The following is a 72,089-nucleotide window of genomic DNA, read 5'->3' as shown; positions in this document are numbered from 1 at the left end:
TTCCTACAGTGCATCTTGTAGATGGTGCATGCAGCAGCCACTATGGGTAGGTGGTGGAGGGAGTGAATGTTTGTGGATGGGGTGCCAATCAAGCTGCTTTTCCCCAGATGGTGTTGAACTCCTTGAGTGTTGTTGGAGCTACACTTATCCAGATAAGTGGAGAATATTCTGTCACACTCTTGACTTGTGCCTTGTAGACTGTGGACAGGCTTTGGAGAGTCAGGAGGTGAGTTACTCACTGCAGGATTCCTAGCCTTTGACCTATATTTATATGGCTAGTCCAGTTCAGTTTCTGGTCAATGGTAACCCCCAGGATGTTGAAAGTGGGGGATTCAACCTTGGTAATGCCATTGAATGTCATGGGTTGGTGGTTAGATTCTCTCTTGTTGAAGATGGTCATTTTCTGGCACTTGTGTGATGTGGATGTTAATTGCCACTTGTCCACCCAAGCCTGGATATTGTCCCGGTCTTGCTGAATTTGGACATGGACTGCTTCAGTATCTGAGGAGTTGCGAATGGTGCTGAACATTGTGCAATCATCGGCAAACATCTCCACTTCTGACCTTATGATGGAAGGAAAGTCATTGATGAAGCAGCTGAAGATTATTATTATATTATTTATTTATTAGTCACAAGTAAGGCTTACATTAACACCGCAATGAAGTTACTGTGAAGTTCCCCTAGTCGCCACACTCCGGTGCCTGTTCGGGTCAATGCACCCTAACCTGCACATCTTTCCCACTGTAGGAGGAAATCGGAGCACCCGAGGGAAACCCACGCAGACACGGGGAGAATGTGCAAACTCCACACAGACAGTGACCCAAGCTGGGAATTGAACCCAGGTCCCTGGTGCTGTGAGGCAGCAGTGCTAACCACTGTGCCATCATGCCGCCCCTGGGATGACTGGGACAAGGACACTTCCCCGAAGAACTCCTGCAATGATGTCCTGAAGGCTGAGATGACTGACCTCCAACAACCACATTCATCTTCCTTTGTGCCAGGTATGACTCTCCCTTCCAACCAGGCCCTACACCTTCCTCTCCGCCATCGTCAGAGCCAACCAGCCTGGTCCTGGTGAGACTCCAGACTCGGTTTAAAAGTCCAGGCTCCATTGCTGACCCTTTCTTCAGAACTGCTGCAGTCCCAGCAGTGGCCAGGTGCTCCCGATGGAGCTGTTGTCTGCACAGAGCTGCCAGTCATTTGGGTGACCGACAATCTCGGATCAGGACTACCTCCTCATTGGGGGCAGGAAAACTGCCTACAGCCAAATAATGGCCATAAACGGCTGTGGGGCTGAGCAGACCAGGAGGGAGAAGGATCTTTTATTCCCATGTAAAAACCCAGCAAAATATCTTTAGCAATGTGGCGGTCCTTTACAGTAGGCTTGGTGCGTTGATTCTAAAATGGTGTGGAGGTTGGCATTTCATTTGAGTGGACAGTGATGGATAGGAATTGACACTCTGGTCCACTCAACCTGCCCCACACCATTTGTGGTGCATCACACTTTGCAATCAATACTTCCCCTGCCCCACTCCACCTGAAAAAATGGAACCTCTGAAGAGAGGCAAAAATAGATGTTTCTTTTAAAAAGGCCAATTTGGGTCATTGAGAAAGATCTGTGAAACTCCAGAGTGGCTGCTTTATTGAATTGAAAATAATCCAGTGAATCACTTGGCCCAGATTATTAAAATTTGGTAAATTCTACATTAGGAAGAAATATCAATAGGAATATAGAATCATAGAGTCCCGACAATGCAGAGGAAGGCCATTTGGCCCATCAAGTCTGCACCAACAACAGTCACAGCCAGGTTCTATCCCTGTAACCACCCTCATCCCCCCACCCCCTCCCCACCCCCTGTATTTACCCTGAATATCCTCCTGATACTAAGGGTCCAATTTTACCATCAAGTTGCGACCGTTTTCGGGCGCGAAAACTTGGTAAAGTCGGGCGTGAGGCAAATAGCGCGATCCGCGCCCACCTCTGGGCCGGTTCCCCCTTTACCAAGGCCCGAAACTGGCCGCTATCGGGACCGCACCCGAAATGGTCATTTAAATTGACTCCATGGGCTGCACGCCCAACCTTACCGGCGCGTTCGCCCATCCAGAATCGGCACGAAACAGACATGCTCCATAAAAGTCCGAATCGGGCACTTCAGCTAGCGACAAGGTAAGTGCCGAGCGTCCGACGGTTCTCTGCTTGAGATTGGGGGGGGGGGGGGGGGGGATCCACTGCCCCTCTGCCTGAGATCAGTGAGGGGGAAGGGGGGGTCCGCGATTGGTCTGGGTGATGGAGGGGGTGGGGGGATAAGGAGGTCAGTAATGTTGTGGGAGTGGGGCAATATCTGTGGGGGCCAGGGGGAGGCATTATCCGGCCCGGGAACGCTGTGGCAGGGGAGTCGCATTCTATTATTTTTGTAGGTGCCGATCGGAGCTGCAGGATTTCGGGCACGTTAAGCCCCGCCCACAGGCTTCTGCAGCGCGATTCGGAATCGCTGATATTTTTTCAGGCAGAGTGCGTACGGGGGCGCCTGAGAACAGGTCGAAAAGTCGGATCTGAAACACTCCCAATTTCAAGTCCGCCCGGCACTTCGAATCAAAATGGTAAAATAGGCCCCTAAGGCTGGAATTGTACCGGCACGCCCGCCCGAGGCTCATAAGACCCTGCCCGAGGCCAACGGAGTTTGCCGTCCTGTGAACCTGCGGTAAAATTAGGGTCCAAGGGGCAATTTAGCTAGGTTAACCAACCTAACCTGGTTGGTTATCAAACTAACCGGAGCACCCGGAGGAAACCCACACAGATACAGGAAGAACGTGCAAACTCCACACAGACAGTGACCCGACTCGGGAATTGAACCCGGATCCCTGGCGCTGTGAGGCAGCAGCGCTAATCACTGTGTCACCATGCTGCCCCATATCTTTCTTTTACTCATGTGCTTTGTTACCCCTTTTATTCCTTTGTCAAAACATATGAGGGAAAATGTTTATATGGCTATTACATGGATAGTGTTCCGAGTCTGTTGTCTTATTAAGAACACGCTGAAGCTGGAGTCACCTCTTTGGGTGAAACTGAGAAGGTGATGTTAGGTTTGCAAAGTGTACTGTGGTATGCAGGAGAGAACCTCTGGCTGTAAGAGCTCCGTGACATGCAATCTATGGGGGCTGCATTGAGTTTTTGAACCCAGGCAATATCCTAAGTCAATCGGCAGCTATAAAAGCTGAGGTGACGTAAAGGCGATGCAATCATTTCGGGGCTTTGTGGCTCAGTGTGACAGGAGGCGTTCTGAAAGACAACCTGTGACAATAAGAACCAGGCCTGTGAGACCAAGCACTTGATTTATTAATCTCCTCTCCAATAATCTGCTAAAGAGGCATTTACCAGCTATGACTAGGAAGGCATTTCATCAATACGGCTTCCATTAAGTAAATCGTCCATCCTTTTAACGTCGTAAGCTCTTGAGGCTCTGACACAACCGTTAACTATCACTTGTGAAGTTTGAGTGTTTTTGCTGGCAGTGTTTCTAATGGACTGCGTGTCCAGGTTCCTCACCGAATTTTCGTGTGCACTCGGATTATTTGTTGGGCCCATTAGATTAATATTTATAGGTATCATTACTCCTCCGCGCTCCCCCAGGAGGCTGGGATGAGATGGGAGGTGCATACAGAGCAGCAGGCCCCGACAACACCAGGTGACATAACCACAGTGACAAAGCCAATCTGTCAGCTTTCATTTTCCTGTCCTCGCCGCTTCATTCCGTCTCTTTATCACCACTCCTGTCCACCAGGGGTTTGAAGAATCGCAATAGGTCACATTAAGCTTTTTGTTGTATTTATGTCAGCATTGATTTTGTCACATCGTCCTTTGCGTGAGGCCTGTGTGCTGAATGAATTGAGAGTGGCATTCTTACTCTATTTACGGTGCACTCTGGGAATAGTTCATCACCTGGGATACTATTCATTCAATCAAAGTAACTATTGTGGGCGGCACCGTGACACAGTGGTTAGCGCTGCTGCCTCAGAGCGCCCAGAACCTGGGTTCGATTCCCGAGTCGGGTCACTGTCTGTGTGGAGTTTGCACGCTCTTCGTGTGTCAGTGTGGGTTTCCTCCGGGTCCTCTGGTTTTCTCCCATAGTCTGAAAGACGTGCTGGTTAAGCGCATTGGCCGTGCTAAATTCTCCCTCAGTGTATCCGAACAGGCTCTGGACTGTGGTAACTAGGAGATTTTCACAGTAACTTCATTGCAGTGTTAATGTAAGCCTACTTGTGACACTAATCAAACTTAAAACTTTATTTCAAATTGCCACTTCCGCACCCCCTCATTCTCATAATTTAATTGCCTCCAACACTGAAATACAACAAGTGTCAGACCAAACATGTCTTTCCACCTCCTGCAAAATTGTCCTGGTAAGTTATGGTACCGAGCAGTCAGGGTCATGCACTCATCATCTGTCCACTTCTATCCTGGTCCTTTCACAACTCTCAGGGGTAAATGTCCCAGGACCACCACTGTGTGAAATGTCACCGGCTGGACGGACAATTTTGCAGACTTTGGAAAGGTCCATTGACCTCAGGTGGGGACTTCTGGTCCTGGGCCGATGCGACCAGACTCCAGCGGATGCCTTCGGTGGAGTCCAGCAATTCCTGACACTGCCTAGCGACCAGTGAATGTCAAGTCTCGTCAATTGCCTCCATACCGATAGCTTTTCCAGCAAAGTCGGAGCCCCATAGAATAAAAGGGACAGTGGAGGTAAGGAGATAAGCAGGCTGAGTCAGAGACAGGTGCAGATCATAGAATCCTACAGTGCAGAATGAGGCCATTCGGCCCATCGAGTCTGCACCGACCACAATCCCATCCAGTCCCTATCCCCGTAACCCCACATATTTACCCTGCTAATCCCCCTGACACCATGGGGCAATTTAGCATGGCCAATCCATCTAACCCGCACATCTTTGGACTGTGGGAAGAAACTGGAGCACCTGGAGGAAACACACACAGACACGGGAAGAAGGTGAAGGATTGTTTTTGGAGTCATGGAGTCAAGGAGGTTTACAGTATGGAAACAGGCCCTTCGGCCCAACTTGTCCATGTTGCCCTTTTTTTAAACTCCTAAGCTAGTCCCAATTGCCCGCATTTGGCCCATATCCCTCTATACCCATCTTACCCATGTAACTGTCTAAACGCTTTTTAAAAGACAAAATTGTACCCGCCTCTACTACTACTTCTGGCAGCTTGTTCCAGACACTCACCACCCTCTGTGTGAAAAAATTGCCCTTCTGGACACTTTTGTATCTCTCCCCTCTCACCTTAAACCTATGCCCTCTAGTTTTAACTCCCCTACCTTTGGGAAAAAATATTGACTATCTAGCTGATCTGTGCCCCTCATTATTTTATAGACCTCTATACGATCACCCCTCAGCCTTCTACACTCCAGAGAAAAAAGTCCCAGTCTATCCAGCCTCTCCTTATAACTCAAACCATCAAGTCCCGGTAGCATCCCAGTAAATCTCTTCTGCACTCTTTCTGGTTTAATAATATCCTTTCTATAACAGGGTGACCAGAACTGTACACAGTATTCCAAGTGTGGCCTTACCAATGTCTTGTACAACTTCAACAAGACGTCCCAACTCATGTATTCAATGTTCTGACCAATGAAATTAAGCATGCCGAATGCCTTCTTCTCTGTCTCCACTCTGTCCACCTGTGACTCCACTTTCAAGGAGCTATGAACCTGTACCCCTAGATCTCTTTGTTCTGAACTCTCCCCAACGCCCTGCCATTAACTGAGTAAGTCCTGCCCTGGTTCAATCTACCAAAATGCATCACCTCGCATTTATCTAAATTAAACTCCAACTGCCATTCCTCAGCCCACTGGCCCAATTGGAGGATGTGGAGTTTCCCAGGGGTCGGTACCAGGACCACTGGTTTTCCTGGAATTTATTGATGACCCAGGAGTGGGTGTACAGAGCACAATTTCAAAATTTGCGAAAGACTGGGAGGGTGGTAGAGGCGGGCTGCCTCACATTCTTTAGAAAGTACCACGATGAGCAGTTGGCACGTCATAACATTCAAGGCTATGGACCAAGTGCTGGTAAATGGGATTGGGTGGGAGGGCAGGAGTTTCTCGCGTGTTGGTGCAGACTCAGTGGGCCAAAGGGCCTCTTCTGCACTGCATGTTTCTATGACACAACACTTGGAAGTATTGAGAATTGCGAGGAACATCATGTTGGACTTCCAGGGGACGTTGAAAGGTTGTTGGACTGGGAGGATATGTGACAGGTGAAAGTAAATGTTAAGAAGTGTGAAATGATGCATTTTGGTCGGAAAACCGAAGATAGACAATAAATAAATTTACTCTGAGCTGCAAATGTTTCCCACTTTCTGTTCTAAATTCTTTCTAACACAAAAGGCACTGTGATCACACAATTTATGTGCACAGTTCGCAGCAGTCTAGAATAAAACTGTTCCCATCAGAAAGTCTGTGCAAACATACACACTTCACCTCTTTCCGCTAATAAAATTCAAGCACAATACCATGCAAACATATGTACATATGAACATATGAATTACGAGCCTCAGTAGGCCATTCGGCCCCTCGAGACAGCTCCACCATTCAATAAGGTCATGTCTGTGCAGAGTTTGCACGCTCTCCCCGTGTCTGCGTGGGTTTCCTCCGGGTGCTCTGGTTTCCTCCCGCAGTCCAAAGATGTGTAAGTTAGGTGGATTGGCCATGCTAAATGTGGAGGTTACAGGGATAGGGCGGAGGGGAGGGCCTGGTTGGGATGCTCTTTTGAAGAGTCGGTGCAGACTCAATGGGCCGAATGGCCTCTTTCAGCACTGTAGGGATTCTAGGATTCTATGTGGTCAATTAATTGAATTTGCAGTCATATCTTGTTACACTCTTTAGAAATAAGCTATTCATTAGTAATATGAATGGATTTTTAGAAGTAATAGAATGAAGTAGTTTATAAAAATGAACTGTTTCCGTATTGATAAAGCTAACTAGCCTGAGGGAAAGAGATTCAGCAATCCTACGCTTCAGACTAATGGAGAAAGAATCTTGATTAAAAAACAAACTCTTCCACAAGCAGCAAGTATTTCTCTGGAGCCTGTTACATCTTCATGACACTTCACAGCCAATGAATTATTTTAGAAGCTTAATTGTTGTCTCGGGAAACTCAACAACCAATCTCCATCGAGCAAATTCATTCCCACAAACAGCAATGAGATTAATCATTCGATAAATCTGTATTGTCTGAAAAAATGAGGTTCGTTGAGGAATTAGTATTGGCCAGGGCATTTATTCTTCTTCGAATAGGATCATAGGAACTTTTACATCCATCAGTCCAATATCTCATCCGAAAAACTGCACCTCCAGCAATGCAGCACTCCCTCAACACTGCACTGAAGTGTTAACTTTGATTATCAAATCTCTGGGGTGGGATTGAAGACAGAACAGCTTATATTTATATAACAATGTAGTGAAATGTCCTGGAACATTTCAAAGCAGCAATTCAGAGGTGGCACGGTGGCACAGTGGCACAGTGGTTAGCACTGCTGCCTCATAGCACCAGAGACCTGGGTTCAATTCCTGGCTTGGGTCACTGTCTGTGTGGAGTTTGCACATTCTCCCCGTGTCTGCCGAGGAGGGGGTTTCCTCCGGGTGCTCCAATTTCCTCCCACAGTTCAAAGATGTGCTGGTTAGGTGGATTGGCTACATTAAGTTGCCCCTTAGTGCCCCAGGATGTGTCGCTTAGAGGGAATAGCGGAGTAAATAGGTGGGGTTACAGGGATAGGGCCAAGGTGGGATTGATGTCAGTGCAGACTCGATGGGCCAAATGGCCTCCTTCTGCACTGCAGGGATTCTATGATACTTATTGAACATATTTTGAAACCAAGTCACACCAGGCAACATTAAGACAAGTGAGCAAATACTGGATCAACAAAGTCGGGTTTAGAGAGTGTCTTAAAAAAGGAGAAAGAAGTAGAGGGGTGGAGAGATTTAGGCAGTGAATTCCACAGGCAGCTACTGAAGGTATGCCCACCAATAGTGGAATAATTGATATCACGAGGATCGCTTCTCGGCCTTTTGGCTAGGATCGGGTGTGGGCTGGTGATGCTGTGCTTGGTCGTGGCCATTGGGTTGCATTTAAGCTTCATTTTCATATGAAGAAATGGCAGATGGAGTTCAATCCTGATAAATGCGAAGTGATGCATTTTGGTAGAAATAATGTAGGGAGGAGCTATACAATAAATGGCAGAACCATAAAGGGTGTAGATACGCAGAGGGACCTGGGTGTGCAAGTCCACAGATCCTTGAAGGCGACGTCACAGGTGGAGAAGGTGGTGAAGAAGGTATATGGCATGCTTGCCTTTATAGGACAGGGGATAGAGTATAAAAGTTGGGGTCTGATGTTGCAGATGTATAGAACATTGGTTCGGCCGCATTTGGAATACTGCGTCCAGTTCTGGTCGCCACACTACCAGAAGGACGTGGAGGCTTTGGAGAGAGTACAGAGGAGGTTTACCAGGATGTTGACTGATATGGAGGGGCTTAGTTATGAGGAGAGATTGGGTAAACTGGGGTTGTTCTCCCTGGAAAGACGGAGGATGAGGGGAGACTTAATAGAGGTGTATAAAATTATGAAAGGCATAGATAGGGTGAATGGTGGGAAGCTTTTCCCCAGGTCGGTGGTGACGTTCACGAGGGGTCATAGGTTCAAGGTGAAGGGGGGGAGGTTTAACACAGATATCAGAAGGACATATTTTACACAGAGGGTGATGGGGGCCTGGAATGCGCTGCCAGGCAAGGTGGTGGAGGCGGACACACTGGGAATGTTTAAGACTTATCTAGATAGCCACATGAACGGAGTGGGAATGGAGGGATACAAAAGAATGGTCTAGTTTGGACCAGGGAGCGGCACGGGCTTGGAGGGCCGAAGGGCCTGTTCCTGTGCTGTATTGTTCTTTGTACTCCAATCAGCTTGGCTCATGTAGATCAGGCCCAAGGCAGGGTAAAGGGTTGCATACCCTGTCTTGTCAGCTTGGATCGGAAATGTCTCGACTTGTTGAGACTCTGAATTGGACTTGATTTGAGTGAATTGGAAAAGTATTTTAAAAAATTGATATCACGAGGCTGGAATTAAAGGAGCACAAAGATCTTGGAGGGTTGTAGGACTGGAGGGAGTTGCAGGGAAAACCAACCTTCTGACTGTGGTGTGAGTTCTACCGATTGTGATAAGGCTGGCCATAGAACGATAGAATCCAGTCCAGAAAGAGGCGATTCAGCCTATCGAGTCTGCACTGACCCTCGGAAACAGCATCCCACCCAGGATGCAAGGAACTACAAAAGGTTCGTGAATGTAGCCCAATCCATCACTCAAACCAGTCTCCCATCCATTGACTCTGTCTATACTTCCCGCTGCCTTGGAAAAGCAGCCAGCATAATTAAGGACCCCACGCACCTCGGACATTCTCTCTTCCACCTTCTTCCGTCAGGGAAAAGATACAAAAGTCTGAGGTCACGTACCAACCGACTCAAGAACAGCTTCTTCCCTGCTGCTGCCATCAGACTTTTGAATGAACGGTGTGCTTTGTATAGCGCACAGGAAATAATACTTTTTACTGTATGTATTTGCCATGGCTAACCTATCTATCTAGGGACACTAAGGGGCAATTTAGCACGGCCAATCCACCCTAACCTGCACCTCTTATGACTGTGGGAGGAAACTGGAGCACCCGGAGGAAACCCATGCAGACACGGGGAGAACGTGGAAACTCCACACAGATAGTGAAACGAGGGTTCGGCCGCATTTGGAATACTGCGCCCAGTTCTGGTCACCACACTACCAGAAGGACGTGGAGGCTTTAGAGAGAGTGCAGAGGAGGTTTACCAAGATGTTGCCTGGCGTGGAAGGGCTTAGTTATGAAGAGCGATTGGGTAAACTGAGGTTGTTCTCACTGGAAAGACGGAGGATGAGGGGTGACCTAATAGAGGTGTATAAAATTATGAAAGGCATAGATAGGGTGAACGGTGGGTAGCTTTTCCCCAGGTCGGTGGTGACGTTCACGAGGGGTCATAGGTTCAAGGTGAGGGGGGAGGGGGAGGTTTAACACGGATATCAGAAGGACATATTTTACACAGAGGGTGGTGGGGGCCTGGAATGCGCTGCCGGGCAAGGAGGTGGAGGCGGACACACTGGGAACGTTTAAGACTTATCTAGATAGCCACATGAATGGAGTGGGAATGGAGGGATACAAAAGAATTGTCTAGTTTGGACCAGGGAGCGGCGCGGGCTTGGAGGGCCAAAGGGCCTGTTCCTGTGCTGTATTGTTCTTTGTTCTTTGTTTGTTCTTTGAGGGTGGAATCGAACCTGGGTCCCTGGCGCTGTGAGGCCCAGCGCTAACCACTGTGCCACCGTGCCGCCTGACCCCAAAAAATTAAAAGAAATAAATTTCTAAACCACATTATAGAAACGTCTTATATTGCTGCATTTAGGACTATGTTCCTGCAGCTGTAAGAAAGACTCTTAGGCCAACATATCAACTTAATCAATCTTGTCAGCCCAACTGAAGTGAATTTTGGTTTATAAGCACCAGGTGTACCTTTAGTTCCTGCTGGGAGATTTAACTGCCAGGGGGTATAAGAGAATATTAAGCAATATCCAGTGTTACTCTCATGCAGATTTATATTCCACAACAGTATAATATACTTGTGTGAGAAATTGGCTGAAAATTCAAATATAATGTAATGTATATTTGAAGTCTAAATGTAAGGAGATTGACATTTCTACCTCCTTTCTTGTGAGTTTCAAAGCTAGTTATATCATACCTTAGTGTTTTTATATCATTTTCTTCAAAGAATGGTCCCTAAAGTGCAGTGCAAGGGCTTTGGCGTTGAGCCAAGCTCATAAAATGAGGTAGAAAGCGAGCATAATGACAAATCTGCATTATTTTTTTTGAAGACATTAAGGGTATGGTGGAGTGCGGAAATGCAGCTGATGTTACATGGATATTGCAGGTAGCTTCTGACAAGGGTTCTGCTTTGGTGATTAATGGGCAAGGCAAAGAGTCACAAAAGGAGGAGGTCAAATGTAGAGAGCTAATTGACTTAGAAACAAGAAACAGAAGGTAGCTATAAATGGGAACGTTTCAGGAGGGAGGGAGGTGGCAAGTGGATCACCCCGGAGGTCGGGCTGCGGGGGGAATCCTTGGTGTTTTCAATGCCCATAAACCACTTGGACGCTATGACCTATTTCAGGTTTTCAAGGTTAAGAAAGACATGGATGAAATTAATTGAAGCAAATTGTTCACTATAGAAATTCAAGTACCAAGGAGCACAGGTTGGAGATTGTAGAGAGACAGAACATTATGCAAACTAAGACTTCTGAGGAAATACACATATTGACACAAATGTTCGTGTAAATGTGTTCAACAAGTAACCAGAGGTAGGAGTCGAGGCGGGTACAATTTTGTCTTTTAAAAAGCGTTTAGACAGTTACATGGGCACGATGGGTACAGAGGGATATGGACCAAATGCGGGCAATTGGGACTAGCTTAGGGGTTTTTAAAAAAAGGGCAGCTTGGACAAGTTGGGCTGAAGGGCCTGTTTCCATGCTGTAAACCTCTATGACTCTAATGGAATTTGACAGTGGGGTAAGCACGGTTGGATGTAGTGAGAGCATTAATGGATGAAGGTTAAGTCTGGGCTTGTGGGATTTGTAATATAATGGAGTATATTAAGTTCCAAAAGAAGTTAACCGTAATAGTCTGTGATGTCCTGGAAGGGAGCGACAAATATTGATGTGATGCGAGATTCTGGGACTGACTAAAGTAAAAATAAGAGGAAAGCAAGCCTGGTCAGAAGATTTTAAGAGAATGGTCTCCATAATCTCTCAGTATGTTAAAATGAATGTTAGTGTGCTTATACATAGCAGTCATCGGGAAGCATAGAAACTATTCCAACCCAACAGCACAATAATATGGGGTCCAATGGCTTTGACATGTTCCTCAGAATTCTTATTGTACATTTGGTCATTCAGCCCAAAAACCATTAGAGAAGTTGATTGGCCTACATCTGTTTCTATCTCTCATCCTTGCTACTCCAATGCCTACTTCTGTGCCTAGTGACAAGATTGTTGAGTTCTTTGAAGACTTTAGTTTGGAGTACATTAGTAAAAGCTATGCATCCAAAGTCTGCCACATTTCTATATCTCAACATGTTTTGAGGTGCCCTATGTGAGGCCATCGCACGTAATCTTTATCGACGCATCAGTTCATGTACTGAGGGAGTGCTGCCTTGTCAGAGAGAGCTGCCTTTAAGTTAAATTGAAGCCCCATTGACCTGCCTATTTATCCCCGAGCCAACGTCAACAAGACAGGTTAACGAGCGAGTCATCCATTTCATTGTCATGTGTGAGACCTTGCTGTGCAGAGTTTGGCAGCCGTGTTTGCTGACAAGGGATCAGTTGACTGGAATATGGCGCAGAATAATGGCAGCATTTCAATCATTGTACTGGCTGGGATCGATTTTGTGAGCTGCCTCCTCGCCTTGCCCCACTTTGGGAGAATGCTATGAGCCATGATTAGTGACCATCAGACAACGAGGACGCCTCATGACGATGGAGACTTTTCTTAGAATTCCAGTAAAATGACTCAGCAACCGTGGGGTGCATCAGAGTATACTGAGGATGCGAACAGTGCAATGTCAATGCAAGGGCGGCACAGTTGCTCAGTGGTTAGCACTGCTACTTCACAGTGCCAGGGATCTGGGTTCAATTCCGGCCGTGGGTATCTATCTGTGCGGAGTTTGCACGTTCTCCCCATGTCTACGTGGGTTTCCTCCGGGTGCTCAGGTTTCCTCCCACATTCCAAAGATGTGTAGATTGGCCCTCTAAATAGTCCCTCAGTATCCCAAGATGTGTAGGTTGGAGGATTAGTGTGGTAAATGTGTGGGGTTACGGGGCGGGGGTTCCTGGGTCTTTCGGATGGTTGTTGCAGACTCAATGAGCTAAATTGCCTCCTTTGCACTGTAGGGATTCTATAAGTTCATTCTTCCCAACACATTTCTGTGCCTGTGTAAGCCTTTGTTTTTGTGCTGGCTTTAGAAAAACCGAAGGTGGAATATTGTTAATAATAATTGCTAGTGAATTGTAAATTCAAATAACTTTCCATCACAATTAATTTTACTCAAGTCACAATGTTGCACAAATATATACAGAGTGCCAATGCAGCCTGTCTCCCCCTCCATATCATTATGGCCAGTACTGGTGTTTAAATAAATAAGTATTTAATGAATTTAGTACTTAAATGAAAACCTAAAATAAAACTGTGACCCGATGACAGATTTTGTGGGAGATTTTTCTCTTTACCACCTGGTGAGAATCCAAGAAGTTGCCTTGTGCATTCATAGAAACATAGAAATTAGAAGCAGGAGGAGGCCATTCAGCCCTTCGAACCTGCTCCACCATTCATTTTGATCATGGCTGATCATCAAATTCAATATCCTGATCCTGCCTTCCCCCTAAAGATATCCCTTGATACCTTTAGCCCCAAGAGCTGTATCTAATTTCTTCTTGAAATCACACATTACCGAAATCCATTACTAAACCCAACTGAGTCCCAATCCGTTCATCCAAGTGAATACCAAACAATTCTATAAAGGACGGTTGCTTATCTCGATTCATCAGGTTATCCGGGCAGCACGGTGGCACAGCGGTTAACACTGCTTCCTCACAGTGCCAGGAACCCAGGTTCAATTCTGGCCTTGGGTGACTGTCTGGATGGAGTTTGCACGTTCTCCCCGTGTCTGCTTGTGTTGATTGACCATGTTAAATTGCCCCTTAGTGTCCGGGGGATTAACGGAGTAAATACATGGGCTTAGGAGATAGGGCCTGGGTGGGATTGTTGTCAGTGCAAAGATTCTATGATTCCCACCAAAGGTATCAAAGCTTTGCATATTGTATTAAAGTTTATTTATTAGTCACAAGTAAGGCTCACATTAACACTGCAATGTGAAATTCCCCTAGTTGCCACAGTCCGGCACCTGTTCGGGTCAATGCACCTAACCAGCACGTCTTTCAGACTGTGGGAGGAAATTGGAGCATCTGGGGGAAACCCACGCAGACACGGGGAGAATGTGCAAACTCCACACAGACAGTGACCCAAGCGGGAATCGAACCCGGGTCTCTGGCGCTGCGAAGCAGCAGTGCTAACCACTGTGCTGCCGTGCCGCCCCGTATTGAATCACAGGGTGCAAAAGAAAGCCATTCAGCCCATCATGCCTGTTGCCGGCCTTTTTGAAAGAGCGATCCCATTCGTCCCACTTGTCTGCTTTTTTCCCACAGCCTCTCACGTTTTTCCTTTTCGAGTATTTATCCAATTCCCCACTGCAGAGTTATTCTTGAATCTGCTTCCACCACAATGTACTCCAGGTTATCACAACTCTCTGGGTCGAAAAACAATTCTCACCTCCACTCTGATGCTTTTTCACAGCTATTCAAAATCAGCATCATCTGGTTACCAACCCTCCTGCCAACGGATGGCTTCTCCTTGTTTACACTTATCAAAATCCAATCATAATTTTGAACACCTCCATTAAAACTCCAATTAACCTTCTCTGCTCTAAAGAGAACAATCACAGCTTCCCCATTCACTCTTCAGAACTGATGTCCTTCATTCCTTACAGTGCTCCTTCGTAGAACAGACATTTCCATTTGGCCATATCTCTCCCATCCCCTTCCTTCCCCAGGGATCAGTGTGGCTGCAACTCGCAGGTTTTTGCAATCCTGGAGAAGCAAGGGTTCCTTAAACTCCTGCCAATAAAGCTAATTTTCTCCAGTAGGTGCTCAGTCCCCCGCTGTAGCAAGATGCAGAGCTGTCATTTGATGTGACTCTGTCAAAGCCTAAACAGCTTGTCACTCTTGAGGATGATATGGAGAAAGCTCATCCAAGTTCTGGCAGGTCACCATCTTCATATAGAAATGAGAAGGTCTGGCTGCAGTCCTAAAAGTCCCAGTATGCCCAGGGTTTGTTACTTTGAAAGCTGCTGTGGAAGTTACAATCAACCCACTTAGCAAATACATTTCACCAACCTAGAGGTACTATGCTGCACACACACACAAACAGACAAACACACACAAAGACACACGCACACACACACATCAATGCACAGACACACACAGACAAACATACACGAACATACACATCAACACACACACACACGAACATACACACAGACACATGCACACACACACATCAACACACACACACACAAACACACACACACATGAATATACACACAGATACATACAAATACACAGACACACCACACAAACATACAAAACACACGCACAGACACACACAAACATATACAAAACACGTACACACACAAACATACAAAACACACACTAACAGATACAAATAAACATATACACAAAACACACAGACAGACATGCACAAAATAGACACATGGACACACAAACATAATCACACACAAAACACAGACACACACACAAAAAATACACACAAAATACACACACAAACACACAGATACATACAAAGCACACAGAGATACACACACAAAACACAGTGACACATACAAACACGTAAGGCGAGATTTTACAGCCTCGCTCGGACGAGACCGGAAATTCCCGCCCGAGGCCAACGGAGATTTCCGTTGTCGGACTCTCGCCCGCTCCGATTCCGTGGCAGGCGAGGTTATAGAGTTCTGGCCAGAGAGAGACCCACACACTCACAGAGCCTGAGAAAATATAAATCCCTGTTTATTGTCGTCAGCTGCACTGCATCTGTGTAATAAGCCAGACAGGTCGTAAATACTGAAATGGTACTCCAAGTAATATTCTGACATGTTAAGTTGTGTGGAGTGTTTGAATCAACCCTGCTCCTGTTGACTAAAATTAGCACTCTTTATCCAGAGGGCTTCGGAAATTTCCACAAGAGCTAAACTCTCTCGGGGAGCAGAGGTTAATTACAAGCGCAGACTCATCTTTGCTCACAGAGTCACCTTGGCATTATGCAAACAGTTATTGATTGCGAGTCATTAGGAACAAAAGTTAGCAACCCACGGGAAGATAATGAGGCTGGCTTCCTCCTCCAAACTTGGAAAGGGACCAAGAGTCATTCTTTGAGAGGTAGTTGCAGCACAAACCGACCCCAGGCTTTCATCGAGAAGGGGCTTAAAGTGGCAGGGCCCTTAGCAAGCAGAAGAGACACATTTAAGATAATTGGCAAAAAAGAGTCAGAACAAGAGGATTTTTTTTAAAACAGCGCAGCAAATTATGATGATCTGGAATCACAGAATCATAGAACAGAATCATAGAATCCCTACAGCGCAGGAGGAGGCCATTCAGCCCATCGAGTCTGCACCGACAACTATCCCAACCAGGCCCTATCCCCATAACCCCACCTATTTACCCTGCTAATCCCCCTGACACGAAGGGGCATTTTAGCACGGCCAATCCATCTAAAAAGTAGTGGGTTCAATAGCAACTTTCAAAATGGAATGGATCTTTGCTTCTGAAGGAAAGTTATGCAGGGGAATGAGAGGGAGGGCAGACTCAACAGTGTCCACAGAAATCCAGCACAGGCATAATGGGCCGAATGGCCTCATTCTGTGCTACATGATTCTGCAATCTCTTTAGGAAGGAATTTGGAACACTGCGTACAGTTCTGGTTGCCATACCACCAGAAGGTTGAACATGGTTCTTGTACGTGATAATCTTCCCATGGCTTGAGCACAGCCTGAGCCCAATTGAGTAAGGCCGCTCATCTCTCCTGCGTCAAGCTCCCACAAGCTTGACAAACAGACAAAGGTCAACACCATGACTCATTACAAGGTGCATTACACAGTGGTGACCACAGGCCAACTACACAGGAAGTGGGTTTGTTTAGTTTATTGACCCAGCTGACCAGCAGCAGAAAGGAGATTGCAACACGCCTTCACTGAGTTTCTACACAGGACAAATCTATCTGTTTGAAGTCAACAATTTTTAAGATCTATACGACCTTAAAAATCTGTACGACAAACTCAGATATTCTGCTTGCTGGACTTTGGAAAAGGATTGGCCAGAATTTCACCGTCCCGCCCGCCAAGGGAATCGGAGTGGGCGAGGGGCAGACAATGGAAAGGTCCGTTGACCTCAGGATGAGAGAGGCCATAAAATCTCACCCATTGGCTCGAATCTCATTGGAAAACTTACAGGGCGGGATCCTGAGCCTGCATTCACCTCCACAGGGTTGATGGCGGGGGTTCAATATCCAGAGGAAGCCATAAGTCGCGAACCTCGCTGGTGAGATCACAACTTCCAATTTTCGCCATCCCACGTCAGTGAGATAATCAGGTTCACGCCCATTTAACACAGTGGCACAGTGGTTAGCTCTGCTGCCTCACAGTGCCAGGGACCTGGGTTCGACTCCCGGCTTGGATCACTATCTGTAGAGTTTGCACATTCTCCCCGTGTCTGCTTGGGTTTCCTCCGGGTGAACATAGAACATAGAACAGTACAGCACAGAACAGGCCCTTCGGCCCACGATGTTGTGCCGAGCTTCATCTGAAACCAAGATCAAGCTATCCCACTCCCTATCATCCTAGTGTGCTCCATGTGCCTATCCAATAACCGCTTAAATGTTCCTAAAGTGTCTGACTCCACTATCACTGCAGGCAGTCCATTCCACACCCCAACCACTCTCTGCGTAAAGAACCTACCTCTGATATCCTTCCTATATCTCCCACCACGAACCCTATAGTTATGCCCCCTTGTAATAGCTCCATCCACCCGAGGAAATAGTCTTTGAACGTTCACTCTAATAGAACCGGTGCTCCGGTTTCCTCCCACAGTCTGAAAGACATGCTGGTCAGGTGCATTGGCCATGCTAAATTCTCCCTCAGTGTACCCGAACAGGCGCCAGAATGTGGCGACTGGAGGATTTTCACAGTAACTTCATTGCAGTGTTAATGTAAACCTATTTGTGACACTAATAAATAAACTAAAACTAAATACATTTGAATGGATTTAAATGTTATTTACAAGCCCCCTCGCCATATATTGACCCTCGCTGTATATTCACACCAGGCTGACGTGACCTCACATTGGCATGGTTCAAAACAGGTTCAGCCAGACTTGCATGAACCTGTCATGGGGTCTCCCCGGGGGCATGAAGATAAGTACGGTCTCTGGGGAGAGGGACATGCTGGCATCTCCACATCGAGAGGGACATGGCCAGTGAGTGGCTTGGCAATGCCCCCGGCACTGCCTCCTGGCATCCCCCCTCGGCTCATGTTGGCGCTGCTAAGTTGGCACCATGCCCATGCCAACCTGACAGTGCCCACATGGCATGATATTCGAGGGAAATGGGGATGCGGTGCCGACGGAGACTGTTGAGGGGAGTGGGGAGTGCTCAGGACAGGGTCAGGGGGAGACATGTCGGGTCTGACTCAGCTCAAGGGTGGGGGGTTTGGGGGGGAGGGATGGGGGGGAGCACCTGAGACCTCCATGGTAGGTTGTCGGGGGAGAGTTATTCATGTTCTGATTGGGGCTCTTCGATCTCAGTGTAGCCAGGCTTTGCCAGTGTGTTTAGGCGCTGCCTACCCCCCACCCTCCCCCAGCGCATGATGACATGAAACTCGCCCAGTTGTTTTTTTTGACAGAGTGTGGTAAAATCTGGAGATGAAACTGACCTGTTTCTCTGGAGACAAACATGCCGTTTTCCTCGCTGGAAACAATAACCTGCCACATTCTGGTATGGTTGCCACCATACAGTCTATTAATGACACATAGCATTATCGTGGAATCATAGAATGGTTCCAGCACAGGAGGAGGCTCTTCGATCCATCATGTCCTTGCTAGCTCTTCCCACAAGAAACCCATTTAGTTCCTCATCCCATACTCCTGCAATCCTTTTCTCTTCAGATAATTATCCAATTCTCTCCTAAAAGCCACTGTTAAATCTGCCTCCACTATCCTTCCTGCAGGGTGGTGCCCAGAACCAGACACAACACTTCAGTTGAGGCTGAACGAGTGTGTTCTAAAGTTTCTTCATCATTTCCTTGATCTTTAATGTGAAGCTTGGCCAGCAAGTTCAGACATTAAACGACAGGCTGTGAGAGCTCAAGAACTTGCAAGTTGATTTACACTGCCTTGTGTCACACCTTCCGTCAAACTTTATTTTCTCTAAGAACTTACTGGAGGGTGGCACGGTGGCACAGTGGTTAGCACTGCTGCCTCACAGCGCCAGGGACCTGCGCCCAATTCCAGCCTTGGGCCACTGCCTGCGCGGAATCTGTACGTTCTCCCTGTGTCTACGTGGGTTTCCTCCGGATGCTCCGGTTTCCTCCCACAGTCCGAAAGGTGTGCTGTTCAGGTGCATTAGCCATGCCAAATTCTCCCTCAGTGTACCCGAACAGGCGCCGGAGTGTGGCGACTAGGGGATTTTCACAGTAACTTCATTGCAGTGTTAATGTAAGCCTACTTGTGACAATAGGAATAAACAATAAATGGATTTACACATCAATTTGCCATTAAACTTGCCACAGAAAGATAAATCTGGTAACTAATGTACAACGTATCTCACATTGTATAATGTATCTCATGTATCTGCCTCTAATATTGGGCCAGGTATCCACACAACGATTTGGTCTACATTTAAACCTCCTTCAACATTAACATTGATTAACAACGGCCCATCAGTTGTCAAAACAGCTGTTTGGCAATTAACCTCTCAGTTATCAATGTGCAAATTGTAAGCAGCTTCAGTCAAAGGAAAGATATGAGGTTAGGCGTGAAAAGCCTGAGTCCAGGATATGCTGCTCTACGACCACCTGTCTCTCTCAACCTTCACATGCACTGAACAGCAAGAAATTCCTCACTTGTGTAGCTGATATTAACTAAACTCGCCATAACAAGTTAGTTTGAACTGACACAGGGAACCTTTTCTGGGGCCATTTACACATTTAATCAAACAAGGGTTATGGTCAGGTACTTTCAATACTCTTCACAGTGTTAATTACTGCCAATAGACCTCTCTGACAATGAAATTTAATAAGTGTGGAGGCTCATTCCTTCATGTTTTGATTGTTGTAAATATTTCCAAAGTGTGAAATTTAAAACTTTTGTTGGCTTTTCTTTTCTGTGTCTCTCATTTATCCCTATCTTTTTTTTATTCATTCGTGGGACATGGGTGTCGCTAGCTGGCCAGCATTTATTAGCCATCCCTTGTTGCCCTTGAGAAGGTGGTGGTGAGCTGCCTTCTTGAATCGCTGCACTCCATGTGGTGTGGGTTGACCCACAGTGCCGTTAGGGAGGGAATTCCAGGATTTTGACCCAGCGCCTGCAAAGGAACGGCCGATATATTTCCAAGTCAGGATGGTGAGTGGCTTGGGAGGGGAACTTCCAGGTGGTGTTCCCATGTACCTGATGCCCTTGTACTTCTAATGGTAGCAGTTGTGGGTTTGGAAGGTGCTGTCTAAGAAGCATTGATGGCTTACTGCATCTTGTAGATGGTACACACTGCTGCTACTGAGCGTCGGTGGTGAAGAGAGTGGATGTTGGTGCCAATCAAGAGGGCTGCTTTGAACTGAATGGTGACAAGCTTCTTGAGTGTTGTTGGAGACACACCCATCCAGGCAAGTGGGGAGTATTCCATCACACTCCTGACTTGTGCTTTGTGGATGGTGGACAAGCTTTGGGGAATCAGGTGGTGAGTTATTCGCTGCAGTATTCCCAGCCTCTAACCTGCTCTTGTAGCCACTGTGCACTGTTGAGTTTCTGATCAATGGTAACCCCAAGGATGTTGACAGTGGGGGATTCAGTGATGATGACACCATTGAATGTCAAGGGCAGTGGTTAGATTGTCTCTTTTAGGTGCTGCTCATTGCCTGGTATTTGTGTGGCCCGAATCCATCCAATCTTGCTTTCCCTCTCTTTCTATACCTGATTTGGATTTGAATTCACCCCTTATGCTTCCCCACATGCTGCGAATTTCACAAGCCTTCAGTCTGATTGATCAAGAGGATGCTAATGTTTTTTCACTGTTTGCTCAGGCCCCAGATGCCCAGTTTTGCACACCGTGTCATCAACAAAATGCTGCACAAAAAGTATCCATGTTAAATGGGCACAGGCAAATGCCAGCCACTGTTCGATTCACTCCTGCAGGCAGTTATGCCCATTGATGAGCAAATGCTTTGTGTCAACAGAAAAGATTTATTCATGAGAATGGGCATCGCTGGCTGGCCAGCATTTATTGCTCATCCCTAGTTGCCCCTGTTCAGAGAGCAGTTGAGAGTCAACCACATTGCTGTGGCTCTGGACACATGTAGGCCAGATCGGGTAAGGAAGGCAGATTTCCTTCCCTAAAGGACATCAGTGAAACAGATGGGTTTTTCTGACAATCAACAATGGTTTCATGGTCATCAGTAGATTCTTAATTCCAGATAATTTTTATTGATTTCTAATTCCACCATCTGCCATGGTGGGATTTGAACACTGGTTCCCAGAACATTAGCTGAGTTCCTGGTTTAATAGTCTAGCGATAATATCACTAGGACATCGACTCCCCGGTGGATTTTAAGTGATCAGTTTTGCAACAAATAAATATGTGGGGTTACAGGAATTGGGCTTGGGTGGATTGTGGTAGGTGGAGTTTCAATGGGCTGAATGGCCTCCTTCTATACTGTAGGGATTCCATGATTCTATGAAAAGATAGACTTAACTGAAGATCAGACCTAAGACACAATGTTAACCAGTTAGTTGAGGAAGTGATGACTTAACATCCAATTAGAAATGGAGAATCTTTATAGTCAATGTAACTGCGGGGAGGCGATGGTTCAGTGGTATTATCGCTTCACTATTAATTCAAAAACTCAGCTAATATTCTGGGGACCCGGGTTCAAATCCCGTCACGGTAGAATTTGAATTCAATAAAAAATACCTGGAATTAAGAATCCTACTGATGACCATGAAACCATTGTCGATTGTAACAAAAACCCGTCTGGTTCATTAATGTCCTTAAGGGAAGGAAATCTGCCATCCTTACCTGGCTTGGCCTGGCCTACATGTGACTCCAGAGCTACTGCAATGTGGTTGACTCTCAACTGCACTTCAAGGGCAACTAGGGATGGACAATAAATGCTGGTCAGCCAACGATGCCCATGTCCCATGAATGAATAAAAAAAATCTGGCCACTGGCGGTCCCTGAATTGACATAAATAAGCTTTGATGAACTTATCAGAAGACTAACTTCCATTCATGCATTATACCTTTAACATCTTCCGAGTTCATACCATTGGTTAGTCCAGTTGAAGGATCAATGTCCACAGCCACAGATGTCGCCAAGGCTGATAAAAGAAGAAAACAAATAAGTTGAATCAATTCATAAAGGTTGGGTTACACTGAGCTTGGGAAGAAATTAAGGAATGCCACAAGGAAAAGAAAAGATGGGAGGTAATGTAGTCAAACTTTCTTTTAAGACAGGGAACTGCAGGGAAGAGATTGAGTGCCTAAGATGGAGAGTCTGAATGCGAGGAACAATGGCCGGTGTCACACATTCTCACGATGGACACTTTAACAAAATTCGTCAGACATTCCTGTACACAAATAATTTTAAAAACGACATTCATGAAATCATACATCTGGGATTGAGTGTTTGCAGTGGATTGTCCATCAATGTCCTGCAATAAATGCTAGTTCATGGTCACGAGAGAAACAGCAAGACAACATGATTGATTAAAGAGCTCGCACAGTCATTCAATAAGGTGTCCGAATGCAAGTCGCCTACTTCCCAAAATTCCTTCAAATTAAGAGACAAACTTCACACAAACCCATGCGATTTTAATTAAATGACTTTTGGCTAAGACAGAAAACACTTATAGACACCGGTTAACAGGGATTTGAGCAGTTTTGTTAATAATAAAAATAGTATGCTAGTATGAATTAAAATAAACATGTTTACCCATTAAAGAAAAGACAAGCTAAGCTGTAATTGATAATAGGAAACAATGAAATTTTAATCACAATGTAAAAACAGGTATAGATTTTAAACTAATTTCATAACTTTACAATATTGTAATGTACAATAATAGGGGCGGCACGGTGGCGCAATGGTTAGCACAGGTGCCTCACAGTGCCAGGGACCCGGGTTCAATTCCCGCTTGGGTCAATGTCTTTGTGGAGTTTGCATGTTCTCCCTGCATCTATGTGGGTTTCCTTCGGGTACTCCGGTTTCTTCCCACATTCCGAAAGACGTGCTGGTTAGGTGCATTGACCCGAACAGGCGCCGGACTGTGGCGACTAGGGGAATTTCACAGTAACTTCATTGCAGTGTTAATGTAACCCTTACTTGTGACTAATAAATAAACTTTTAAAACTTTATTTTAGCTTTGTTAATTTATTTATTAGTCACAAGCTAATGTAAGCCTACTTGTGACGAATAAATAAATTAACAAAGCTAAAATAAAGTTTTTAAAGTTTATTTATTAGTCACAAGTAAGGGTTACATTAACACTGCAATGAAGTTACTGTGAAAATCCCCAAGTCGCTTCACTCCGGCACCTGTTCGGGTACACTGAGGGAGAATTTAGCATGGCCAATGCACCTAACCAGCACGTCTTTCGGACTGTGGGAGGAAACCGGAGCACCTGGAGGAAACCCATGCAGACACGGGGAGAACGTGCAGACTCCGCACAGACAGTGACCCAAGCCGGGAATCAAACTCAGGTTCCTGGTGCTGTGAGGCAACAGTGCTAACCACTGCGCCACCCTGCATAATGCTAATACTGTCCCAGTTTCTCCCACCTATCAGCATAACAGGTGTTCCTGATCCCTGGAACCTTTCTTGTAAATTGCAAAGGGTGATAAATCTCTGGAATTCTCTGCCCCAAAGGGTGGTGGAGGCTGGATCTTTAGAAATACTTAAAGTGGAGGTGGATAAATATTTGATAGATCAAGGAATAGAGGATTGTGGGGAAATAGTTTAAGAGAGGCATTTAAAATCATGTAGGTGTTGATGGAGTAAATATCAGGAGAGATTACAATTGAGAGATTAAGTCGGTTAGGATTATATTCACTGGAGTTTAGAAGAGTGAGAGGGGATCTCATAGAAACTTATAAAATTCTAACAGGGTTAGACAGGGTAGATTCAGAAAGAATGTTCCCAATAGTGGGGCGAGTCCAGAACTAGGAGTCATAGTTTGAGGATAAGGGGTAAACCTTTTAGGACTGAGGTGAGGAGAAATCCCTTTACCCAGAGGGTGGTGAATGTGTGGAATTCACTCCCACAGAATGTAGTTGAGGCCAAAACATTGTCTGATTTCAAAAAGAAATTAGATATAGCTCTTGGGACTAAAGGGATCAAGGGATGTGGGGGAGAGAAGGGGGGGATCAGGATATTGAATTCGATGATCAGCCATGACCAAAATGAATGGCGGAGCAGGCTCGAAGGACCGAATGGCCTACTCCTGCTTCTAGTTTCTATGAAGGAAGGGTCAGTAACGGGAGACTATCAATTTAAATTAATTGGCAGGAGAAGTAAGGAGGGAGATGAGGGAAAGCAATAAGCAGCAAGTTACTCTGATCTCCTTCTCCACCAAACATCAGCTTTTGCTGCCTTGCTGTAGGCGTAGGTTTTGTCGCAATGGCTATGAGCCTGTCTGTTCCATTAAGAGACACAGCTGCTTAAAGTGATTGGCAGGCTGACACAGGGGTTTATTAATTGATATCAATATTAAATAGGTGCCGTATTGGTCAGCCTTTCCTGACAGATGCTGAAGGCTTCTCCCTGCGGTTAATGTTCCTGCCTTTGCCAGGAGTCGCCTCTGGACTGAGTGTCTGACAGGCCAAGCTCCTGTCTGTGCACTTAAGCTGTCATCCTGCTCCTTGGAAAAACAGCCAATATTTGAGAGGTTTTCTATTAAAAGGAGTAATTGGCAGTCTTTTTTCAAACCTGAAGCCGAATTCTGGCATTGTCCACTGCAGAGCAAAAAAAAACCCAAATGAAACAGTTTGCAGTGAGCATGTCCTTGGCTGCTATCCATTCCACTGTGAAGGGTTATGTACAACTCAATTGACAAGACAGCAAGGTTACAATCATAGGCACTAACCCACATTTATATAGTGCTGTCAATACCATAAAAATAAGCCATATCGGGAGATGTTAGAACAGATGGTTAAAAGCTTGGTTTTTAGGAGAATTTTATTTTCACCTTCATGGGATTTGGGCATCGTTGACAAGGTCAACATTTGTTGCCCATTCCTAATTGCCTGTGAGGCAGTTTAGAGTCAACCACATTGCTGTGGCTCTGGAGTCACATGGAGGCCAGACCAGGATCATAGAATCCTACAGTGCAGAAGAAGGATATTCGGCCCATCGAGTCTGCACCCACCACAATCCCACCCAGGCCCTACCCCCATAACCCCATTCATTTACCCTAGCTAGGCCCCCCTGACATTAAGGGGCAATTTAGCATGGCCAATCCACCCAACCTGCACATCTTTGGACTGTGGGGGGTAACTGGAGCACCCGGAGGAAACACACGCAGACATGGGGAGAATGTGCAAACTCCACACAGATAGTGACCCGAGGCTGGAATTGAACCCGAGTTCCTGACGCTATGAGGCAGCAGTGCTAACCACTGTGCCACTGTGCCGCCCTAATGACAGATGACATATTTCTCTCTCTAAAGGACATCAGTGAAGCGTTTGGGTTTTTATAGCTAAGGCTCATGGTCACCATTACTGAGACTAGCTTTACGTTACAGATTTATTCACTGAGTTCAAATTCCACCTGCTGCCGCAGTGGGATTTGAACCCGTGTCCCCAGAGTATTAACCTGAGATATAGCTGGGTGTCGATGGATCGGAAACCTGATGCTGAGTGTTTGGCTGATGTCATTGAGAGCCAGTGTGTTGATGAGAAAGAGGCCAAGGTTCGACCCTTGGGGGGCACCAGAGATCACAATGCAGGTCTGGAAAGAGAAATCATTATGGGTGACTCTCTGGTTCGGACTGGGCTGCGAGGAGTGGAGCCAGAGTGAGGGCAGACCAACCAGCTGGATAATATGGAGAGGCATTGGAAAAGGATACTGTTGTGACGTCAGTGTACCTTTAAGAATTAAAAAAAAATTAATGTTCACAGCTTTCGGCAAGTCATTGTGGGGGGGATAAAAAAAACTATGAACAACTCAGGTGACAGTTTCAGTTTTGGGAGTGGTGTATTAGCAGCATCGCTGAAAGAGAAGTCTCTGTCTCTCTCCCTGTTTTTTTCTGTGGAAATTCTGTTATTTGCCTGAAGGGTAAGAGTTTGCTGTTGTTGGGGACTGGACCAGACTCTCTCTGGTGTTTTGAGAAGCTGTCTTGTCTTCAAACTGTTCAGAGTGAATCCAGAGAACTGCAGACTTCAACCAAAGGACTCGATTTCCATTATCACGTGAGCAGTAGTCTTTGCTGTATTGAACCTGTTTAAAGGGTTTTGTCTATGGCAAGGGTTTTGGTTTGATTGGAACACATTAGATATCTTGGTTAAGAGTTGTACATTAAAGTGGTTGTTTTGTTTCTTGTTTGCAATTGATAAAAATTCTTGCTAATTTTCTTACTATACATGTTGACTATATTCTTAAATAAACTTTGTTTCATAAAAGCTCCCTGGTGGGTCATTCGAATCATACCTGAAGTGAAGCCTATCATGCCTATCCTAGACAAATTCAAGATGCAAAACTTATGCTCAAGGTGGGCTCCATAAAACACTTTGGAGTCTCTGACCGGAACCACCACATTGTGTTTAAGGCCACAGACAGGTTGCAAAAGAGAAGGTTGAGAAAGATGAGGTGGCACAGCGTTGACCATGGTCACCGTTATATAGAATGTCATTGTGATTTTGATAGCGACCAGTTTAGTACTGTGGCAGTGGATGGATTTAATTTAGGTCGGCATGGTGGCACAGTGGTTAGTACTGCTGCCTCACAGCGCCAGGGACCTGGGTTCAATTCCAGCCTTGAGTGAGGCTGTGGAATTTGCATGTTCTCCCCAGGCCTGCGTAGGTTTCCTCCGGGTGCTCCATTTCCTCCCATCAGTCCTGAGATACTTAGGTTGGGTGGATTGGCCATGCTAAATTGCCCCTTAGTGACCCGAGATGTGTAGTTTAGATGGATTAGCCATGGAGAAGTGTGGGGTAACCGGGATAGGGCGGGGGAGAGGGCCTGGGTAAGACACTTTGTCAGAGATTTGGTGCAGACTCAATGGGGCGAATGGCCTCTTTCTGCACTGTAGGGATTCTGTGATTCTATGAATCATGGGGCTCTGAGAAAGATGTATACAGATTTAGGAGGCAGCAGCCTTTTCAAACATTTTGGAGGGATCTTGTTGGATTATGGACCACCAAGTCCTGTAACCTTCTTAACTGTTTCCCCTTCCGATGAGAGCTCACCACCTTTCACCTGAAAGGATAATTCTGTTTCTCTCTCTATCGATCTTGTTTGACTTGTTTTGTGTTTGCAGCATCCTGTTTATTTTTATGGTGTCAGCATTGTTCCAAATGATTTGTGCATCAAAAAGGAATAGAGAATTCTTCTAAATTTGCTTATCTTACACTTCCACAGTCACCGATATTCTCATAAACGGCAGTGGTCACAAAAATAGGTCAGTCTCCCTAAATGTAACTGCGCAGAGACCCAGAGCGAGTGACAGGTGCTTTCTAAAGACAACACTTCCTTTCTCTTTGTCACAAGAAGTACTTCGTTGGCTCAGGACAGAGACGGAGAATGAACACTGCGGCACTTAATGCACTGAGTCGTTTTCATTGTCGTGTATTTCTGTGTTTCTTGACATGATGAAGAGGGCTGAAACTCTGTATTCAAAGAGTAGTGACTAGCAGGTGCCAACTGAGGGAGAATCAGAAAACACTTCCAGCTGAATCACCATAGTTACCAAACCACAAGCTACTAATAGAGTATGAAAAGAAACAACGCCTAGCTTTTAAAATTCTCATCCGTGTTGTCAAATCCCTCCATGGACTCATCCTGCCGTACCTCCTCCCAGCCCCACGATCCTCCGAGATCTCCGTACTCCTCCGATACCGGCCTCATCAATTTTAGTCTCCTCATTTTTGGCGGCCGTGCCTTCAGCTGCCTGGACACTAATGGTGGGATTCTCCGGCCGTTCACACCGGTGGGATTCTCCGGCCGTTCACACCGGCGGGATTCTCCGGCCGTTCACACCGGCGGGATTCTCCGGCCGTTCACACCAGCGGGATTCTCTGGTCCCGCTGCAGTGAACAGAGATTTGGACCGAGTGCCAAATTCTCCTTCCTCGCTGGCAGTGACGGCAGGGTGTGACAGCATCTATTCCCTCTCTGCCTCTCTCTCCTCCATTGAGACACCCTTTAAAACCTACCTCTTTGATAATGCCCCTGTCATAGAATCTCTACAGTGCAGAAAGAGGCCATTTGGCCCATCGAGCCTGCACCGACCACAATCCCACCCAGGCCTATTCCCGTAACCCCACATATTTACTCTGTTAATCCCTGAAACTAGGGTCAATTTAGCATGGCCAATCAACCTAACCCACACATCTTTGGACTGCGGGAGGAAACCGGAGCATCCGGAGGAAACCCACGCAGACACGGGGAGAATGTGCAGACTCCACACGGACAGTGACCCAAACCGGGAATTGAACCCGGGTCCCTGGCGCTGTGAGGAAACAGTGCTAACCACTGTGCCACCGTGCCGCCCCTTGGGGCATTTTATGGTGACAAAGGTGATATATAAATGCAACTTGTTGTTGACTTTAAAAGCATGTACCATGGATATCACAAAGCGTTTCAGTCATTTATTCTTCTTGTTGCTGCAGCGTTAAAGAAAGCTAAATTTGCTGATGACAACAAGATAGGTAGGAAAGCAAATTGTCAAGAGGTGATGAGATTTTGCAAAAGGATATGGATAGGTTAAGTGAGTGGGCAAAGATTTGGCAGATGCTATACAAAGTGGATGACCTTGTCCATTTTGGCAGGTAGAATAGTAAAGCAGTATACTATTTAAATGGAGAGAGATTGCAGAACTCTGAGGTACAGAGGGATCAGGGTATCCTGGTGCATGAGTCACAAAAGGTTAGTCTGCAGGTACAGCAAGTGATTAGGAAGGGAAATGGAATGTTGGTTTTTATTGTAAGGGGAATGGAATATTGAAGTCGGGAACTTATACTGCAGCTGGACAGGTCTTGGTGAGACCACATCTGGAGCATTGTGTACAATTATGCATTTTTTATTTGCAATGGATATAATTGTGGCAGAAGCCATTCAAAAGAGTTTCACTTCCCTGATTCCTGGGACGAAGGGCTCTCCATTGGAAGATAGGTTGAACAGATTGGGCCTAAACACCCATTGGAGTTTAGAAGAATGAGAGGTGATCTTCTGGAAACATTGAAGTTCCTGAGGGGATGATAGTTTGGATACTCGGACGATGTTACTGCTCGTGGAGGAGGCTGGAACTAGGGGACAAACTAGGGGAGTTTAAGAATAAGAGGTCTCCCTTTCAAGATAGATATAAGGAGAACATTTTTCCTCAGCAAACTGTTAGTCTGTGGAATTCTCATTCACAGAAAGCAGTGGAGGCTGGGTCATTGAATACATTCACAGCTGCGTGAGATAGATCTGTGTTAGGCAAGAGGCAGACAGCAGACTGGAGTTGAGACCACAAGCCAAATCAGCCATGATCTTATTGAATGGAGGAGCAGGCTTGAAGGGCCGAATGGCCTACTCCTGCTCATAAGTCCTATGCTGCTATGGTGAACAAGGAACCACAAACAGCAATGAGATAAATAATCAGACAATTTGTTCTTTTTTTCTCTTTATTCATTCTTGGGATGTGGGTGTCGCCAGAAATTACTGCCTGTTCCTCATTGTCCCTTGAGAAAGTGGTGGTGAGCTGCCTTCTTGAACCGCTACAGTCCATGTGGTGTAGGTACACCCACAGTGCTGGTAGGGAGGGCACTCTACAATTTTGACCCACGACAGTAACGGAACGGTGATATATTTCCAATTCAGGATGGTGGAGGAAAACTCCCAACTAGCTGTTAGTGCCTCTAGTTGATGGATATACATTGGCCAAGACATTGTGGAGAACATTCCTACTCTCATTCAAAATGGCACAATGCAATCTTTTACATTCTCTGCAGAGGACAGATGGGACTCCATTAAAGGTCTCATCTAAAATAAGACAGTGCAGCACTTCCTGAGTATTGCATTGGATACCACAACCTAGTTCATGCGCTGTCTCTATCGCTAGAGTGATCTGATTTGATTTATTATTGTCACATGTATTGGTATACAATGAAAAGTATTGTCTCTTGCACGCTATACAGACAAAACTTACCATTCATAGAGTACACAGGGGAGTAGGAAAGGAGAGGGTGCAGAATGTAATGTTACAGTCATATCTAGGTGTAGAGAAAGATCAGCTTAATATAAGGTAGGTCCATTCAAAAGTCTGATGGTAGTAGGGAAGAAGCTGTTCTAGAGTCAGTTGGTACGTGTCCTCAGACTTTTGCATCTTTTTCCTGACGGAAGAAGGTGGAAAAGAGCATGTCCAGTGTGCATGGGGTCCTTGATTATAGAATCATAGAAAACCCACAGTGCAGAAGTAGGCCACTTGACCCATCGAGCCTGCACCGACAATGTTCCCACCCAGGCCCTATCCCCGTAACCCCACGCATCCACCCTGCTAATCCCCCTGACACTAAGGGGCAATTTATCATGTCTAATCCAACTAACCCACACACCTTTGAACTGGGAGAGGAAACTGGAGCACCCAGGGGAAACCCATGCAGACATGGGGAGAATGTGTAAACTCCACATAGACAGTCACCCGAGGCCAGAATTGAAACCAGGTCCCTGGCGCTGTGAGGCAGCAGTGCTAACCACTGTGCCACTCAAATTAGGCTGGCAGCGGGAATTGGATGGGAGGTTGGTTTGCGTAACTGACTGGGATATGTCCACAGCCCTTTGTAGTTCCTTGCGGTCTTGGGCAGAGCTGGAGCCCATACCCAGCTGGAGCCCATACCCAGCTGTGATACATCCAGAAAGGATGCTTTCTATGGTGCATCTGTAAAAATTGGTGAGAATCATAGTGGATATGCCAAATATCCTTAGCCTCCTGAGAAAGTAGAGGTGTTGGTGGACTTTCCTAACTATAACATCTGCGTGGAGGGACCCGGACAGGTTGTTGGTGATCTGGACACCTAGAAACCTGAAGCTCTCGACCATTTCCACTTCCTGTCCTAGTCACCCATGCCAACACTATAGTTAAGAAAGCCCACCAACGTCTCTACTTTCTCAGAAGGCTAGGGAAATTTGGCATGTCAGCTACGAATCTCACCAACTTTTACAGGTGTACCATAGAAAGCATTCTTTCTGGTTGTATCACAGCTTGGTATGGCTCCTGCTCTGTCCAAAACCACAAGAAAGTACAAAGGGTCGTGAATGTAGCCCAATCCATCACGCAAACATCATCCCATCCATTGACTCTGTCTACACTTCCTGCTGCCTTGGCAAAGCAGCCAGCATAATTAAGGACCCCACAGACCCCAGACATTCTCTCTTCCACCTTCTTCCGTCGGGAAAATGATACAAAAGTCCGAGATCACGTACCAATCGACTCAAGAACAGCTTCTTCCCTGCTGCTTTTGAATGGACGTACCTTGCATTGAGTTGATCTTTCTCTACACCCTAGCTATGACTGTAGCACTACATTCTGCACTCTCTCGTTTCCTTCTCTATGAACGGTGTGTTTTGTCTGTATAGTGCGCAAGAAACAATACTTTTCACTGTGTGTTAATACATGTGACAATAATAAATCAAATCAAATCAAATCCTCGCCGTGGGTTTTGAACTCGCAATCTTTTAACTCAAGAGGTGAGAGTGCGACCGACTGAACTGCAATGTGGGTTTATAACGGGCATTCAATTGGCACCGTACGGTAAACTGTAAAAGGTTGTAAGCCAAAAGGGTTAGATTTTAACCAATTTTTAGCGTTCTTTTCCAATGACCTTTCGCGAGAGGGCTAACTGCGACAGCCAGGAACAGGAACCTGTTCTGAATATTGCTTTGACCTGGCAAACTTCCAGCAAAAGCCAAACCGATGAAACAGCTAGTTCCAATCATGGAAGGAACATCAGACTTTCGATGAGCAGAGTTTAGTTACTGTTAGCTGCAAGTTGCTGAAATGATTCAAGCCATCAGTGTGGAAAACCAACTTGATACATTATCCTAAAAATGTAAAAATTCTCTCATCCTTTCACAGGTAGAAGGAACTAAACACATTCGCATATGCCTTTCCTTTTGCATGTTTATTTTTAACCGTAGGCTTATCAAAATGGGAATTGAAGTGAAAGGAAGATGCTACTGTTGAGGAGAGATAAAGATCTCTCTGACTGTTAATACTCAGACAGAGACACTCCCTGCTGTTACCCTGCCGTCAAGACAACGCAGGCAGCCGCTGCTTTGGAGCAGGCTTCATCCAGCTCTGTCACAAAAATAAGAGCAACAATTAACAAATTAAAATAAATTAAACTTTCATTTCACAACGCTTGTTAATCAGCAACTACACTACGAATCTTTCTGCAATTCTTTCTGCCTTGAAAGTTTGACATCTTTGCAAACCGAGGTGCAAGAACAGGCCATATCTCTACCCACGAAGACAGGGTCTGAAGGTGACCCTTTCACTCGACTTGGCTCTCAATATTGGATGAGGTGTTGGGGTCCGATCTGGTCTCTCAGGTGGACAGAAAGATCCCACAGCCACTATTTCATAGAAGGGCAAGGGGAGATCTCTCTGATGGCCCGGCCAATATTTATTCCTCAACCAACATCTCATGAACAGATCATCTGGTCATCAATACACTACTGTTTGTGGGATCTTGCTGTGCGCAAATTGCCTACTGCATTTCATACATTACAACACTGACCACACTTCCAATGGGCTCCATTGCTGTGAAGCACTATGGGATGTCCGCATCCTTTGGGGACTATCCTGATTGTGTGAAAGACAGATCCTTTCTTAAAACCTATTACATTCTAGAGTCAGCCATAAGGGTGGCACGGTGGCACAGTGCTTAGCACTGCTGCCCCACAGCGCCAAGGACACGGATTCGATTCCAGCCTTGGGTCACTGTCTGTGTGGAATTTGCACATTCTCCCCATATCTGCGTGGGTTTCCTCCGGGTGCTCCGGTTTCCTCCCACACTCCAAAGATGTGAACGTTAGGTTGATTAGCCGTGCTAAATTGCCCCTTAATCTCCAAAGATGTGTAGGTTAGGGGGATTAGCAGGGTAAATGTGTGGGGTTACAGGCTCAGGGTCTGGGTGGGATTTTCTGTTGGAGAGTCAGTGCAGACTCAATGGGCCGAATGGCCTGCTTCTGCACTGTAGGGATGCTATGATTCGATATGGCTCTATTATTGCATTCTGATCACAACTTCAGCATCCGTTCTCCCAGATCCACCTTGCTGTCGGCAGTCTTCTGGAGACCCGCCCGCCTGCCTTCCACCCTCCCACTGCCAGTCCGCCTGGGCTTTCCACCAGAAATGGCCAGCACAGGTGGCACGGTGGCACAGTGGTTAGCACTGCTACCTCACAGCGTCAGGAACCCTGGTTCGATTCCCGACTTGGGTCACTGTCCGTGCGGAGTTTGCACGTTCTCCCCTTGTCTGCGTGGGTTTCCTCCGGGTGCTCCAGTTTCCTCCCACAGTCTGAAAGACGTGCCAGTTAGGTTCATTAGCCATGCTAAATTCTCCCTCAGTGTACCCGAACAGGCGCCGGAGTGTGGCGAGTAGGGGATTTTCCCCGTAACTTCATTGCAGTGTTAATGTAAGCCTTACTTGTGACACTAATAAATAAACTTTAAATAGCAACAGAGAGGAGTAACCCCCCTCCCCCCACCCACCCCAAACCCTTATAGCCACACCCTCCCCTCCCCCCCCCACTTCCCCCTCCCCTTTGCTGCATTCCATGCTGACTCAAGCTCCCGTTCCTCTCTCCAGTATCTCAGGAGTGCTGGCAACTTTACTGTGGCTCCAGCCAGCCCAACTGTTGGTTATTTTCACATCTGAACCTTTCGCTTGAGGATCTAAAGACTCAAACACGGTTCCAAAGTTTTACTCCATCTCGGAACTGATTGCCTTGGAAGCCGTGCTCTCTGTCAGAAGGCGCTAGTTATTCAAATTATAATTTTATATTTATTTCAAGCATAACAGCATTGAGCTTTGTTTATTCAAACCTTGATTAGTTATGAAAGTCATCAGTCAATCTGAATTTTTTTTCACACAAATTACTTCTCCTTGCTCTAATTATGCATTTGTGAGCTCTTGTTAAAAGTGAGAGAAGTCAGACTTGGCTAGAGTTTCCTCAGCCTTGCACCAAGCAATGCAGTGAGCTGCCTGGTGAGAAGTGGAGGATTAAAGCATTCGGTGACCCTGACTCTCTGACTTTTCTTTATAAGTCACTCTCCCAGGGTCTCTCTGAGGGAGAAGGAGATCGCGGCAGAACGCCTTCACCCAGAGCAGGAGGGAATAGCAGATTGTAACAGATTTATAAAGCACCTTTCACCACATCCTCAAGCACTTCCTAACCAATGAAGTAAGAGTTCTCACAACACCAATGGGTGGCACGGTGGCACAGTGGTTAGCACTGCTGCCTCACAGCGCCAGGGACCCAGGTTCAATTCCGGCCTTGGGTCACTGTCTGTATGGAGTTTGCACATTCTCCCCGTGTCTGTGTGGGTTTCCTCCAGTTTCCTCCCACAGTCCAAAGATGCGCGGGTTAGATGCATTGGCCATGCTGAATTGCTCCTTCGTGTGATGGGACTAGCTAGGGTAAATGCATGAGGTTATGGGGATAGGGCTTTGATGGGATTGTGGTCAGTGCAGACTCGATGGGCCAAATGGCCTCCTTCTGCACTGTAAGATTCTATGATTCTATAATTTCCACCAAGTTAAAGTCCAACAGGTTTATTTGGAATCTCGTGAAAGCTCGTGATTCCACATAAACCTGTTGGACTTTAACCTGGTGTTGCGAGACTTCTTACTGTGTTTACCCCAGTCCAACGCCGGCATCTCCACCTCATAACCAATGAAGCGTTCACTGTTGTAATGTACCAAATGCAGTGGCCAATTTGCAATTTTTAAGGTTTTGTGTTTTTGGCGGGACTTTCCATGCGGCCCTAATGTGTGTTTTGCGGTGGGGGAGGTGACACGCCATTGGCCGGCAGCAAGAACTTTGGTTCGGTGCATTGGCCATGCTAAATTCTCCCTCAGTGTACCCGAACAGGTGCCGGAGTGTGGTGACTAGGGAGAATTCTCTCAGTAACTCCATTGCAGTGATAATGTAAGCCTACTTGTGACACTGATAAATAAACTTTTAACTTTCCTGCAGAGGGGGGTTTGCCATCAGCTGGACTGGAAGAACCGGCCAGCAGGAATGACCTGAAAATTCTGGCCAAAATAATGGCTCTTCTTGTTCTGAAGGTTGCCAGCCCCTGGTAGAGATTGTGGGTCTGGAGGTTGCTGCAGATGGTACACGTTACTCTTGGTCAGGCAAGGCTCTGCAGAAGGAACACCGAGTATAAAGATTACCTCACCCCATTCACAGTGGTTAAGGACATTGCAGATTCACACTCGAGATATCTGCAGCATTTCTAGAGTTCTGCAGAGAGGTTTGAGCACATTGTCTTGTCAACAGGCACCAAAGCGTGCTTCCCTTGAAGCTGCAGAGACAAAGTGACAGCTAAAACTGATGGTCCCCCGAGAATCTGCACCAACACAGTCGAACGACATCAGTCAAAATCCTGCCACCAGAGGACAATTTTTAAATGGGACAAAAAAACAGCAAAAGATGTGAAATGCTAAATATAAATACAATATACCGGTATAACGCCTTGTTGTAACATTCACCAGAAATGCCTCAAGTGTGTCACACATGATGAATTACTCTGAAGTGCAGTAACTTGAAGGATATGCTTGAAGAAATTATTAAAGTCCCACGGGGAGAGAGTGGAGAATTGGAACGAACTGGATTTACCTTCAGGATAGTGCAGACTCAATGGTGCAAAGGGCCTCTCTCTCTCTCTGTGATATAATATTCTACAACTTACTTGACGGGACACACATTGTAGCCATTTCAAGCACAGCAAGATCACACAATAACATAGAAGAAACATAGAAGATAGGAGCAGGAGGAGGCCATTCGGCCCTTCGAGCCTGCTCCGCCATTCATCACCGTCATGGCTGATCATCCAACTCCATAGCCTAATCCTGCTTTCTCCCCAGAACCTTTGATCCCGTTCACCCCAAGTGCTATATCCAGCCGCCTCTTGAATACATTCAATGTTTTGACATCAACTACTTCCTGTGGCAATGAATTTCACTCCTTGTGTGAAGAAATGTCTCCTCATCTCACTCCTAAATGGTCTACCCCCAATCCTCAGACTGTGACCCCTGGTTCTGGACACCCCCACCATTGGGAGCATTCTTCCTGCATCTACCCTGTCTAATGCTGTTAGAATTTTATAAGTCTCTATGAGATCTCCCCTCATTTGTCTGAACTCCAGGGAAAACAATCCTAACCTAGTCAATCTCTCCTCATACATCAGTCCCTGCCATCCCCGGAATCAGCCTGGTAAACCTTTGCTGCACTCCCTCGAGAGCAAGAACATCCTTCCTCAGAAAAGGAGACCAAAACTGCACACAATACTCTAGGTGTGGCCTCACCAAGGCCCTGTATAATTGCAACAACACATCCCTGCTCCTGTACTCGAAACCTCTCGCAATGAAGGCCAACATACCATTTGCCTTCTTTACCGCTTGCTGCACCTGCATACACAGGATAAGAGCAAGTGAGAGGACTGGCCAAGTAGTTTGGTGTTGGTGAGATTGGCTGAAAGGAGGAATGGACATTGATCTTTATTTTAATGGTGAAAATGGAAGCAAGCAGCTGGAGTCTCACGGCAGAATGTTCCAGTCTGGCCCACCACGGAAATCGTAACGGGCGGGACAGGACCATACAAATTTCCATTGACCTGAGGCGGGATTTTCCGGTCTGGGGGGGCGAGTGTAAAATTCTACGACTTACTTTACGGGACACACATTGTAGCCATTTCAAGCACAGCAAGATCCCACAATAACATAGAAGAAACATAGGAGCAGGAGGCGGCCCTTTGAGCCTGCTCCGCCATTCATCACGATCATGGCTGATCGTCCAACTCAGTAGCCCGAACCACAGGATGCAACCTCTGGCAGTGTAGCACCTTCACCATGTTGCCATGGTCTGTCAACCTCAATTGTGCACTTAATTCCTGGAGCAGGAAACCTCCGACTCGAGAGGCTTGAATTCTCCCATCCCTCCTGCAGCTGAGATTCTCCGCTCCCGCTGCAATGAATGAAAATTTGGCTGAGCGCCAAATTCTCCACGCTCGCTGGCAGTGGTAGCGGGGGCTTGCGAGACTGGAGAAATCCAGCCGAGAATTCCATGAGCGAAAGCTCCCAGTTTTCCATTGCATGGAGCAGTCATCCTGAATTTAAACAGATTGCTGTTTGTGGGATCTTGCTATGCAAACATTCGCTGTCCTGTTTCTTTGACTACACTTGAATGACTTTCAAACGTTGTGAAAGGCGCTATTTAAATGCAGCTATTTCTTTCTTTTGATGGGTCTTCCCAGGTGAAGATCAAGAATCACATGGAGTTCAAAAAAAGAATCCTTCTGGAAGATTTTTCTTACAGTTACAGATCAGTGTAAATAGTCTGTGAACGTGACAGAGAGTGGGAGAAGAATTAGGAAACACCAGAAAACTCTGTCCAGAACCCAATGCCACAGGAAGAGAGGCAGCCTGGAAGGGTTTTACCAACCAGAATTCACTAACTCCCATCTCCACTTCCCACAATGCGACAACTTGCCATCCAGTCACTGGTGGGATAGAAATATAGCACATTCCTCTGCACACTCCCAGAGAGTCTTCCGTTCAGGTCTGAAGAACCTCAGAGAAGCCTGCACCAGATTTATTCAATTGGTTCTCCAGTGATGAATACTAATCGCTTCCCCGTTAGCTCCACACCTCTCAGAGATCTCTACACTCATCCAATTTTGGCTTCTTCACTCCACCATTGGTGACCTAGACTCAAAGCTCCGGAATTCCCTCCCTAAACCGCTTCACCTTACTGCCTCGGTATCCTCAAGTTGTTCCTCAAGACTTTTGAATCATAAAATAGAATCATGGAATGCATACAGTGCAGTAGGCCCATCGAGCCTCCATTGACAACAATCTTACCCAGGCCCTATTCCCGTTATCCCATGTATTTAACCTGCTAATCCCCCTGAGGGGAGCAATTTAGCACGGCCAATCCACCTAACCTGCACATCTTTGGACTGTGGAAGAAACCGGAGCACCCGGAGGAAACCCACACAGACACAAGGAGAATGTGCAAACTCCACACAGACAGTGACCCAAGCCGGGAATTGAACCCGGATCCCTGGCACTGTGAGGCAGCAGTGCTAACCACTGTGCTACCGTGCCTCCTTCTTGACCAACGTTCTGCCCATCTACCCTAATCCCTCACCTGGCTCAGAGTGAAACTTGTTTTAGCAAAATATCTTGACATGTTTTACTACATTATGGTCCCCGGAAGGGTAGGGGGTTTTAGTTCAGTCGGGCAGCATTGTCGGTGCAGGCTTGGAGGGCCGAAGGGCCTGTTCCTGTGCTGTAATTTTCTTTGTTCTTTGTTCTCCATTAGACGTACTATATAAATACCAGTTGTTGTTGTCTCGCTGCTGAGATGAACTTGGTCGGGTTAAAGTGAGTGATGGAGGTGAAATGAAAGAGAAAATTGGGGTTATAGTGGGAGGGGTCTGGATCAGTGGGCAAGGGAAGGGGGTGGTGGGTGTTGATTTGAGTTTGATTTGATTTGATTTATTGTTGTCACATGTATTAGTATGCAGTGAAAAGTATTGTTTCTTGTGCGCTATACAGACAAAGCATACCGTTCATAGAGAAGGAAACGAAAGAGTGCAGAATGTGGTGTTACAGTCAAAGCTAGGCTGTAGAGAAAGATCAACTTAATGCAAGGCAAGTTCATTCAAAAGTCTGACAGCGGCAGGGAAGAAGCTGTTCTTGAGTCGGTTGGTACGTGGCCTCAGACTTTTGTATCTTTTTCCATACAGAAGAAGATGGAAGAGAGAATGTTGGGGATGGATGGGGTCCTTAATTATGCTGGCTGCTTTGTGAGGCAGTGGGAAGTGTAGACAGTCAATGGATGGGAGGCTGGTTTGCGTGATGGATTGGGCTACATTCACGACATTCTGTAGTTCCTTGCGGTCTTGGGCAGAGCAGGAAACATACCAAGCTGTGATACAACCAGAAAGAATGCTTTCTATGGTGCATCTGTAAAAGTTGGTGAGAATCATAGCGGACATGCCAAATCTCCTTAGTTTTCTGAGAAAGTAGAGGCGTTGGTGGGCTTTCTTAACTATAGTGTCGGCATGGGGGGACCAGGACAGGTTGTTGGTGATCTGGACACCTAAAAACTGGAATCTGATTGGACAATCTGATTGAGGAATCTGATTAGGCAATATCTATCTTGGTGGAATCCATGAGCTTCTTGCATTTGTTAGAGATGTGAGGAAAGAGCGTGGTGAATGAATCAAAGTCGATTACAGGCGAGAAGCCTGAGACAATGTTGTTTCCACTAGAATGAGCCTGGATCAGGTGTTCCTATTATTTATACGATGCAGAATGGGACGAATGTATCACATGGTCAACCTCACTTTCAGATGAAGCCGTTGGAATTTTTAAAAATTCATTCGTGGGACATGGGGTTGCGGGCTGGCCAGCATTTATTGCCCATTCCTAGTTGCCCTTGAGAAGGTGGTGGTGAGCTGCCTTCTTGAATCGCTGCAGTCCACGTGCTGTGGGTTGAGATTTTATAGCGACTGATATAACTGAGTGGCTTGTTAGGCTATTTCAGAGGGCAGTTGAGAGTCAACCCACATTGTTGAATGCAGAAAAGGGAGTTTTAATAGAGGTTTCAAAAATTGTTTCATGGGATATGGGGATCGCTGGCTGGGCCAGCATTTATTGTCCATCCCTAATTGCCCTTGAGAGTCCACCACATTTCTGTGGGTCTGGCGTCACATGTAGGCCAGACAAGGACAGCAGATTTCCTTCCCCAAAGGATATTCGTGAACCAGGTGGGACTCAGAATGGTTTCATGGACATCATTAGACTTTTACTTCCAGATTTTTATTGAATTCAAATTGCACCATCTACCACGGCAGGATTAGAACCTGGGTCCCCAGGGCACGACCCTGGGTCTCTACATTACTAGTCTAGTGACAATACCACTACACCACTGCCTTCCCACAAGTAAAGATGAAGTAAATAAGAGCTCCGATTTTGACTCTCTTTTGAACGAGGTTTGAGTGAGAGAAAGAAGCTGTCTCAGGTGGCAGCAGTATCTGGAGGACACAAAATTAAGATCATGAGTAAAAGCGTTGGTGGGGAGAATGAGGAGAATTGTCTTCGAACAGCCACTTGGTCACGCTAAACTTGAATGTTGCTGAAAAAAGAAAAATAATTGAACTCATCAGGACAAGCACAAGAATGCCAAATTTCAAACAATCACAAGCTATATATACTACAGGAGAAAAGGGGTGTTAATTGGTTAACAAGTCAACTCTGATTGGTTGAGGCATTGCCATGGAGAAACCAATTTTCTAATGAAGAATGTAATTTAATTATTACAATCTGGAACGTAGAATCATAGAATCCCTACAGTACAGAAGGAGACCATTCAGTCCATCGAGTCTGTACCGACCATAATCCCACCCAGACCCTATCCCTGTAATCCTCATTTACCCTGCTAATTGTCCTGACACAAGGGGCAATTTAACATGGCCAATCGTCCTAACCGGCGCCATCTTTGGACTGTGGGAGGAAACCAGAGCACCCGGAGGAAACCCACGCAGACACGGGGAGAACGTGCAAACTCCACACAGACAGTGACCCGAGCCTGGAATTGAACATGGGTCCCTGATGCTGTGAGGCAGAATTGCTAACCACTGTGCCCCCATGCTAACCTGAAAAGACATACTGCCTGGAAGAACGGTGGAAGCAGTTTCAGAATAACATTCAAAAAAACGAAATTGGATACTTAAAAGTGGGATATCTGCAGATCTATGGCAAACCATGAAGATGAACTATTTTAAAAGAAAGATGTGCATTTATATTGTGCTTTGCACAATCACCAGATGTTCCAAACACTTATGGATTAATGAAGTGCTGTTGAAATATAGTTTCCGTTCTAATGTGGGAAACACAGCAGCTAATATGTACACAGCAAACTCTCCCAAACAGCAATGTGATGGTGATCAAATAATCAGTTTGTCTGGTGTTGATTGAATGGTAAATATTGGCCAGGACACCAGTGAGAATTCCCCTGCTCTCTGCAAAATGGTGCAGGGGGATCTTTTACATCTACCCAAAAGAATCGCAGTTTCACGTCTCAACCCATCTCAGAATGAAGATCTGTAGCTAGTGGCGTTCCGCAGGGATCAGTGCTGGGACCTCTGTTGTTTGTAGTATATATATAAATGATCTCGAGGAAAATGCGGGTGGTCTGATTAGTAAGTTTGTGGATGACACGAAGATTGGTAGAATTGCTGATAGTGCCGGGGATCATCAGATGATATAACAGGATACAGATAGATTGGAGAACCTGGGCACAGAAGTGGCAGATGGAGTTTAATCCAGGCAAATGCGAGGTGATGCATTTTGGAGGATCAAATTTAGGTGTGAATTACACTGTAAATGGAAGAACCCTTAGAAATATTAACATACAGAGGGATCTGGGCGTGCAGGTCCACAGTTCCCTAAAAGTGGCAACACAGGTGGCCAAGGTGATTAAGAAGGCATGTGGCATTCTTGCCTTCATTGGCTGGGGCATTGAGTACAAGAGTTGGCAAATCACATTGATTTGATTTGATTTATTTGACTTGATTTGTTGCAACTATATAAAACCTTGGTTAGGCTGCATTTGTGCTTTGCACAATCACATCTGGTGATTGTGCAAAGCACAATATAAATGCACATCTTTCTTTTAAAATAGTTCATCTTCTTGGTTTGCCATAGATCTGCAGATATCCCACTTCCGTGCAGTTCTGGTCCCCACATTACCAGAAAGATGTGGAAGCTTTGGAGAGAGTGCAAAGAAGGTTCACCAAGATGTTGTCTGGTCTCGAGGGTGTTGGCTATGAGGAGGGGTTGAATAAACTTGGATTGTTTTCACTGGAATGACGGAGGCTGAGGGGAGACCTGATAGAGGTCTACAAATTTATGAGAGGTACAGACAGGGTGGATAGTCAGAGGCTTTTTCCCAGGGTGAATGTGTCAATTACAAGGGGGCACAGGTTCAAGGTGAGAGGGGGAAAGTTTAAGGGAGATGTGCAGGGGAAGTTTTTCATGCAGAGAGTGGTGGGTGCCTGGAATGTGCTGCCAGAGGAGGTGGTGGAAGCAGGAACATTAGCAACATTTAAGAGGCATCTGGATAGGTCCATGAATAGGGAGGGAATAGAGGGATACGGACCGAGTAAGGACAGAAAGTTTTTTTAAAATTTGTCATGATTGGCACAGGCCTGGAGGGCCAAATGACCTGTTCCTGTGCTGTGCTTTTCTTTGCTCTTTGTTCATCTAAGAGACAGCTCCTCTGACAGTGCAGTAGTCCCTCAGTACTAGCAGTAGAGTGTCGGCGTTAACTTTTATGTTCACGTCCTGAACCTAGGACTTTGTGAATTTGATGTAAGTGAAAATGCTGGCAGCTGAGCCACGACTGACATTGGGGGTAGCATGGACACAACGGGCCGACTGGCCTCCGTCAGTGCTGTGTTAGTTTATGATGTGGAGATGCCGGCTTTGGACTGGGGTGGGCACAGTAAGAAGTCTCGCAACACCAGGTTAAAGTCCAACCGGTTTATTTGGAATCACGAGCTTTCGGAGCGCTGCTCCTTCATCAGTTGGGTGGAGGGGTAGGTTTCATAAACATGGCATATATAGGTAGAGACACAATTGCAAGATAATGTTTGGAATGCGAGTCTTGCATTATCTTGCAATTGTGTCTTTGTCTATATATACCGTGTTTGTGAAACCCTTCACACAAAGGGTTGTGAATCTGTGGAATTCCCTGCCCAGTGAAGCAGTTGAGGCTACCTCATTGAATGTTTTTAAGGCAAGGATAGCTAAAGTTTTGAACAGTAAAGGAATTAAGGGTTATGGTGAGCGGGCAGGTAAGTGGAGCTGAGTCCACGAAAAGATCAGCCATGATCTTATTGAATGACGGAGCAGGTTGGAGGGGCCAGATGGCCTACTCCTGCTCCTAATTCTTATGTTCTTATGTTCTAAACCTACCTCTCCACTCACCTGATGAAGGAGCAGCGCTCCGAAAGCTCATGATTCCAAATAAACCTGTTGGACCTTAACTTGGTGTTGTGAGACTTCTTACTGTGTTGTTTTGTGATCGGGGAGGCTTCTCCCAAAGGGGTTTGCATCTTGACGCAGCATCCTGTCATAACCTGAGCAGAAAGAACTAGGCTTGGGCATGAACTGTGACATGTCTTTCATTGGGCAGTGAAATTCAGGTAGTGTTACGTTTCCCGGCAAAAACAAGCTTAGAGCAGAGCTTAACATGAAAATAACAAGGGTAAATCACGTCCCTCTGGTGATACAAGAGTGAGGAGCCGCAACCTGTTCCATCACTGGATCCAATTTAAAGTGGGAGATAATTTGAATTGATGTGTTTAGCCCGTAATTTGATAACAATCTAGAAGTACAAAACCAAAAAACAAATAATGAGAATGGAGAAATAATTGAGAATGAGGTAGTGAAAGCAATTTAAATAAACAGAAAAGATTAATATTTTGTTGCTAAGCTCACTCTTTGTCGGAATGTAATGATTGAATCCATTCAGTATAGGAGAGATTTCACTGATAACAAATTTGAGTGACACTAATTTCATTTAATGAGGTTATAACTCCACCAGTAATTTCGTCTCCATTGATAGGCTGAAATTGAAAGCTATAACAAAATTATGTTTGCTGTTTTCAAAATTAGTGCAATTATTTTGTCCTCATTTAGACTGTGTAAAATAAAAAGCTGCTCCGACAATCTATTTTGTATTCTGCAGATCGCTTCTGTACAAAGAAAGTAGTAAAGCTTCCCTCAGTCCCGAAGCCCTTCAAACTATGGGCATCAGTCGAGATTGCCGAACCCGGCTTTTTAAGGCAAGGTGGGGAGATGAACTGAAAAACAGTTGCCAATTGGTGCAAATCATTTGTACGTAGGTTCGAGGTGAGAAGGGGGAAGGTTTAAGGGAGATGTGCAGGGGAGGTTTTTCACGCAGAGAGCAGTGGGTGCCTGAAGAAGGTGGTGCAAGCAGGCACATATGCAACATTTAAGAGTCATCCGGATGAGTGCATGAATAGGGCGGCACGGTAGCACAGTGGATAGCACTGCTGCCTCACAGCACCAGGGACCCAGGTTCAATTCCGGCCTCGGGTCACTGCCCATGTGGAGTCTGCACATTCTCCCCCATATCTGCGTGGGTTTCCTCCGGGTGCTCTGGTTTCCGTCCAAAGATGTGCAGGTTAGGGTGATTGGCCATGCTAAATTGACCCTAGCTAGGGATTAAGGGGATAGGGCCAGGTTGGGTTTGTGGTTAGTGCAGACTTGATGGGCTGAATGGCATCGTTCTGCACTGTAGCGATTCCATGAATAGAGGGATATGGACCAAGTAAGGGCAGAAAGTTTTTTTTAGTTTAGTAAGAGCATCATGATCGGCCCAGGATTAGAGGGCCGAAGGACTTGTTCCTGTGCTGTACTTTTATTTGTTCTTTGCTCTTTGTGACGGAATCGATAATTGGATCAATCTCGTGTGATAAATATTGAGCAACAACATTATCCTGGCCTATTTTTCAGCAGTGAGAGGTAGCCCATCATTGGCTGGTGTTGGGATCTTCTGGTCCCGCCGTTGTCATTGGGGCTTCCAGTCGAATGTACCCCTCGCTGTTGGGAAACCCGCTAGAAGATCCCACCAATGTGAATGGCTTGGAAGTTCTGGCCAATGGTCAGAATTTTATGATTCTGCCACCTCTCCCCCACCCTGCCCTCCATGGAAAGTTCCGAGGTGGTGATGGTGGGGGTGTGGGTGGAATTACATTGGGAGGATTCCTGTCCACCTGACCTGGTGGCGATGTTACGCTGGTTGGTAGGGCAGGGCCAAAGAGGGGAAGTCCACCCTTGCCGCAATTATGGCCCTCAGGTGGCCACTTCATGTCCACTTAAGGGCCTTTTCCTGCTCAATATTTAGGCCAGTGGATGGTTGACAGCTCATGGTGAGAACACCAAATGAACATAGCTTGGTTTCAGACGGGAGGTTGGGGCACCTCCATTAAAAATCCTCTTCTGACTGGGGAGCATCCTTCCCTTAAGACGCAGTGACCTCTGAGCCTCCCTTCCCTCTAGCCTATCCCTGAGACCCTGATTGCACCCCTCACCCCCAAGCATTCCCTACTTCCTCCCCTGCTACTTAGCTGTTCCCCAGTCCCCGGGACCTGGTGTCAGTCAGCACCATGTAATGCCACTCCCGGCCACTGCAGCTGTTATAGCACTGGCGGGAATTTTAAACCGTGAAATGGCGAGTGAGATTCGAGAGAAAGGCTGAAGGTTGACGAGAATTGGAAATGCACCCCCGGCAACATTGGTTTATAGCTGCTAACCCATGGCTCAGTGAGTGACGCCCTCGTCCAAGTGGGTAGAGGCTGTGTGTTCAAGCCCCACAACAGGCACTAGAGTTCATCATAGAATCCCTAAGGTGCAGAAGGAGGCCATTCAGCCCATCGAGTCTGCACTGACTCTCTGACGGAGTATCTTACCCAGGCCCACCAGCCTGCCCCAGCCCATGGCTAATCCATCTAACCTACATATCCTGAGACACTAAGGGGCAATTTAGCATGGCCAATCCACCTACCCTGCACATCTTTGAAACTGGAGCACCCGGAGGAAAGCCACGCAGACACGGGGAGAACGTGCAAACTCCGCACAGACAGTGACCTAAAGCCTGAATCGAACCCGGGTCCCTGACGCTGTGAGGCAGCAGTGCTAACCACTGTGCCACCCTGCAGTCCAGAATAACACTCCAGTAACCTGGTGATGCAAACATTAAACTCCCAGTTTCATGCTGAAAGATCCCAAGGCACTATCTCAAAGAAGAGCAGCTGGGAGAATCCCCATCATGGTCTCCTGGACGAGATTTATCCATTTTTAAAATTCATTCATGGGACATGGGTGTCGCTGGCTGGCCAGCATTTATTGCCCATCCCTAGTTGCCCTTGTTCAGAGGGCAGTTAAGAGTCAACCACATTGCTGTGGCTCTGGACTCACATGTAGGCCAGACCAGGTAAGGATGGCAGATTTCCTTCCCTAAAGGACATTAGTGAACCAGATGGGTTTTCCCAATAACCGGTATTGGTTTCATGGGCATCATGGACTCTTAATTCTAATTATTCTTTATTGAATTCAAATTCCACCAGCTGCCATGGCGGGATTCAAACCTGCGTCCCCAGAACATTAGCTGAGCTTCTGTATTAACAGGCTAGCGATAATACCACGCGGCCATTACCTCCCCGATATCTTCAACCAACATCACTAGAAACCGATCAATAAGTAATTTCTCTACACCCTAGCTGTGACTGGAGCATGACATTCTGCACCCTCTCATTTCCTTCTCTATGAATGGTATGCTTTGTCTATATCGCGCATAAGAACATAAGAAATAGGAGCAGGAGTAGGCCATCTAGCCCCTCGAGCCTGCCCCGCCATTCAATAAGATCATGGCTGATCTGAAGTGGATCAGTTCCACTTACCCGCCTGATCCCCATAACCCCTAATTCCCTTACCGATCAGGAATCCATCTATCCGTGATTTAAACATATTCAATGAGGTAGCCTCCACCACTTCAGTGGGCAGAGAATTCCAGAGATTCACCACCCTCTGAGAGAAGAAGTTCCTCCTCAACTCTGTCCTAAACTGACCCCCCTTTATTTTGAGGCTGTGCCCTCTAGTTCTAGAAACAATACTTTTCATTGTATACTAATACATGTGACAATAATAAATCAAATCAAATCAAATTTATCACATTGCTGTTTGTGGGAGCTTGCTGTGTACACATTCTGCTGGTGTCCTACGTTACCATACTCAAAAGTACATCATTGGCTGCAAAGAACTTTGGGAAATCCTGAGGTTAAGAAAGGCACTATATAAATGCAAGTTTTTTTTCATCTATGTTTCAGTTTAGTAACTTTAACAATGTTTGTTTGGATTGAATTCCTGAATATGCACGAGTTCTGATTTAACATATTTGCATATCAGCAATTTTAATATCGCAGTCTGTGGAAATACTGACCTCAGCATAATTCTGATCCATATTTCTCACCAAGCAAGACATTTGCTTAAGCGTAGGGTTGCAATAACTGATATTGCATTCAATTAATTTGCTGTTAGATAATTGAAGCTGGACTGATTGGAATTGTCCCAGTTATTTTTTAAAAGTATAGCAACGGGTTCATAGGACAGAGTTTTACAACCCCCCCCCCCCCCAAACCAACCCTCTCCCAGCCACCCATCGGTTCAGAGGTTGAGGGGGGGGGAACGGCCCAGTGGCACAGTGGTTAGCACTGCTGCTTCACGGCACTAGGGACCCAGGTTCAATTCCGACCTCAACACTGTCTGTGTGGAGTTTGCACATTGTCTGCTTGAGTTTCCTCCCGGGTGCTCCGGTTTCCTCCCACAGTCCAAAGATGTGTGGGTTAGGTGCATTGGCCATGCTAAATTGACCCTGGTGTGTGGGGGATTAGCAGGATAAATGTTGCTGTTACAGGAATAGGGCCTGGGTGGCATTGTGGTCGGTACTGACTTGATGGGCTGAATGGCCTCTTTCTGTAATGTAGGGATTCTATGACTTGATTGGATTCTACTCTAACCTGGTAATGATCTAATGCTGGGTGGGCAAGGCCTTGGACAGGTGGCCCACCCTTGCACCACTTAAATGCACCCTCCCCTTAAGGCCCAGTGGATTGAGCCTCCCTCTGCAACCCCCACCACCCAGTTGCACCCCACTTGTGACTTTCCCAGGCTTCTCTGCTCTGGACCCCTGCCACTTAATTATCCTCTGGGTACCGAGACTTAGTGCCAGGAAGCTCCCTGTAGTGCCTCTTCCGGCCACTGCAGTGCTGTACCTGGAGGGATTGGAGAGCTGCCGGCCAACCTACTTGACCAACAGCTCTCCAAGGTGGGACTTCGTCCCAAGTGAGGGGGAGGAATGCCAGCTTTATGCCAATCAATGCTCCTTAGAGAGTAATATAAGAGCAGGACTGCCGGAGTCGATGGGGATGCATTCCCCAAACCCACCCTCTGAAAATTCAGGCCATAATTTCCAATCATTTTCATGCGTATAATAGCACAGGGAATTTGCAGAACAGAATCAGGCCATTCTGCCCAACTGGTCCATGCTGGTCTTTATCCTTCACATCCTCTCCCACCGAATTCCATCAGCAGAACCTCCAATTCCTTCCTCCCTTCTGTTGTTATCTAGCTTGCTATGGTGTCCATCACAACTGCTTTCCAATCTCCAAAAGTCTTGAAAAAAGAATTGTCTTGAAAATAAATTTATGGTAATTCCTCACCTGTGACACATCTGAAAGTACCAGACACAATACCTCGAGACAGAGAGCATTGTTCTGAAAATCTCTCTATTTTATGTTTAATGGTAGCCTCATTTTTAGCGCACACCTCACGCTCACCTAGGCTGTGCAGTCAGTGGGACAATCTATCATCTGGGTTTTAACAAGGTCAGTTACTGGGCCGTATGGAGAGCAGTTTAAGTATTGAGTTGGATGATCAGCCATAATCATAATGAATGGCAGAGCAGGCTCAAAGGGCCAAATGGCCTTCCCCTGTTCCTATTTTTTATGTTCCTATGAATGTTCCCTGGAGGAGGAAACCCTTCACTCATCAGGAAAACAGTTGCCACAGCAGCAGGACTATAATAAAGAGCTATTTGGACTGGAAGGGCTGCATGAAGTTCAAACGTGTGTGGTGCCTCCCTTTGGGAGCTCAACTCATCCAAGTGTGAGATTCGCTGATGTATTGAGTTGCGTATTCTTCAGTTTCATTCCTCCCTCATTTACACCATCCTGACATAGAATTGACTTGAATTTACACCATCCTGACTGAGTAGACTGGGGCTATGCTCATTGGAATTCAGAAGAATGAGGGGTGATCTTATAGAAACTTGTAAGATTATGAAGGGAATAGATAAGATCGAAGCAGGGAAGTTGTTTCCACTGGCAGGTGAAACTAGAACTAGGAGGCATGGCCTCAAAATAAGGGGGAGCAGATTTAGGACTGAGTTGAGGAGGAACTTCTTCACACAAAGGGTTGCGAATCTGCGGAATTCCCTGCCCAGTGAAGCAGTTGAGGCTACCTCATTGAATGTTTTTAAGGCAAGGATAGATATATTTTTGAACAGTAAAGGAATGAAGGGTTATGGTGAGCAGGCGGGTAAGTGGAACTGAGTCCATGAAAAGATCAGCCATGATCTTACTGAATGGTGGAGCAGGCTCGAGGGGCCAGATGGCCTACTCCTGCTCCTAGTTCTTATGTTCTTATGAATTGTGAGTCTCCATCACACAGACTGCAGAAGGCAGCTCACCACCACCTTCTCAGGGACAATTAGGGAAGGACATTAGATGGGGCCTTGCCAGGGATGCTGATAGAGAATAATAGAATCCTACAGTGCAGAAGAGGCCATTTGGCCCATCGAGTCGGCACCAACTCTCTGACAGAGTATCTTACCTAGGCCCTCTCCCCCGTCCTATCCCGTAACCTCACAGCTTTCCCATGGCTAATTTATCTAATCTCAGGGACAAGTCAGCATGGCCAATCAACTTAAGCTGCACATCTTTGGACCGTGGGAGGAAACCGGAGCACCCAGAGGAAACCCACGCAGACACGGGGAGAACGCGCAAACTCCACATAGTCCCCCGAGGCCGGAATTGAACAACCCGGGTCCCTGGCACTGTGAGGCAGCAGTGCTAACCACTGTGCCACCCTTAATGGAATGGAATCATAGAATGACTGCAGCACAGTAGGAGGCCATTCAGCCTTTCCTGTCAGTGCTGGTTCATTCCATGAATGAATATATCATTCACTTCTCCCTCTCCCTTTCTATGTTTCTTCGTCTCCATGCTTCATTCTTCAATCCCCATTTTTGATCTCTTGACTGAATGTCTTGGGAAGGTTGTAAAAAGTGGGTGCAGGCAAATAGTTTGTAATTAAAGAAGAAGATCTAGCATGGGATTGTGATCTCCCCGTGCCTCCTTGTTATGTAAGAGGTTGTGTGTGGTTTGAGTGCCTTCACTTCATAGAATATCTACAGTGCCGAAGGCAGCCATTCAGCCCATCAAGCCTGCACCGACAACAATCCCATCGAGGCCCTATCTCCGTAATCCTAATTATTTACCCTACTGATCCCCCTGACACTAAGGGGCAATTTAATATGGCCAATCAACCTAACTCGTCCATCTTTGGACTGTGGGAGGAAATCGGAGCACCCGGAGGAAACCCACGCTGACACGGGGAGAATGTGCAAACTCCACTCAGACAGTGACCCAAGCCGGGAATTGAACCCGGGTCCCTGGAGCTGTGGGGCAGCAGTGCTAACCACTGTGCCACCCTAACAACCATGCTTGTTGTAATATGCATGAAAATTTCTTTGAAAGACAGAAGCTGACCATAGCTTTCTATTCCGCCTTATATGCTACAAATAAACATGCAAAGCTGGCAATGTGGAAAATTGCCTAGGTCTGTCCACAAAAAGCAGGATAAATTCAACTCACCAGTTGCTGCCCCATCAGTCTACTCTCGATCATCAATAAAATGATGGAAGGGGTCATCAACAGTGCAATCAAGAGGCACTTACTCAGCAATACTTTGCCCACGGACACTCAGTTTGGGTTCCACCGGGGGCCACTCAGCCCCTGACCTCATTGCAGCCTTGGTTCAAACATGGACATAAGAGCTGAACTCCAGAGGCCAGTTCAGAGTCACTGCTCTTGGCATCAAGACAACATTTGACCGAGTGTGGCATCAAGGAGCCCTAGCAAAATTGGAGTCAATCAAAATCAGGGGGAAATCTCTCTGGTTGGAGTCATACCTGGCACAAAGGAAGATGGTTCTGTTTTTTGGAGGTCAATCAACTCAGTTCCAGGACTTCACTGCAGGAGTTCCTTAGTATAGTGTCTGAGACACCGCCATCTTCAGCTGCTTCATCATTGACCTTAGGAGTGGGAATATTCTTGATGATTATACAATGTTCAGCACCATTCAGGACTCCTCAGATACTGAAACAATTCATGTCAAAATACACCATTCGGGTTTGGGCTGATAAGTGACAAGTAACATTTGTGCCACATGAGTGCCAGGCAATGATCATCCCTAACAAGTGAGGATCTAACCATCACCCCTTGACATTCAATGGCATTACCATCACTGAATCTCACACCATCAACAACCAGGGGATTACCACTGATCAGAAACTGAACTGAACTAGCCACATAAATGCTGTGGCTACGAGAGCAGATCATTGGCTGGGAACCCTGTAGCAAGTAACTCACCTTCTGACTCCACAAAGCCTGTCCGTCATCTACAAGGCACAAGTCTGGAGTGTGTTGGAACACTCCCCACTTGCCTTGAAGAGTGCAGCTCCAACCACACTCCAAACTTTCAACAGCGTGTAGGACAAAGCAAGCCATTTGATAGCTACCCCATCCACCACCTTCAATGTCCACTCCATCCACCACTGAAGCACAGTGGCAGCCATATGTACCATCTACAAGATGCACTGAAGGAGCTCATCATGGTTCCTTCGACAGCACCTTCCAAATCCACGACCACTACCAACCCAGATGGACAAGGGAAGCAGATACATGGGAACACCACCACCTGCAAGTTCCGCACCAAATCACTCATCATCCTGACTTGAAATTATTTTGCTGTTCCATCATTGTCATAATTTATTCAGAGCATTCCCTGACATCTTGAAGTATTTTTTACAGCCAATGAAGTAGAATCACAGGTGTAACAAGGGATATGTGGCAGCCAATTTACACACAGCAACCTTCCAGAAGCAGCACTGTGATAATGACCACATAACCAGTTGCTGTGTTGTTGGCTGAGGGATAGTGATAGGGATAGCCCACCCTTGGCTGCTTTTCTTTAAAATAATAGCATGGAATCTTTTGCATTCTCAAAAGCAGGCGGATGGGGTCTGAACTCAACATCACATCTGAGAGACAGCAACCATACCTCCCCCACCCACCCCCCCCCAACCACGCCCCACCCCCCCACCCCCAACCCCTCGAACCCAAGTCTCTGGATTCAATCGTTAACCCTTCTTGCTCAAGGACGGGAGTGCTACATACCCATCCAGAGCTTTGCTTTGTTAATCGCATTTGATTGACAAACAATCCTTTTGTCCTGATAAGTTTTGGTCTCCTTATCTGAGGAAGGATGTCCTTGCTTCAGAGGGAGTGCAGCGAAGGTTTACCAGGCTGATTCCTGGGATGGCAGGTCTGTTATATGAGGAGAGACTAAGTCAGTTAGGATTATATTCATTGGAGTTTAGAAGAGCGAGAGGGGATCTCATAGAAACCTATAAAATTCTAACAGGGTTAGACAGGGTAGATTCAGAAAGAATGATCCCAATGGTGGGGGAGTCCAAAACTAGGGGTCATAGTTTGGGGATAAGGGGTAAACCTTTTAGAACTGAGGTGAGGAGAAATTTCTTCACCCAGAGGGTGGTGAATGTGTGGAATTCACTCCCACAGAATGTAGTTGAGGCCAAAACGTGTGATTTCAGGAAGGAATTAGGTATAGCTCTTGGGGCTAAAGGGACCAAGGGATATGGGAGGAAGGGGGAATCAGGAATTCGATGGTCAGCCATGATCAAAATGAATGGCGGACCAGGTTTGAAGGGCCGAATTGCCTACTCCTGCTTCTAGTTTCTATCTTTCTATGTAAACAACCCTTTTGTCCTGACGGATCATTGTCCTCTCTGAGATTTAGTGCTTATATAGTTCTCTTTCAACTATTCTTTACTGAGCTGCTTCGACTGAGGGTACATTTTGCCCGTGCACTCCCACAATCGCATTGCCCCTGTCTCCAGACATACGGAATGAATAATTTAATCAGCTGGTCCTTAAATAAGGCTTTTGGTCCCATGTTTAAGTGTAGGTATAAATGCACGCTTATTTTTTATTGCACAAAGACTGTGCATGAAACAAAGATTCATGTTATTTAATATAAGGTGAAATGTTCCATTATGGCTTCATTTCATTATGGTTAACACCCAGAAGCAGCCGTTACTTGTCTATGTGAAAATATGTCGGCTTCGAAAAGTGATGGCAATTATTATGCCATTTTATGGGCCATTCAAAAAGGCTTGTATTTATGTGGTGCCTTTTTTATGACCTTGGGACATATTGTAGCACTTTAACAGCTGATGAGGTACTTCACAATGCAGGAAACGTGGCAGCCAGTTTGAGCACAGCAAGATCCCACAAGCAGCGATGTGATAATGCCCTTATAATCCGTTTTTAGGTGGTGTTTGAGGGATAAATATTAGCCAAGACAGCGGGGAGGACTTCTTCAGCAAGTCAGTAGTGAGCGAACGCAACTTGACTGAACATATGGTTTTGTTTTCTAACTGTCAGCCACATTTTATCAGGAATCACTGGAAGCATCATGCTGCTTTAATTGAATTCAGTTCAATTTCTTCCCTTAAAAATGGCTCTCAGATTAGCTGCAGTTTCTTCCAAAATCCTATAGAATCTGGAACGTTTCCTGTGGATTGGAAGGTAGCAAGTGTCATCCCCACTGTTTAAAATGGGAGGGAGAGAGAAAACAGGGAACTACTGACGTGTTAGCCTGAGTAAGAAGTCTCACAACACCCAGGTTAAAGTCTAACAGGTTTATTTGGACTCACAAGCTTTTGAATGCCTTGATTGAGCCTACCTCCTCCACACTTCCAGTACTGACCCTTGAGGAACGTCACTAGTCACAACCTGCCAGTGTGAGAATTGCCTGTTTATGTACCCTGCTTTCTGCCTGTTAGCCAATCATTAATCCATTAACTATATCACCTCCGATCTCATGTGCTTTAAATTTGATAACTTCTGTGGGGAATTTTATCAAAGGTATTCTGGAAATCCAAATAAACTACATCCACCAACTCTCCTTTATTAGTAACTAAGAAAATTTGGCATGTCAGCTACGACTCACACCAACTTTTACAGATGCACCATAGAAAGCATTCTTTCAGGTTGTATCACAGCTTGGTGTGGCTCCTGCTTTGCCCAAGACCGCAAGGAACTACAACAGGTCGTGAATGTAGCCCAACCCATCACATAAACCAGCCTCCCATCCATTGACTCTGTCTACACTTCCCGCTGCCTCGGCAAAGCAGCCAGCATAATTAAGGACCTCACGCACCCCGGACATTCTCTCTTCCACCTTCTTCCGTCGGGAAAAAGATACAAAAGTCTGAGGTCACGTACCAACCGACTCAAGAACAGCTTCTTCCCTGCTGCTGTCAGACTTTTGAATGGACTTACCTCGCATTTAAGTTGATCTTTCTCTACACCCTAGCTATGACTGTAACACTAAATTCTGCAATCTCTCCTTTCCTTCTCTATGAACGGTATGCTTTGTCTGTATAGTGCGTAAGAAACAATACTTTTCACTGTATGTCAATACATGTGACAATAATAAATCAAATCAAATCAAGTCAACTGAGAACCATAGAATTCTGATGAAGGAGTAGAGCTTCGAAAGCTCGTGAGTCCAAATAAACCTGTTGGACTTTAACCTGGTGTTGTGAGACTTCTTATTGTATCTACAATGCTAACATCTCCGCCTCACTGTTAGCCTTACATCAGTGTTAGGGGAATTGCTAGAATCTATTACAAAGGATGTGATAAATTGACATTTGGATAATAATCGTCTGGGTGGGCATAGTCAGCATGAGTTTACCAATGGGAAGTCATGTTTGACAAACCTACTGGATGTTTTTTGAGGATGTGGTTAACACAGTGGTTAGCACTGCTGCCTTATAACACCAGGGACCCGGGTTAAATTCTGGCTTCAGGTGACTATCTGCGTGGAGTTTGCACGTTCTCCCCGTGTCTGCGTGGGTTTACTCTGGATGCTCCGGTTTTCTCCCTCAGTCCAAAAATGTGCGGGTTAGGTGGATTAGCCATTCTAAATTGCCCCTTAAGGTCAGGGGGATTAGCAGGGTAAATACATGGGCTTACGGGGATAGGGCCTAGTTGGGATTGTTGTCAGTGCAGGCTCGATGGGCCAAATGGCCTCTTTCTGCATTGCAGGGATTCTATGGTTGTCGGTTACTAATAAAGGAGAGTTGGTGGATGTAGTTTATTTGGATTTCCAGAAAAGTTTTGATAAAGTTCCCCAGAAAAGTTATCAAATTTAAAGCACATGGGATAGGAGTTAATACACTGAGTGGATTAATGATTGGCTAACAAGCAGAAAACAGGGTAGGAATAAACAGGTAACTCTTGAACTGGAAGGCTGTGACTAGTGGAGTTCCACAAGGGTCAGTACTGGAAGTGTGGTGGAGGCATTCAAGAGGGCATGTGCCTTTCAACCTGCCCTCCGAACCTGATCAGGCGCCGGAGTGTGGCAACTAGGGGATTCTCACTGTAACTTCATTGTAGTGTTAATGTAAGGCTACTTGTGACACTGATGTATAAACTTAAAAAGAAACTTCTCTTTAAAAATATTACGCTTTTCTAATTTACAGCAATTTGAAGATGGCCCCGATGGCAGTTTCTCACTAACCAATGAACTTAGGGTTTTCCTTTGATGCCCCTATTTGTTGTTCCTCTCTCCTTTTGAGTTCAGTTTGGGTCTGTTCATAGAATCCCTGCCATGCAGAAGGAGGCCATTCGGCCCATCGAGTCTGCACCGACTACAATCCCACCCAGGCCCTATCCCCGCTTAGTTACCCTGCTAATCCCTCTAACCTACCATATCCCGGGACACTAAGGGTTAATTTAGCATGTCCAATCAACCTAACCTGCACATTTCTGGACTGAGGAGATTGGGTCCACTATCTCTCCAACTCCCCGGTAAGTGAAACACAGTTACTCTGCTCTGGAGCTACTGACTGGACTGAATTGGGACCGCCCACTCTTATGGGGATAGTGTGGGGAAAAAGACATTGAAGTGTGTGATCAGCAATGATTGTACTGAATGGGGAACAGTCTCAATGGGCTGAATGGCCTACTCCTGCTTCTATGCTCCTACATTCCAGTAATGAATCTAACTGAGTAATGTTCGGTTACTTTGCTGAACATAGTTCTGAGTATTCCAGCTGTACGGTATTCCGTATCAGTCCATTCTGAAAAGCCAAATTGCTGGGTAGGCAAAAGCTAAAAACTGCGGCTGCTAAAAATCTGCTGCAAATACTCAGCAGGTCAGGCAGCCTCTGTTGGGAAAGAAAGACTCTGATGAGAGAGAGGTCATTGACCTAAAGATTAACTCTCTTCAGAGACCTACCAGAGCCACTGAGCAGATTCAGCAATTTTTGCTTTTATTGAAGTGTAAGCTCATTGATCTACACAAGAGCGAAGTCAGACCACTTTGAGGGAAACACAATCCGAATACCATCTATTGCCTAACCTTAGCAAGCAAGTGGAAAAGCCATGGCCTAGTGGTATTATTGCTAGGCCATTAATCCAGAAACTCAGCTAAATGTTCTGGGGACCCGGGTTCGAATCCTGCCAGGGCCGATGGTGGAATTTGAATTCAATAAAAAAAATCTAGAATTAAGAATCTACTGATGACCATGAAACCATTGTCGATTGTCGGAAAAACCCATCTGGTTCACTAACGTCCTTTAGGGAAGGAAATCTGCCCTCCTTGTCTGGTCTAGATGTAACTCCAGATCCACAACAATGGGCCATATGGTGGCACAGTGGTTAGCACTGCCGCCTCACAGCGCCAGGGACCCGAGTTCGATTCCCGGATTGGGTCACTGTCTGTGTGGAGTTTGCACGTTCTCCCCGTGTCTGCGTAGGTTTCCTCCGGGTGCTCCAGTTTCCTCCCACAGTCTGAAAGACGTGTTGGTTCGGATGCATTGGTCATGCTAAATTTTCCCTCAGTGTACCCGAACAGGCGCCAGACTGTGACGACTAGGGAATCACAGTAACTTCATTGCAGTGTTAACGTAATGCCTACTTGTGACTAATAAATAAACTTTAAACTTTAATGTGGTTGACTTTTATCTGCCCTCTGAAATGGCCTAGCAAGCCACCCAGTTCAAGGGTAATTAGGGAGGGGTAATAAAGGCTGGTCAGCCAGCGATGCCCATGTCCTATTAACGAATAAAAAAGTGCCATTGGGCAGGATTTTCAGTCTGTGTTTGCCCCAAGGTCCAGAAATCCCGTCCGAGGTCAACAGACCTTTGCATGGTTTGCGTCCCGCCCGCTATGATTCCCGTAAAACTCCCCCCATTGCGACTCAAGCATGCAGGCTTTCCCATTAGAGAGTTAGACAGTTGTCAAAGCTGACAACTCAATACCTTCAATCCTTCCCACCAAATAAAGTGTCAATGTCTCTCAGTGTGACACGGTGGCACAGTGGTTAGCACTGCTGCCTCACAGTGCGAGGAACCCGGGTTCGATTCCCGGATTGGGTGACTGTCTGTGTGGAGTTTGCACATTCTCCCTGTGTCTGCATGGGTTTCCTCCGGGTGCTCTGGTTTCCTCCCACAGTCCAAAGATGTGCAGTGTAATAACTCCACGGAGGCTAAAGTCCCGTCACCAAGTTACTTTATTTACACCATACATCTGTACACAGCCAGCTATCCATTTGCTCCCTGCTGAATGCAGGCAGGGATTCTGACGCACCTGCTTTAAATAGGGAGCATGAGGCTCCATGATTTAACCATCAATTAGGGCGCATCAGGTAGTTCATACTCTAGCAAGCCAACCTCATTAGACTGACTGAAGTCATCGCATGCGGGTTAGGTGGATTAGCCATGGTGAAATTGCCCCTTATTGTCAGGGGGACTAGCTAGGGTTAATGCATGGGGCTATGGGGATAGGGCCTAGGTGGGATTGCGGTGGGTGCAGACTCGATGGGCCAAATGGCCTCCTTCTGCACTGCAGGGATTCTATGATTCTTAGACAGAACTGCAGTGACCTTTACAAAAGAACAAGCGATCTTAGGTCCTCTTAAATATTCTGCAAGTAAGTGCTGCTTGATGCATTCATTAATGAACATTTCCACCACTTCACAACTGCCGACACTGAGAGGCTTGCTTTAGATAATCTTGCCCAGCTCAATATCCCTATTCAGTATATCTACTCCAGATTCACTTCAGCTCCAGAAGAGCCACTGCCATTCTGTACCACACAATAGGCTGCTTGTTACACTTCTGATGGGAGGTGGGGGGGGGGGGGGGGGGGAAGTTTCAATGAGCTCATTTGCCAGTTTCTCTTGTTAAATGGTATTGACTGCTGTCCTTGCTGAAGAGGAAATAAGGGAGTACGTGTGTGCTTGGCGTCGAGCAGGGAGCCATTCATCATCCTGCTCCACAAACAGATAGACGACGAACGTCACACAGAGTACCGGCAAAAAAAAAAGCAATGTGAGTTACAGGAGCAGGAAATCAATGGGCTGTATTAGAAACCAGGGAGGCTGTTCTCTGTGACTCTATTGCTCCGTGATCTACCCAGGACTTTAAAGAAAAACAATTCAATTCCAACATGGAACATAAAGAAAAGTAAAACAAGGGAAATATCAACTATTAGTCAAAGGGCTATTATCTGTCGATCCACTGAATAAAGATTTCCATCACTGCTAAACAGTGCCAACCGTGACAGTAAAACAATGGAAATTACATTCTGACTTTTACATTGATGATTTGACGCAAAAATAAAACACTTGCTAAGTCATTTAGAATTTTGATTTGATTTATTATTGTCATATGTATTAGTATACAGCGAAAAGTATTGTTTCTTGCATGCAATACAGATAAAAACATATCGTTCATGGAGAAGGAAGGGAGAGAGTGCAGAATGTGGTGTTACAGTCAAAGCTAGGGTGCAGAGAAAGATCAACTTAATGCAAGGGAAGTCCATTCAAAAGTCTGACAGTAGCAGGGTGCCAAATCTGTAAGAAATTGCATTGAAGCATTGTCAGAGAGTTTAAAAGAGTTAGAATGAAGTTTTAGAAGCAGAGAATGAGAGCAAAAGATAGAATTAGAAGGTATGCTGGGCACAGCTTGCAAGAAGTCACCCTCGCTCCGGCGCCATCTTGGAATTTATTGGACAGTCACAAGGCTAAAGATGTTAAGAGCTCAATACTGACTGAGGGCATGTTTTTACGGACCTATTCAAAGCTTCACACAATTCAATTCCATGCTTCCACCTCGAGACCTGAGGTGATGATTGTATGAAAATCCCAAGAGTTTCAGAAAGGAAGGCTTTGCTGAGCAGAGGGAAGTTTGAAATATTTCATTTGGATAAGCTCCACTGACTCTTATTATCTCACGGCAGCAACGGTAACATTGGTGCCACCATCTCTTGAGGGATTGGCCAGTTTCTGCTGAAGGATGAAGGTTGGTCAGCGATGATCCCTCAGAAACTTCCTTGTTGGGCGCTGTTTGTTTATTTCAATGTTTTGAAGTTGCGATGAAACTGGAGGAAACCCACGCAGACATGGGGAGAACGTGCAAACTCCACACAGACAGTGACCCAAGCCAGGAATCGAACTCGGGTCCCTGGCGCTGTGAGGCAGCAGTGCTAACCACTGTGCCACCGTGCCGCTCTCCAATGTGCAGTACCTTCACGATTGTTCCACAGCCACAGATAATCATAGAATCCCTACGGGGCAGGAGGAGGACATTCGGCCCATCGAGCCTCCGAAAGGATATCTTACCCACTCTATCATTTTACATTGATGATTTGACGCAAAAATAAAACACTTGCTAAGTCATTTAGAATTTTGATTTGATTTATTATTGTCATATGTATTAGTATACAGTGAAAAGTATTGTTTCTTGCGCGCTATACAGATAAAAACATATCGTTCATGGAGAAGGAAAGGAGAGAATGCAGAATGTTGTGTTACAGTCATAGCTAGGGTGTAGAGAAAGATCAACTTAATGCAAGGTCAGTCCATTCAAAAGTCTGACAGCGGCAGGGAAGAAGCTGTTCTTGAGTCGGTTGGTACGTGACCTCAGACTTTTTTGTCTTTTTCCCAATTGAAGAAGGTGGAAGAGAGAATGCCCGGGGTGCATGGGGTCCTTGATTATGCTGGCTGCTTTTCCGAGGCAGCAGGAAGTGTAGACAGAGTCAATGGATGGGAGGCTGGTTTGTGTGATGGACTGGGCTACATTCACGACCTTTGAGGTTTCTAGCGGTTTTGGTTGGAGCAGGAGCCACACCAAGCTGTGATACAGCCAGAAAGAATGCTTTCTATGCTGCACCTGTAAAGGTTGTGCTTAGAACATGTATTGCCATTTCCCTCCTGCCATTTTGACAGCAGTATTCAGAATGAACGAGAGATGGACCAAGCTGGGATATCAATGAATGAACCTCAAAGTTGTTCTTTAATCACCATGCCTGGCTCTGATTTCTGTGACTGCCGTTGTATTTCAATATTGCGTGGCGAGTAATTGGGTAAGTATGTGGGGTTACAGGAATAGGGTCTGGGTGGGATTGTGGCCGGTGCAGACTCAATGGGCCGAATGACCTCCTTCTGTACTGTAGGGAGTCTATGATTCTATGAAATATTAGTTTGCTTCGTAATCATGTGATTTCTCTCCCTCCATGCCCCGATCTTTGCTATTTTCATAGGGCACGCGGTTTATTGACTGAGTGGAGAATATGTAAAATTCATTGTAACCATGGATACAGTATTCGCAGCTGAGTGATAATAACTCTGCCCGGTTTTGTAAGGGTGATGCAGTGCTCCCTTTAATATGGTTCAGAGGCCATCTGGGGCACATCTTCCCTTAATTTGTCACCTTTGATGTTCCTCTTAACTGCCCATTTACTCAGTCATGGCTAAAGGGTATTAAACAAACTGGGGTTAAACTGTGTCAGCCCTTGTCTCCTTGCTTGGCATCTGAGAAAGGCAAGAGGAATCTATTGAGAGGCAGGGTCATCTCAACATCCAGCCAGCCCTGTAAAATGCATGTTGATCAATCTGATAATTATTTTTCTTTCTTTGAGAATGAACCCAGACTCCATTCAGTAACTGCCAGCAGCGTGGCAAAATGAAACTTGAAATTAAGCACTTTGGTGTAGATTGCATCCCATCATTCTGACACCCTTGAGAGCAGTTATTAGTTGCAGTTTCAGCCCTTGACAAAGTCACTCAGTAATTACACTTTACTCTGCAATCTTGTACGTCTTGCTGACAACCTCAGCATGAGAGGAGGCGCAGTCATTGGGCTGAAATGTTAAGCTGAGGTCTTGCCTGCTCCCTCAGGTGGATAAACACAATTCTATGGGACTATATTGAAGGAGAGCAAGGGAGTTTTCTCTCCCAGTGTCCTCCTCAGGACCTACCCCTCAACTGGCATGACTGAAATAGGTCATTATCGATGCAGAGATTGCCTGCTGAGCTTCTCACAATTCAACAGTGAATACGATTCAAAAGTTCTTCATCTGGGTTGTCCAGAGGTTTATAGAAATCATAGAAACCCTACAGTACAGAAGGAGGCCATTCGGCCCATCGAGCCTACACTGACAACAATCCCACCCCAGGCCCTATCCCCACAACCCCACACATTTACCCCGCTAATCTACACTTCGCGGGACATTAAGGGACAATTTAGATAAAAGCAAATTACTGCGGATGCTGGAATCTGAAACCAAAAGAGAAAACGCTGGAAAATCTCAGCAGGTCTGGCAGCATCTGTAAGGAGGGAAAAGAGCTGACGTTTCGAGTCCAGATGACCTTTTGTCAAAGGGTCAATTTAGCATGGCCAACCAACTTAGTCCGCACATCTTTGGACTGTGGGAGGAAACTGGAGCACCCGGAGGAAACCCATGCAGACACGGGGAAAATGTGCAAACTCCACACAGACGGTGTGGGAGTCAAACCCAGATCCCTGGCGCTGTGAGGCAGCAGTGCTAACCACTCTGCCACCGTGCTGTCCAATGTGCTCTAGAATTGCAAGTTCACTCTTCATCATCATCAATGGCAAAAAACATTGCTTTTGGTGGTCTAGAGATTCCAGGAAATGAGTTGTTCTGTTTTTACACCAATCCAATAAAACCTGTGGCCACTCGTGATCTGGAGAGCTATTTATGAGAGTGTCCTGGATTGACTTGTTTGCATATCCATATCGGAGTGTTTGACACATATCCTGTGTAATTTCTCCGGGATTGTGTGGAAATTGGAGCATAGACTTTAAGCCGATTGCCCTGGCACAAGCACCAGCAGCCTGGCCGACACCAAGGATCGCAAAAAACACCCCGTGGCTCCTTCACTGAATCATCAACTAACCCTATCACCTGACTCATGGATTTTGTTTTCTCACCTTCTAGGAATGACTGGCACAGAAGCAACTGGCACAGGCAGCCAATCAGGGTAACAGGGCTTGACGCACATGCCAGAAACATGTCACTATATTCTGACTCTCACTTACTGAAAGGGATTGATTTGATTTGATTTATTATTGTCACATGTATTGGGATCACCTGATGAAGGAGCAGCACTCCGAAAGCTCGTGCTACCAAATAAACCTGTTGGACTTTAACCTGGTGTTGTGAGACTTCTTACATGTTTTGGGATACAGTGAAAATTATTTTTTTTTGTGCACTACACCAACAAAACACATGTTCATAGAGTACATAGGGGGGAAGGAAAGGTTGGGGAGCAGAGTAGTTACAGGTAAGATTTTTTTATTCATTCGTGGGACATGGGCATCGCTGGCTGGGCCAGCATTTATTGTCTAGTTGCCCTTGGAGAGTAGTTGAGAGTCAACCACATTGCTGTAGCTCTGGAGTCACATGTAGGCCAGACCAGGTAAGGACGGCAGATTTCCTTCCCTAAAGGACATTAGTGAACCAGATGGTTTTTCTGACAATCGGCAATGGTTTCATGGTCATCAGTAGATTTTTAATTCCAGATTTTAAAAATTGAATTCAAATTCCACCATCTGCCATGGCAGGATTTGAATCCTGGTCCCAGAACATTAGCTGATTTTCTGGATTAATAGTCCAGCGATAATACCACTAGGCCATCACCTCCCCAAAGGTGAAGAGAAAGACCAGCTTAGTATGTGATAGAACCATCCAAAAGTCTGATGGCAGCAAGGAAGAAGCTGTTCTTGAGTCTGTTGGTACGTGTTTTCAGATTTTTAAATCTTTTTCCCCATGGAAGAAGGTGGAAGAGAGAATGTCCAGGTTGTGTAAGGTCTTTGATTATGCTGGCTGCTTTACCCAAGGCAGCGGGAAGTGTAGACAGAGTCAATGGATGGGAGGCTGGTTTGCGTGATGGACTGGGCTTTGTTCACGACCCTTTGTAGTTTCTTGTGGTCTTGGGCAGTGCAGGAGCCACATCAAGCTGTGATACATCCAGAAAGGATATATCAGATTACTAATTAATAACAACAAAACAGCCAGAAATGTAGCCTTGCCTCGTAAAGGGTTAACAAGTGATCAGGACTTAGTGTGAGTCAGGAGATGGGCGATAGATTTTCGGATGAACTCCTATTGGGCTGCAAAACAGATGGCCAGACAGGACAGACAGGTCTGGAGGTAACGAACGGGCACAGATGAGAGTTTCAGCTGCAGGTGGGCTGAGCCAGGAACGGAGATGGGCAACAGGACGGGGGTAAAATTCAGTGGGCTCCTAACTGGATGTCAGGTCAGGGCTCAACCCTGCCCTGGCACGGTGGCACAGTGGTTGGCACTACTGCCTCACAGGGATCCGGGTTCAATTCCAGCCCCGGGTCACTGTCTGTGTGGAGTCTGCACATTCTCCCCATGTCTGCATGGGTTTCCTCCGGGCGCTCGGGTTTCCTCCCACAGTCCAAAGATGAGCAGGTTAGGTGGATTGGCTGTGCTAAATTGCCCATTAGTGTCAGGGGGATTAGCAGGGTAAATATGTGATGTTATGGCGATAGGGCCTGGGTGGGACTGTTGTCGGTGTAGACTCGATGGACTGAATGGCCTCCTTCTGCCCTGTAGGGATTCTATGATTCTATTAACCATGACATCCGAGCACTCTCTCACTCTCTCTCTGAGAAGTGATTACAAGAGAAAATTCTGACAAGACTTCCTCCTGCTTTCTGAAACTATCAGCAGCAGCATTAAGGAGCTAAGTCCAAGTGGCGGCTCGCTGCGCTGACCTACGACTTTACTTGGGTTTTAATGAAACCAACATCCCCATTTGACAACAACCTGTTCCTTTATTGTATTGAATGGTGAGCTCCCTCCAGAATATGCTGATTACACTTTAGAACAAATGGCAATAATGCGATACAATCAACGTGGATTCAGATCAATAAATCAATACACGGATACCAACGCTCGTCTCTGTGGTGACTAAATCCCAGTCGTTACACTAATACAAAAGCTGATCTCTGTCTAATCTGGGTTACACTGGGAATTGTTTATCAGTCTGTGTTGCTTGTTTGGCTTTTCTAGAAGTGTCCCTTTCTGTGTTAAGAACATCTCACTCCCTTATCACCAATTCAGTACATAATGTGAGTTAGGGCAGCGAGTAGAACACTAGTGTTATGAATGCAAATGGCAGAAACAGCAGGCTCCCTCCACACCCAAAATCCTGATGAATTATTTAACTTCATTAATAATATAGTTCCTGACAAAATTGTGAATCGATACCTGCAGTGAAAGGGAGCCTCTGCAAAAATATTATCTCTCGCTGCCTAAACTCAGCCTGTGGAAGAGTCGCCTTTAACCCTTCAAAGGCCGGCCACTCCCAGAATACTCTGTCACCGCAAGTTGTCACATACTGGACTGCCCAAGTACTTTTTTAAAAAACTTGTTCTCGGGACATGGGCGTCGCTGGCTGGGCCAGCATTTATTGCCCATCCCTAACTGCCCTCCATTCCAGAGGGCAATTGAGAATCAGCCACATTACTGTGGGTCTGGAGTCACATGTAGCCCAGACCAAGAAAGGAGACCATAGAAAGAATTCTTTCAGTTATATCACAGCTTGGTATGGGCTCCTGCTCTGCCCAAGACCGCAAGAAACTACAAAGTATCGTGGATGAAGCCCAGACCGTCACAGAAACCAGCCTCCCATCCATTGACTCTGTCTACACTTCCTGCTGTCTCTAAAAAGCAGCCAGCATAATTAAGGACCCCACGCACCCCGGACATTCTCTCTTCCACCTTCGTCTGTCGGGAAAAAGATACAAAAGTCTGAGATCAGGTACCAACCGACTCAAGAACAGCTTCTTCCCTGCTGCCATCAGACTTTTGAGTGGACCTACCTGGCATTAAGTTGATCTTTCTCTACACCCTAGCTTTGGCTGTAACACTACATCCTGCACTCTCTCCTTTCCTTCTCTATGAACGGTATGCTTTGTCTGTAAAGCGCGCAAGAAACAATACTTTTCACTGCATGCTAATACATGTGACAATAATAAATCAAATCAAATCCTTTTCCTTCTCCCTTTTGTACTCTATGAACAGTATGCTTTGTCTGTATAGCGTGCAAGAAACAACACTTTTCACTGTATGTTAATACATGTGACAACAATAAATCAAATCAAAAGGATTTCCCCAAATCATAGAGTCGTAGAATTATAGAATGATCGTGCCACAGAAGGAGGCCATTCTGCCCATCGTGTGTGTGATGGCTCTCTGCATGAGCCTTTTCCCTGAGGCCTTAAAACAATGTATCCATCAGGTAATGATCCAAATCAAATTTGAAAGCCATGATTGAATCTGCCTCCACTAACCTCTCAACGCACTGCGTAAAAAATGTCCTCCATGTTGCCTGTGGTTCTTTTGCCAATCAGCTGAAATCATTGGCTCTGGGCTCTTGACTGTTCCCCAATGGGGACGGTTTCTCCCTATTCACTCTATCCAGACCCCACATCATTTTAAACACCTCTGTCAAATCTCCTTTCAGAACAACACCAGCTTTGTCTGTGTCTCCAAGATTTTCATCCCCGGAAACAATCTCATAAATCTTTCAATTACCCACTGCAAATAAATCCTTCCTGTAGTACAGTGCCCAGGTTTGCACTCAATGGATTCTCATCCCCCAGGCAGGTAGGGCAGTCAGGACGATTCCTGGATGGGCCTTCCCGCCTTGGGAGGAAGTGCCCACCAAGGCGGAATCTTTATTCCTGGGGTCCGGGGTGGGTGCAGACTGGCACCAGGCCAGCTGACAGAGGAAAAGGTTTGGAGACAGCCACAGGAGCTGTCGAAGGCCGAGGCGGGCTGTTTGGAAGATCCACCTCAGTGCAGTGGGATTTTTTTCCGGTTAAATTAAAATCATAAAGGCCCTCCATTCCTTGCCCCTCATATCCTCTTCATCCTCCAAGCACACTCCATACTCCATCCATGCCACCTCATGTCCCATCCCCTATGGTCCCTCATAAAATCAATGATACACCTGTCCTTCCATCCAAAATCTATGGCCCCTCATACTCCCTGTGTCATGTTTTGGTACTTTCATGCCCACTGACCCACTGTACACTTTCTAGAACCAATGAACCCCAGTGTTAAATAAAACAATCCTTGGATAAAGGTAACTCACTGATTACTTTCTCCTATGTTGAAAAAAGCTCTGACCCACAAGTTACTGAAAGTGCCAATCGTCCAAGCCCTTTAAAGTATAAAGAAAATCCTTGAAACTACTTAACCTGTGAAAACAAACATTGTGAACTTGACTGCCGAGATCAGAGAGCCTGAGCTGTCAATCAAACAAAGTTTCTTCTGGGCGTAGTGCATTTTATGTTTTAATATCTGACTGGACTCTCAACCAAGCATACATAATGAGGCTTGACTGGGAGCCCAGGCAACCATTAAATTTGTTGAAACAGCTGCTCCCCAGATCAGATCTTTGCTGTCAATTTCACAATGTTTGTTTACATAGGTTAAGTGGTTTCAGGGGTTTATGGTCCGTGATTTTTGATACTTCAAAGTGCCAAGGTGGTTGAATTTTTATTAGATTGTAGTGTGAGTCTTTTTTGTAATTTTTTTTCAAAGATTTTTTTTGAAACACAGAACTAAACACTATAGAGTTCATTGGTTCTTGAAAATGTACAATGGGTCAGTGAGCATGGTAATGCCATGACTTAGCAATGGAGACATCAGGGGTCACAGGGGTGGATGGAAATACCATAGCTTAGTGTAGGGGGCATGAAGGGCCTTTATTCGTTCATGGGACATGGGCATCACTGGCTGGCCAGAATTTGTTGCCCATCCCTTGTTACCAAGGGCAGTTGAGAGACAACCACATTGCTGTGGCGCTGGAATCACATGTAGGCCAGACCGGGTAAGGATGGCAGATTTCCTTCCCTAAAGGACATTAGTGAACCAGATGGGTTTTTCCAACAATCGACAATGGTTTCATGGTCATCAGTAGATTCTTAATTCCAGATTTTTTTTATTGAATTCAAATTCCACCATTTGCCATGGCAGGATTCGAACTCGGGTCCCAAGAACATTGGCTGAGTTTCTGGATTAATAATCCATTGATAATACCACTCGGCCATCGCCTAGGGAGGGCAGCATTTGGCATAGAGGACACGAGGAGGACTTTTAGAACTTACTTTTTAAAAGGTCCCTTTAGACAGACGAGGGTTCACAAATCCTCAGAGGGATCGTGACAACGACTCACTTTTACCCTTCTGCCCTCTTCACTGATTTTCCTCTGTTTAGGACTACTTCCTCTTGCTCTGTACTTTTCGGTTTCACTCTTGATTCTCCTTCTTTATCATGGCACTTCAACTCAAAGCAATCCACCATATAACCAGGGGCAGCTAAATATACCATCAAAAGTAACATAAAAAGGTGCCACCTCCTTCCTCCACTGGTGTCGTGGCCAAGACGATCTCCCGAGATTGGGATTGGGTAATTTTGGTATCTGCGCTTGCGCACCCAGAATTTTTGGGGGAGGGGGCGCAGGGGTCAATTGAACCACATCAGGGCTTTGATTGGATGCAGAGGGAGTGCACAGCCCCCACAGTCATGGTGTGTGATCAGCACACACCTTACTTCACTTGCCGTTGCTTCATGTACACGTCACTTTAGTAATGCCGGTAGGAACAAAAATGATGCAGACGGAAACCAGCAGAATCCCACAGCCATGCTCTTGCACAACGGTCAACAAAATGTCTCATGGGCCACACTCCAATCCCCCCTAATAGGCCACATGTGGGTTGTCCTCCGCTGGTCTAAACTTATTGGAGTTTAGAAGAATGAGAAGTGATCTCATAGAAATCATAGAATCCTACAGTGCAGAAGGAGGCCATTCGGCCCATCGCGTCTGCACCGACAACAATCCCACCTCAGGCCCTATCCCCACACATTTACCCCACTAATCCCTCGAACCTACGCATCCCGGGACACTAAGGGGTAATTTAGCATGACCAATCAATCTAACCCGCACATCTTTGGACGGTGGGACATGTCGAATTCTGAGAGAACTTGACAGGGTAGATGCTGAGAGGATGTTTCCCCATGTGGGGGAACCTTAAAACAGGAGGTCACAATTTAAAAATAGGGGGTCTTCGTTTTGTGGTGGAGATGAGGAGGAATGTTTTCTCTCAGAGGTTGGTGTTTGGAATTATCTTCAACAAAGAGTAGTGGCAACTGTGGATTCCAGAATATGGGAATAAACCACCTTTGGCAGACCCAGGTACGTCACTGTCATCAAGCGATTTCAACGGATGAGGAACCGCAACAGAATTGAGTGTCTCCAGGACAAGTGAAGTGAACAGTGTGCAAAGCCTTTGCCTCCATCCCGTCCTTCAGCAAGGCCTTCACTTGCAGCATTTGCACTTGGTTGTGCAAATCAAGACTTGGCCTAACGTCACATGCGTGACAACAACTAACTAGACAGTAAATGTTTTGTTTTTGGTGAACACTGATTCATCAAATTGATGTTTAATGATTAGCCATCAATCCTTGACCAGGAGTGGATAGTTAGATAACTATTCCTTATGATAGTGAATTGCTTTAGGAGATTTTAATTCCTTTCTTATTTTCCCTTTCTCTTTCTTGATCCAGTCTTTCTTTCCCTCTCTCTCTCTTTCTCTGTTTCTGATTTGATATTGAGTTCACCAATTTCCTTTTCATACTGTTTCTTTCTCAATCGTTAATTCTCATGCTGAATGGTTTAGGCTGTTGGCTGTTGTTCACTGAGGTCCCAGATGTCCTTTTGTCATCACTGTTGTCACCAGTTTGCACCTCTTCATTTGATTTGATTTGATTTATTATTGTCACATGTATTAACATACAGTGAAAAGTATTGTTTCTTGCGCGCTATACAGACAAAGCATATCATTCAAAGAGAAGGAAACGAGAGAGTGCAGAATGTAGTGTTACAGTCATAGCTAAGGTGTAGAGAAAGATCAACTTAATGCAAGGTAAGTCCATTCAAAAGTCTGATGGCAGCAGCTGTTCTTGTGTCGATTGGTACGTGACCTCAGACTTTTGTATCTTTTTCCCGACGGAAGAAGGTGGAAGAGAGAATGTCCGGGGTGCGTGGGGTCCTTAATTATGCTGACTGCTTTGCCGAGGCAGCAGGAAGTGTAGACAGAGTCAATGGGTGGGAGGCTGATTTGCGTGACTTGTAATTTTGTGGGCAAAAGTTTCAAAACCTAGACATGCACAAAGAGCTCTAACTAATGGGACACACCACAAGATAACGCCTCTGCACCAAAACCAGGGCCCCTGCATTTACTAAAGAATGACCATGTGAAATTAACACTTAGGGAGTTAACCATTTTAGTTTGTGCATGGATACAGCACGCAACTCAGCATTGATCATCCTGACATGGACAACAGTGCATTATCCCTACATGGACAACAGTGCATTGTCCCAGGCTCAGTCAGGAGCACTCTGACCTGAGACAGAAGGTTGTGGGTTCAGAGACCCACTGCAGAAATTTGTGCGCAAAATCCAGGCTGTGTTTGTTTGTGCTCGTGTTCATGTCTGTGTATGTATGTGTGAGTCTGAGTGCTTGTGTGCATGTGGGTGTGTGCGCATGTGTGCATTCATGTGTGTGTTTGTGTGATTGTGTGTGTTTGTGTGTGGTTGTGATTATGTTTTTGTTCAAGTGTGTATGAGTTTGTTAGTGTGTGTATGCGTGCGTTTTTTTGTGTGTGAGTGTGAGTTTGTGTGTCCACGTGTTTGTGTGTGTGTGCACGCATGCATTTGTGTATATATGTGATTATAGTTATGTGTGTTTTATATGTCTATTTGTGTGTGTCAACCCTTCATTGAATCATAGAATCATAGAATCTACAGAGCAGAAGGGGGCCATTCGGTCCATCGAGTCTGCACTGACCACAATCCCACCCAGGCCCTGTCTCCATAACCCCATGTATTTACCCTGCTAATCCCCCTGAGACTAAGGGGCAATTTATCATAGCCCACATATCTTTGGACTGTGGGAGGAAACCGTAGCACCCGGAGGAAACCCACGCAGACACGGGAAGAATGTGCAAATTCCGCACAGACAGTCAAGTCATCCGAGACTGGAGTTGAACCTGGGTCCCTGGCACTGTGAGGCAGCAGTGCGCCTTGAATGCATGTGTGTGTGAAACTCAGAGCATTTTCATTATTTTACTCAGCGCGGTTCAGTATAATAAATACTATTCTCCCTTCTTGTTTACCAGTAAACCTGCCTGTTTGTATCTTTCACAATCGCAGCCCTGTAAAAAATTGAAAATTCATTGAGTTGGCAAGCACATCTTTTCTACAAAAAAAACCCAAACACGAAGAGGGAAAAGAGGAAACCTACCCTGCCTCACCTGATCATAACAAAGTGATTCGCTTTCATTTTATCCTTGCAGTGTGAACTGAAGAGTCTTTCAGTTTTATTTTCCGACTGCATCGACTCCAGACTCACTATAGTAACAGTGCTTTCACTCCTCAATACAGAAGCAAACAAGCTGTTCCCACCTGAGAGGAGTGTTATTGACACAGGAATTTCCTTTCTGAGGATATTGCTCATTTATAGACCTTTCTCTTCATTAGTATGGTTCTTTCAACTCACACCTAAATATAGTGTTCCTCCTCACTTGGTGAAAACTGTTGGTGAAACAACATCTTTTCATTTCTGTTCAGGCGTTCTGCCTTCCTTTGCTGAAGTTATTAGCTCACACTAGCAAATGGTTCCATATCACAGACAAATCTGATCCATATTTTAGCTGCAGTGAATATTGGAAGAATATCTGTGATGCTATTGCAGTCAAGACAGCCCTATTTGTACCTCACATACTTGTCTGTGCATCACTCTTCCAGTTTCAGTTTAGTTTAGGTTTATTTATTAGCGTCACAAGTAGGCTTACATTAACACTGCAATGAAGCTACTGTGAAAATCCCCTAGTCGCCACACTCCGGCCCCTGTTCGGGTACACTGAGGGAGAATTTGGCACAGCCAATGCGCCTAACCAGCACATCTTTCGGACTGTGGGAGGAAGCCGGAGCACCCGGAGGAAACCCACGCAGACACGGGGAGAACATGCAGACTCCGCACAGCCAGTGACCCAAGCCGGGACCTTTGGGTGCATGTGCTTCGACCTTTGAAGGAGGCCAGACATGTTGAAAGAGTGGTCAGCAAAGCATATGGGATCTTGGATTTCAGAAATAGAGGCACTGAATACAAAAGCAGATAACGTATGTTATGTCTGGAGTGTGGCGACGAGGGGAATTTCACAGTAACTTCATTGCAGTGTTAAGGTCAGCCTAC

Source organism: Mustelus asterias, chromosome 1, assembly GCF_964213995.1.
Source record: "Mustelus asterias chromosome 1, sMusAst1.hap1.1, whole genome shotgun sequence".
Lineage (NCBI taxonomy): Eukaryota > Metazoa > Chordata > Chondrichthyes > Carcharhiniformes > Triakidae > Mustelus > Mustelus asterias.
Note: the sequence above shows the minus strand (reverse complement) of the source record.